At 60.2% G+C, this 64858-nt stretch overlaps 8 protein-coding genes across 11 annotated transcripts in view; 1 reads left to right on the top strand and 7 right to left on the bottom strand.

Moving 5' to 3' along the window:
- The window catches only part of LOC138815636 (gamma-enolase), a 9795-nt gene extending 7488 nt beyond the window's left edge, over nucleotides 1-2307 (bottom strand). Inside the window, exons 1-2 of the mRNA XM_070005051.1 lie at nucleotides 2238-2307; nucleotides 577-678 (exon numbers count right to left, since the gene is read on the bottom strand). Of these exons, the coding sequence (XP_069861152.1) occupies nucleotides 577-661 (85 nt within the window). The 5' untranslated portion in view covers nucleotides 662-678; nucleotides 2238-2307. The remainder of the gene's footprint in view (nucleotides 1-576; nucleotides 679-2237) is intronic.
- Nucleotides 709-2234, bottom strand: LOC138815646 (uncharacterized). The gene is made up of 2 exons (XM_070005064.1): nucleotides 1044-2234; nucleotides 709-876 (listed from the first exon to the last, which is right to left on the bottom strand). Exons 1-2 carry the CDS (start codon nucleotides 2232-2234, stop codon nucleotides 709-711), a joined length of 1359 nt encoding a protein of 452 aa, XP_069861165.1.
- A 941-nt stretch (nucleotides 2308-3248) lies between the features above and the next one.
- LOC138815638 (leucine-rich repeat-containing protein 23-like) lies at nucleotides 3249-10255 on the bottom strand. The gene is given in 10 exon segments (XM_070005054.1): nucleotides 3249-3341; nucleotides 3741-3967; nucleotides 3969-4010; nucleotides 4012-4039; nucleotides 4899-5035; nucleotides 5844-5974; nucleotides 6159-6412; nucleotides 7420-7529; nucleotides 7824-8006; nucleotides 10163-10255. Coding segments are annotated over 8 exon segments (1047 nt in total). The 5' UTR covers nucleotides 7953-8006; nucleotides 10163-10255; the 3' UTR covers nucleotides 3249-3341; nucleotides 3741-3751.
- Nucleotides 10256-15682: 5427 nt separating this feature from the next.
- LOC138815639 (triosephosphate isomerase) lies at nucleotides 15683-19616 on the bottom strand. The gene is made up of 7 exons (XM_070005055.1): nucleotides 19382-19616; nucleotides 18300-18423; nucleotides 18128-18212; nucleotides 17762-17894; nucleotides 17445-17530; nucleotides 16932-17019; nucleotides 15683-16151 (listed from the first exon to the last, which is right to left on the bottom strand). The coding sequence occupies exons 1-7, from the start codon at nucleotides 19599-19601 to the stop codon at nucleotides 16033-16035; spliced, it is 855 nt and encodes a 284-aa protein (XP_069861156.1). The 5' UTR covers nucleotides 19602-19616; the 3' UTR covers nucleotides 15683-16032.
- A 716-nt stretch (nucleotides 19617-20332) lies between these two features.
- On the bottom strand, nucleotides 20333-37290 carry LOC138815632 (ubiquitin carboxyl-terminal hydrolase 5). Of its 3 annotated transcripts, none has more exons than XM_070005044.1 (20): nucleotides 37108-37290; nucleotides 33322-33447; nucleotides 32607-32673; nucleotides 32310-32443; nucleotides 31862-32007; nucleotides 30924-31108; nucleotides 29761-29855; nucleotides 28298-28491; nucleotides 27394-27465; nucleotides 27181-27268; nucleotides 26971-27096; nucleotides 25729-25882; nucleotides 25458-25632; nucleotides 24694-24782; nucleotides 23840-24031; nucleotides 23064-23207; nucleotides 22842-22987; nucleotides 22595-22748; nucleotides 22374-22458; nucleotides 20333-20981 (listed from the first exon to the last, which is right to left on the bottom strand). In XM_070005044.1, the coding sequence occupies exons 1-20, from the start codon at nucleotides 37216-37218 to the stop codon at nucleotides 20888-20890; spliced, it is 2577 nt and encodes an 858-aa protein (XP_069861145.1). In that variant the 5' UTR covers nucleotides 37219-37290; the 3' UTR covers nucleotides 20333-20887. The 3 variants fall into 3 exon arrangements, with proteins under 3 accessions (XP_069861145.1, XP_069861146.1, XP_069861147.1); XM_070005045.1 differs by having other exon boundaries at nucleotides 23909-24031; XM_070005046.1 differs by lacking the exon at nucleotides 37108-37290 and adding an exon at nucleotides 36066-36086.
- A 223-nt stretch (nucleotides 37291-37513) lies between these two features.
- LOC138815640 (cell division cycle-associated protein 3-like) lies at nucleotides 37514-41463 on the top strand. Its single transcript, XM_070005056.1, has 7 exons — nucleotides 37514-37646; nucleotides 37760-38099; nucleotides 38245-38418; nucleotides 39295-39424; nucleotides 39823-40095; nucleotides 40454-40560; nucleotides 41112-41463. Exons 3-7 carry the CDS (start codon nucleotides 38299-38301, stop codon nucleotides 41274-41276), a joined length of 795 nt encoding a protein of 264 aa, XP_069861157.1. The 5' UTR covers nucleotides 37514-37646; nucleotides 37760-38099; nucleotides 38245-38298; the 3' UTR covers nucleotides 41277-41463.
- Nucleotides 41464-42296: 833 nt separating this feature from the next.
- Nucleotides 42297-48587, bottom strand: LOC138815637 (guanine nucleotide-binding protein G(I)/G(S)/G(T) subunit beta-3). Of its 2 annotated transcripts, XM_070005053.1 has the most exons (10): nucleotides 48507-48587; nucleotides 47917-48003; nucleotides 47658-47696; nucleotides 45580-45686; nucleotides 45435-45498; nucleotides 45157-45319; nucleotides 44798-44864; nucleotides 44500-44701; nucleotides 43205-43421; nucleotides 42297-42760 (listed from the first exon to the last, which is right to left on the bottom strand). In XM_070005053.1, exons 2-10 carry the CDS (start codon nucleotides 47971-47973, stop codon nucleotides 42654-42656), a joined length of 1023 nt encoding a protein of 340 aa, XP_069861154.1. In that variant the 5' UTR covers nucleotides 47974-48003; nucleotides 48507-48587; the 3' UTR covers nucleotides 42297-42653. The 2 variants fall into 2 exon arrangements, with proteins under 2 accessions (XP_069861154.1, XP_069861153.1); XM_070005052.1 differs by lacking the exon at nucleotides 48507-48587 and having other exon boundaries at nucleotides 47917-48074.
- A 987-nt stretch (nucleotides 48588-49574) lies between these two features.
- Nucleotides 49575-63933, bottom strand: LOC138815634 (prolyl 3-hydroxylase 3-like). The gene is made up of 15 exons (XM_070005047.1): nucleotides 63464-63933; nucleotides 60809-60961; nucleotides 60189-60405; nucleotides 59869-60000; nucleotides 59397-59533; nucleotides 57681-57770; nucleotides 55899-55951; nucleotides 55415-55482; nucleotides 54567-54691; nucleotides 53202-53303; nucleotides 52534-52684; nucleotides 52271-52388; nucleotides 51847-51922; nucleotides 50325-50465; nucleotides 49575-50232 (listed from the first exon to the last, which is right to left on the bottom strand). Exons 1-15 carry the CDS (start codon nucleotides 63926-63928, stop codon nucleotides 50059-50061), a joined length of 2202 nt encoding a protein of 733 aa, XP_069861148.1. The 5' UTR covers nucleotides 63929-63933; the 3' UTR covers nucleotides 49575-50058.
- Between the last annotated feature and the right edge of the window lie 925 nt (nucleotides 63934-64858).

Genomic DNA, 64858 nt, shown 5'->3' with positions numbered 1-64858 from the left:
TTAATTAGAGATACGAGTCTCATGGATTTTTTTTCCTGCAGGGTCTGGCTTCGAACTGAGATCCTCAGATCTTAACCTCTCGAGTAGCTGGTATTACAGGCGTGAGTCCCTGACTGCAGCTTCCTTCAGCCTTCTAAACTCAGCCTCCAGCCTTTCCAGCCTCTCCCACACTGTACTACGATCACACGGGCGTGCACACACGGGCACGCGCACACACACGGGCGTGCACACATGCACAGGCGCGCGCACACACGGGCACGCGCGCACACACGGGCACGCGCACACACGGGCGTGCACACACACACGGGCACGCGCGCACACACGCACACACGCTGCGCCAGCTGCATCTGCAGCAACCTCCTCCCCCATCCATCTGAAGCACCCGGGCACGAGTGGGAAGCCACGCGCACAGCAGTGCAGGCAGCACAGCCCACGCAGGGCGCGGCGGGCAGAGGCGGCCGTGGCACCGGCCCCGCCACCCCGGCCCAGCCCGCCATCCCCCCGGTGCAGGGGAGAAGCCCTCCACGGCCCCCCCGCGCCCCACGAGCCGGCCCCGCTCGGCAGAGCAGCCGTTACCCTTGGCGGTGTGCAGATCGACCTCCACCGTGGGGTTGCCGCGCGAGTCCAGGATCTCGCGGGCCCAGATTTTCTGTATGGACATGATGACGGCGGCCTCTCCTTGGGTGGAGAAGAAGACGGGTGAGAGGTCTAGAGGGGCGTGGCCCTGCGGCGCCGGGCGCTGGGCGGGGCCTCGGCTGGGCGGGGCTGCGCCCGGTGGGCGGGGCCTGCCGCCGCGGCGGGCGGGGCCTCGGGTGGGCGTGGCTGCGGCCGGTGGGCGGGGCCTGCCGCGGCGGCGGGCGGGGGCGGGAGCGCGGGCTGCGGTCGCGGAGGGGCTCCCCCCCCCCGGGAAGGTCAAAGCGGTGAGAAGGGGGGGCACTGCAGTGGGGGGCTGGGCACCCCAGGATGAGCCGCAGTGGGGGAGGGAGCGGCCGCGACGCCGGGGTCCCCCAGATCGCCCCACACCCCACGCAGCGCCCCCGCACCTCGACCCGAACGACCCCGAACCCCCAACCCAAACGGCCCCCGAGCCCCGGCCCGAGCCCCCTGGCTGCGGGTGGGCCCTGCGGGGCGGGCGGAGGGGTGCGGGTCGGGCCCCGAGGAAGTGGGGGCGGGGAAGACACCCCAGTGCCCGGCAGGGCCGGGACGCGGGGAGCGGGCGGGGCGGGAGGGGCGCGGGCGCGGGCGGGAGCCGGGGGCGGAGGGCGGAGGGCGCGGTGGGGCGCCGGGGAGGCCGGGATGGGGCAGGGGATGGGATATTGGGGATGGGGCTCCGGGGATGGGGTGCAGGGTGGGTCGGGGCTCTGGGGATGGGGTGCAGGGTTGGATGGGGCTCCGGGGATGGGGTGCAGGGTTGGATGGGGCTCCGGGGATGGGGTGCAGGGTCGGATGGGGCTCTGGGGATGGGGTGCAGGGTTGGATGGGGCTCCGGGGATGGGGTGCAGGGTTGGATGGGGCTCCGGGGATGGGGTGCACGGTTGGATGGGGCGCCGGGGATGGGGTGCAGGGTGGGTCGGGGCTCCGGGGATGGGGTGCAGGGTTGGATGGGGCTCCGGGGATGGGGTGCAGGGTTGGATGGGGCTCCGGGGATGGGGTGCAGGGTTGGATGGGGCGCCGGGGATGGGGTGCAGGGTGGGTCGGGGCTCCGGGGATGGGGTGCAGGGTTGGATGGGGCTCCGGGGATGGGGTGCAGGGTGGGATGGGGCGCCGGGGATGGGGTGCAGGGTGGGATGGGGCGCCGGGGATGGGGTGCAGGGTGGGATGGGGCGCCGGGGATGGGGTGCAGGGTGGGATGGGGCGCCGGGGATGGGGTGCAGGGTGGGTCGGGGCGCCGGGGATGGGGTGCAGGGTGGGTCGGGGCGCCGGGGATGGGGTGCAGGGTGGGATGGGGCTCCGGGGATGGGGTGCAGGGTGGGATGGGGCGCCGGGGATGGGGTGCAGGGTTGGTTGGGGCGCCGGGGATGGGGTGCAGGGTGGGTTGGGGCGCCGGGGATGGGGTGCAGGGTGGGTTGGGGCGCCGGGGATGGGGCTCCGGGGATACCGGGGTGCAGGGCTGGCTGGGGCTCCGGGGATACCGGGGTGCAGGGCTGGCTGGGGCTCCGGAGCGGCGCAGGGCAGGTGCGCAGCTCCGCGGGCCGGGGCGGGGGTGGCGGGGCCGGGGTCCGGGTCCGGGGCATCACCTGGGGGCTGCGGATCAGCCGGTGGAGGCGGCGGCGGCGGCGGCGGCGCAGGGAGCGGAGGGAGGCGGGAGGCGGGTGGGGGGAGAGAGGAGCAGGGGGGAGGGAGGCGGGGGGGGGGGAGGAGGGAGGAGGAGCAGGGGGGAGGGAGGCGGGGGGGGAGGAGGGAGGAGCAGGGGGAGGGAGGCGGGGGGAGGGGGGAGGGAGGCGCAGGGGGGAGGGAGGCGGGAGGAGGGAGGCGGGGGGGAGGGAGGCGGGGGGGAAGAGGGAGGAGCAGGGGGGAGGGAGGCGGGGGGAGGAGGGAGGAGCAGGGGGAGGGAGGCGGGGGGAGGGAGGAGCAGGGGGGGAGGGAGGAGCAGGGGGGAGGGAGGCGGGGGGGAGGGAGGAGCAGGGGGGAGGGAGGCGGGGGGGAGGGAGGAGCAGGGGGGAGGGAGGCGGGGGGGGAGGGAGGAGCAGGGGGGAGGAGGGAGGGAGGAGCAGGGGGGAGGGAGGAGCAGGGGGGGCGGGGGGAGGGAGGAGCAGGGGGAGGAGGGAGGGAGGAGCAGGGGGGAGGGAGGAGCAGGGGGGGCGGGGGGGAGGGAGGAGCAGGGGGGAGGAGGGAGGGAGGCGGGGGGGAGGGAGGAGCAGGGGGGAGGAGGGAGGGAGGCGGGGGGAGGGAGGAGCAGGGGGGAGGAGGGAGGGAGGCGGGGGGAGGGAGGAGCAGGGGGGAGGAGGGAGGGAGGCGGGGGGGAGGGGAGGGGCGGAGCCTGGGGCCCGCCGCGCACGTGACCCGAGCCCCGGAGTCGGGAGCCGCCACACGTAGAGCGCGGGAGGGGGGGGGCGGCCCCACCGGGTTCTGGGGTCCCCTCCCCGCTGCCTCTGTGACCCACAAACCATCAGACTCACAAGGACCAAACCTCTTTATTCGAAACCCGATCGTCGCTGACCCCCCCCCCCCGCTCCCCTCCATCCGGCCCTCCCCCCCCGTACCCCGGGCACCTCCGGCCCTCCCCCCCCGTATCCCGGGCACCCGGGTCCCCACCCGCACCCCGGGCCCCCAGGGGTTCCAGCTCGCGGGGTGACTCGGGTCCCGGCGGAGCTCAGGTCTTGGGGGGCTGTCATGGTCTCCTGAGGAGAAACCGCACGCGTGGAGCCTCTGCCCCGCAGTGCCAGCCCGGCCCCTCCCTCCCTGACCTCTCCCCCTGACCCCTCCGGCCCCCCCTCTCCTGCCCCCCCAGGCCCAACTGCTCGCCCCTTCCCCGCCCCCGTCCCAAACTTGAGGTGTCCATTTCCATGAGGTGCCCCCCCCCCGCCCTCCTGGGCATCTGACCTCTGACCTCTGGTCCTAAGCCTTCATCAGGTCTGCCCACCCCCCCTTCTCCCGGCCTGGCCAACCCCGGCGGCCCCGCCTGCCATCCCAGCCACTCAGGAGGCCGAGGTCCTGAGGATCGCGGTTCCCAGCCAGGCTCGGGGGTGGGGCTGGAGAGCCCGGGGACGGCGCCCCGGCCGTGGGGTCCAGCCCCTCACCGTGCTCGAGGCTAGGCCAGGGGCAGGGAGGACGAGTCGTGCTCCAGGTCGTTCTCCGTGTCCGCCTCCTGCTCCAGCTCCTGCTCCTTCAGCCGCTGGCGCACCTCGTCGGCGTCGGCGCGCTCCTCCTCCTCGTAGAAGTCCTTGTCCAGCCGCTCCAGGTGCGCCATCTGCACCAGGGCCTCCTGGCGGTAGTCCGTCTCGTCGGCGCACGGGTTTTCCATCAGCCACCAGCGCGCGCAGCTTGGGCAGCTCGCGCAGCTTCGCCATCCTCGCCCAGGCTGCTCACCATGTTGCCTCTGCGGGCCCGGGACGCCACTTCACCCCGCTGGGAGGCGGCGCGCCCCGGCCCGGCCCGCCGGCCCTGCAGGCGTCCGCGCCCGCGCCCGCCCCCCTCGCGCCCCCCGGCCCGGCCCGCGCCCGCCGCGGCCGCGCACGCACGATGGCCGCTCTCATGTTCACTCGCGGGAACGCAGGGCCGGGGCGCCGCCTCGGGCAGCCCGCGCTCTGCCACTTCAGCCACACATCTACTCACGTCCGGCCGGGGGGGGGGGCAAACTGGAGACCAGAACCTCAGGGACTTTCCAATTAGAGGCCGGCCTCTAATAGAGATCCTCAGACCCCAGCCTCCAGCGTGCCGGGATGACAGGCGGGAGCCCCCAGCACCGGGCAAGTCTATTCTTAATCAAGGCGGACTCAGTGAATGGAAGGATTTCGGGGCCACAGATTCTGAGGGTCTCCGTGCAGAAGGTGTGGAAAGCAGGCTGGGACTGGGGGGCGCCGGGCGCGGGGCCTCCCGCCTGCCATCCCAGCTACTCAGCAGGCTGAGACCCGAGGATCAGGGTTCAAAGCCAGCCCAGGGAGGAGAGTCTGCGAGACTCTTTTATCTCCAACTAATTAGCAAGACAAAGACGAAGTCGAAGTGCGGCTCAAGGGACAGCGCCCAGGCCCTGAGTTCAAGACCCAGGTCCGGCCAAAACAATAACTGGCCGGGTGGAGAGCCACCGCAGATTAAGCGAGTGGGCGTGGCTTTTCATGAGTGGGCGTGGCTTAGATGGACGGGCGTGGCCTGGGGAAGACAGGCAGGGCTTTGTGAGTGGGCGAGGTTTGGGTGGCGGGCGGGGCTTAGGCGGGTGGGCGGGGCTCCGGGGCGCCTACCGCAAGTTGAGGTACTGCAGGGATTTCATCTCCTTGGAGAAGCCGCTGAGATTTTCGATCTGATTGTCTCGAAGATGCAGTGTGGTGAGGCTGCTTAGATGCTCCAAGCCTTCCACCTTCTTCAGCATGTTCTGAGCCTGGGCCCGGGAGACACGGATGAGGCAGCGGGCACCGCTGCTCACGCCTGCAATCCCAGCCACGCGGAGGCTGAGATCTGAGGATCGAGGTTCAAAGCCAGCCCGGGCAGGAAAGTCTGTGAGACTCTGATCTCCCATGAACCACCAGAAAACCAGGAGTGGAGCTGTGGCTCAAGCGGTAGAGCGCCCGCCTTGAGGGAAAAGCCCAGGCCCTGAGTTCAAGCTCCAGGATGGGCAAAATTTAAAAGTCCACTGAAAACTTACGGTCCTGAGTTCGAGCCCTAATCCTGGCACATGCGTACACACACACACACCAGTAGCTTTTTTAGCCTGCTCCCTGGGCCCCAGTAACACATTTGCTGCCTTCACCATCAAAGCAAATCATCTCTGTTCTCATCTCAGGTGATGTCTGTTTTTCTGGTGTTTTGTTTTGTGTGTGTGTGTGTGTGTCCTGGGGCTTGAACTCAGGACCTGGGCACTATCCCTGAGCTTTTTCACTCAGACATGGTGCTCTACCACTTGAGTCAGCACACCACTTCAGGTTTTTTTTCTGTTTAATTGCAGAGAAGAGTCTCCCAGTTGTTCCTTCCTGGGCTGGCTTTGAACTATGGTCCTTAGATCTCAGCCTCCGCCTAGCCGGGCTTACAGGCATGAGCACCAGCTCCTGGCTATGGTGTCTGTTTTAACCTTGAGTCTCCCCCCCTTGGGTACCAAGTTTATTGTCACCGTGGTGATGTCAGCAACTGAAATTTCTGGAACCCCACTCAGTGCCCACTCCCCACACCAACTAGCCAGGACAGCGGACTACCAGAAAGAGGTTCTTCAGCTTGGGCAGGTTGATCCCAGTGGTACTTTCCAGATGGTTCCCCCTAAGTTCCAGGGTGTGCAGATTGCTCAGCTTTTCTGGGTCCAGGTTGGTCACCATGCGGATTTGGTTCCCTTGGGGAGAGTAAGAATAAGAATCATGAAGCACTCAGTGCCAGGCACCGATGCTCACGCCTGTAATCCCAGCGACTCAGGAGGCTGAGATCTGAGGATCCCAGCTCAAAGCCAGCCCGGGCAGGAAAGTCCATGAGACTCTGATCTCCGGGGGGGGGGGGGGGGGGGGCGGGGCCCAGGCCACCTTTGAGGTCCAGGCTGCCCAGGCGCGGGTGGGTGATGCCCTCCGTGTCTGTGATCTGGTTGTAGGCGAAGCTGGCCATCTGCAGGTATGGCAGCTCGTTCAGCCTGGCGCTGCGCAGCTGGTTCCCGTCCGCCTTGAGCCACAGCAGGTGTGTGAGCGAGTTGATGGGCGACAGGTCGCTGATGTGGTTTTCGGAGATGTCCACGTAGCGCAGGTGGATGTAGGTCCGCAGCAGGCTGATATCCGTGAGGTCCCTGGGAGGTGGAGGACAGAGGCAGAGTCCGCCCGCGTGTTCGAACCCCGGCCCCCCCTGGCAGGAAAGGAATCAACATCTGCAGATGGGGGGAAATGGTACCAAGAGGCCAGGACCTCAGGCTGGGCAGGTGGCTCAGGGGGAGAGCGCTTGTCTAGCACACAGGAAGCCCTGGGTTCCATTCCTCAGCACCACATGCAGAAAAAGCCAGGGTGGTGCTGTGGCTCAAGTGGTAGAGCGCCAGTCTTGAGCAGAAGCTCAGGGGACAGCATCTAGGCCCTGAGTTCAAGTCTCAGGCAGGACTGGCAAAAAACAACAAAGAAAGAAAGAAAGCTGGGCACTGGTGGCTCCCAATTGTCATCCCAGCTACTCAGGAGGCTGAGATCTGAGGATCACAGTTCAAAGCTAGCTCAGGCAGGAAAGTCTTTGGGACTCTGATCTCCAATGAACCACTCGGAAAACCAGAAGTGGCGCTGTGGCTCAAGTGGTAGAGCGCCAGCCTTGAGCTGAAGAGCTGAGGGACAGCGCCCAGGCCCTGAGTTCAAGTCCCAGGACTGACCAATAAAAAGAGCCAGGCACCCAGCTCCTCAGGAGGCTTAGATCTGAGGATCCTGGTTCAAGGCCATCCCAGACAAGAAAGTCCGTGAGACTCTTCTTCAATGAACCACCAAAAATGCCAAAAAAGTGGAGTTGTGGCTCAAGTGGTAGAGCACCAGCCTTGAGCAACAAAGCTCAGGGGCAGTGCCCAGGCCCCGAGTTCAAGCCCCATGAGCACCACCACCAAATAAAGCAGGAAGTGGAACAGTGGCTCCAGAGGTAGAGCGCCAGCCTTCTTTATGGGAAAAGCTGAGGGACAGCACCCCAAAATGTAAATTCCACTGGGTTCTTCCCACAGAGCTGAAGATAAGAGCCATGCTTTTCCACCCAAACACCCAGAAATGAGAGTGGGAAAGTAGATGGGGGTCTAACAGTCCCCCCCACCCGCCTCTGAGCCCCCCAGAAATGCACCTGTCTTTCACATCCAGCTTAACGTAAGCGTGAGCCAGTCCGTTGCCCGTCTTACACAGCAGCGAAAGGCCTTCCTTCAGCAAGGCCTCGGTCAGGGGGTTGGGCATCCACTAAAACAGGAAGTTCAGTCAGAACACGTGTCTCTCCCAGCCTGGGGCTTGAACTCAGGGCCTGGGCGCTGTCCCTGAGCTTCTTTTGCTCAAGGCTGGCGCTCTACCCCTTGAGCCACAGCCCCACTTTCTGCTTTTCGCTGGTTCACTGGAGACAAGAATCTCATGGACTTGCCTGCCCGGGCTGGCTTTGAACCTTGATCCTCAGATCTCAGCCTCCTGAGTAGTTGGGGTGACAGGCGGGAGCCACTGGGCTCCTAGTCCCCAGCCCCAGGACCCTTTCTGGGCTCTCACTTCCTCTGAGAACTCCTCCACGTCCTTCCTGAACTCCTCAGACTCCTCGGTCTCCTTCTCCTCGTCATCTTCTCTCTCCAGATCGTCCTGGTCTGGCTCATATTCATCCAGGTCATCTTCATCCGACATCTTTGTCCCGAGTGGAAGATGGAAGGTTCTGACGTCAGATCCAACTCAGTCCTCCTGAGAAAGGAGGTCTGCGTTTCCATCCACTTTCACATCCTTCCCCGCCATTGGCATGTACCCTGCCCCTGCCTCCATCACCCCAGCCTCCAACACCCCAGCCTCCATCACCCCAGCCTCCATCGCCCCTGCCTCCATCGCCCCCTGCCTCCATCACCCCGACCTCCATCACCCCTGACCTCCATCATCCCGGCCTCCACCGCCCCAGCCTCCATCACCCCTGACCTCCATCGCCCCAGCCTCCACCGCCCCGGCCTCCACCGCCCCGGCCTTTACTGCCCCTGACCTCCTTCGCCCCGGCCTCCATCACCCCTGACCTCCTTCGCCCTGGCCTCTATCACCCTGACCTCCATCACCCCAGCCTCCACTGCCCCGGCCTCCACCACCCCTGCCTCCATCGCCCCGGACCTCCATCACCCCTGCTCTCATCTTTAGGAAGTGTCTGTCTGTCTGTCTCATTTTAGGCAGTCGTGGGGCCTGAACTCTGGGCCTGGGCGCTGTCCTTCAGCCCTTCAGCTCAAGGCTGGCGCTCTACCACTTGAGCCACAGCCCCACTTCCAGTTTTCTTGTGGTTCATTGGAGACCAGAGTCTCATGGACTTTCCTTCCCAGGCTGGCTTTGAACCACAATCCTCAGATCTCAGCCTCCTGAGTAGCTAGGATGCCAGGCGGGAGCCACGGGTGCCTGCCGAAGTCTCTTTGGATTCCCAACTTCTTCCTTTTTTCCCTCCTGCCAGTCCTAGGACTTGAACCCAGGGCCTGGGCACTGTCTTGAGATGTTTTTACTCTAAGCTGATGCTTTACCACTTACGCTTCAGCCCTACTTCCAGCTTATTTTTGTTGGTTCACTGGACACAAGAGGCTCATGGAACCGCAGGCCAGTGGTTCACACAAATCACCTCAGCGGCTCAGGAGGCTGAAATCTGAAAGTTGCAGTTCAAACTCAGCCTGGGTGGGAAAGTCCACAAGACTTTTTGTTGTTGTTGTTGGTGGTGGTGGGGCCTGAACTCTGGGCCTGGGCGCTGTCCCTCATCTCTTCACCTTAAGGCTGGCGCTCTACCACCTGAGTCACAGCGCCACTTCGGACTTTTTCTGTTTATGTGGGGCTGAGGAATCGATCGCACGGCTTCATGCATGCAAGGTAAGCACTCTACCACTGAGTCCCCTTCCCAGGCCCCCCACAAGACTCTGATCTCCCATGAACCACCAGAAAACTGGAAGTGGCGCTGTGGCTCCAGTGGTAGAGCGCTTGCCTTGAGCTGAGGAGCTGAGGGACAGCGCCCAGGCCCTGAGTTCAAGCCCCACCACTGGAAAAAAAAAAAGTCTCATGCATGCACGTTCCTGCCTGGGCTGGTTTCGAACCTCCATCCTCAGATCCCAGCTTTGTGAGTGGCTGGGATGTCAGGCCGGTACCACTGGTGCGGGGCACTCTACCCCGTCCTGCTTTCCATCAAGGACCCTGCTGCTTCTGGGGTGCGTTCCCGGACCCCCAGCCTTTCCTGTCTTTCCCAGGGGCCCCAACTCTCATCCAGAAACCCAGACTCCATGCCAACCCCTGAAGCCAATCCCTCCTTCCATCTCCCCTCCCAACTCCTCTTCCTCCCTCCTCTCCTTCCTCCTCCTCCTCTCCCTCCTCCTCCTCTTCCAAAACCTCCTACTCCCCCTCCTCCCCTCCCTGCTCCCCCTCCCTCCCCCTCCCCTCCCCCTCTCCCTCCTTCTCCCCCCTCCTCCCCCTCCCCTCCTCCTCCCCCTCCCCTCCCTGCTCCCTCTCCCCTCCCTGCTCCCCCTCCCCTCCCTGCTCCCCCTCCCCTCCCTCCTCCCTCCCCCCTCCTCCCCCTCCCCTCCCTGCTCCCCCTCCTCCCTCCCCCCTCCTCCCCCTCCCTGCTCCCCCTCCCCTCCATGCTCCCCCTCCTCCCTCCTCCCCCTCCCCGCTCCCCCTCCTCCCTCCCCCCTCCTCCCCCTCCCCTCCCTCCTCTCCCTCCCCTCCCCTCCCCTCCTCCCCCCTCCTCCCCCCCCTCCCCCTCCTCCCCCTCCTCCCCCTCCTCCCCCTCCTCCCCCCCTCCCCTCCCCTCCCCCTCCTCCCCCTCCTCCCCCCTCCCCTCCCTCCTCCCCCTCCTCCCTCCCCCATCGCCTCCCCGGCCAGTGCCAGGCCCGGACCCTCGGGGTGGCTCCGTGTAACTGTCCCCGCTCGCTCTGCCCGCTCCCGGGGCTGCTGCGGACGCGGCTGCCGGCCCCGCCGGGTCCTGTGGACCGTTGCTATGGCGACGGGGGCGGAGCCCCGGCTGCGGCCGTTAACCGCTCGCCCACCCCTGCGTGGGCGGACCCGTCGTTGCCGGGTTACCAACCCAGGAACCCGGATGTGGCACCTAACAGGGTCGGGTCTCCTTCACGGTCGGAGGACACAAAACAGCGGGCGGGGCCGGCTCAGCCCAGCGCCCGCAGCTGGGGGATTCGGAAGCCGCCTCCTTCCAGGCGCGTCTGGAGAGGCCGGAAAGAGCCAATCCAAGCCCCTCTGTCGGTGGCTCAGGGGTAGAGCGCTCGCCTCGCATGCACGAGGCCCGGGGTTCGATTCCTCAGCACCCCATATGCAGACAAAGCTGGGAGTGAGGGACAGCGCCCAGGCCCTGAGTGCAAATCCCAACCAAGACTGTCCCCAAAGCGAGCAGAGCGTGTGCTGGGAGAGCAGGTGCGCTGCAGGCTGCAGGGAAGGGGGGCTGGGGGGGGGCAGAGCCCCATCCCAGCGAGGAGCCTGGAACTCAGCCGGGAAAGCCGTGGGAAGCCATCGGCACAGCCTCCATTCTCATCGGCACAGCCTCCATTCTCTATGGAGTTGGCCAGGATGGAATCTGCTCTGAGTCACCAGATCTTCGCACCCCACGGGCTCCCCCGTGGCTGGGCCAGATGGAACAGATTGTCGTATCTCAGTGAAGAAGTTTAAAAAACAAACAGGGAAGGATATACATGTGCTGGGCCTGGGCGCTGTCCCTGAGCTTTGAGCCACAGCACCACTTCCCATTTTCTGGTGGTTCATGGGAGATCAGAGTCTCATGGACTTCCCTTTGTGATCCTCAGCTTCTTGAATAGGGATGGCCATGCGTGAGCACCTGCCTGGGCGGCTGGCAGGAGCACATTGCCTTTTGAACAATGTCACCCTGATCATGTGATTTCTAGTGGCAGAGCATCAGCCTTGAGTTCACAGCCTGCTGTAGACAGTGAGTTCATTTTTTTTTTTGCCAGTCATGGTGCCTGAACTCTGGGCCTGGGCGCTGTCCCTCAGCTCTTCAGCTCAAGGCTAGCGCTCTACCATTTGAGCCACAGCACCACTTTCAGCTTTTTCTGCTTATGTGGTGCTCAGGAATCCAACCCAGGGCCTCAGGCATGCCAGGCAAGCGCTCTACCACTGAGCCACCTTCCCAGCCCCCTCAGGGGCAAATGGTCTATGCCTCCAGCCTTTCTTTTGTGTGTGTGTGTGTGTGTGTGTGTGTGTGTGTGTGTTGAACTCACTGTCTAGGGGCTGGGCAGGTGGCTCAGTGGTAGAGTGTGAGGGACAGCGCCCAGGCCCAGAGTTCAGGCCCCACGACCAGACACCCCCCCCTAAAAAAAGAGTGAGGCCCTGAGTTCAATTCTTAGTATGGACAAAACATCTAGATGAATGGATAGATTAACGACAAGCAAGAACATTCCTTGGAGCCAGGCTTCTGGGAGATTACTGCAGGGTTTGGGGTTCCCAGGGTAGATGAGGGGGTGGCTATTGTAATGAGTGTAGTAGGTAGGTCATAGGGCTTGAACTCAGGACCCTGAACTCAAGGCTGGCGCTCTACCACTTGAGCCACAGCTACACTTCCAGCTCTTTGATGTTTCCTTGGAGATCAGAGTCTCACAGCCTTTCCTGCCCAGGCTGGCTTTGAATCGTGATCCTCAGGCCTCGGCCTTCTGAGGAGCTGGGATGGCAGGCGGGAGCCACAGGCTGTGTCCCTCACCTCCCTCTTGCTCACCCTCTCAGCCTCCTGGCCTGATCGAGAACGTTCCAGGAAGTAGAAACCGGGCTGGGCTGGTTCAGCACCTGTCAATGAACCGAAGGGTCAGGTACTGAGTTCGAGTCCTGGTCTCTGAGCTGCAATAGGGAGAGAGGGAGAGAGACATCCAGCCAGCTCCGGGATGCAGAGGCGAGGAAGAGGGGAGACTAGGACGGCAGGGGGTGAGGGGAAAGATGGGGGGCTGAACAGGGCGGGGCCCCGGCCCCAAAGCCGGGGGTGGGGGGGCGGCGAGGGCTGAGCGGCCAGGACGGCGCCCGGCCCGCCTGGCCACACGGGGGCGCGCGCGACGCTCGCTTCCGGGAGGCCCCGCCCACCCACGACACCACGTGATGCCCTGCGTACTCAGCGTGCGTCGCCCCGCCCTTCAGCCGCCGGCGGCGCGTCTGTAGGAGTAGCAAATGGATGCCTGGGGGGCGGGGCCAGCGGTTGAGCCCTCCCGGTGGGCGGGGCCACCCCACGCGGTGGGCGGGGCCGGGAATCCCTGGTTTGCAAATGTCCTCTGTCGCCATTTCCTCAGCAGCGTGGTTTGGGAAGTAGTGTGCGTGTGTGTGCGCGTGCGTATGTGTGTGTGCAGGTCCTGGGGCTTGAACTCAGGGCTCCCCCCTCCCCTCCCATCAAAGGGAGATTTACTGGGTTAGGAAGAATTACATTGTGTACATTGTGTACATCCTGTGATTTTTCTTTGCTTTTCTTGTTTATAGTTTCTGTCTTTTGGGGGCTGGTTCTGGGGCTCGAACCCTGAGTTCAAACTGGGAGATTCTTAGCTCCCCTAAACTACCAAAAAGCCAGAAATGGAGCTGTGGCACAAGTGGTAGAGTGCTAGCCTTTTACTATCACCCAGGCCCTGAGTTCAAGCTCCAGGAAAAGCAATGCACACACACACACACACACAACCAAGCAGCGCTGTATTTAAACCCCAGTATGGGCACACACACAAATTTAGCCAGGTGCTGGTGGCTCAAGCCTGTCATCCGAGCTACTAAGGAGGCTGGGATCTGAGGATCTTGGTTCAAGGCCAGCCCAGGCAGCAAAGTCTGTGAGACTGTGATCTATTAACCACCAGAAAACCAGAAGTGGTGCTGTGGCTCAAGGGGTAGAGCGCCAGCCTTGAGCAGAAAAGCTCAGCCAAAGCACCCAGGCCCAGAGTTCTTTTTATTTTTTTCTTTTGGCCAGTCCTGGGCCTATTACTGAGCGCTGTCCCTGAGCCACAGGGCCACTTCCAGCTTTTTTCTGTGTCTGTGGTGCTGAGGAATCGAACCCAGGGCTTTCTGCATGCTAGGCGAGCGCTCTACCACTGAGCCACCTGCCCAGTCCAGGCCCTGGGCTCTAAGTTCTGAGATCCACAGCTGTGGAAAGGGTTGGCACCCCGTGTGAAGGCCTCATGGGGGACCTATGAAATCTGAGCCTGAACCAGAGCTGGGAACTGAGCCAAGAGGATCCCCTGCGACACACCCTGAGCCTTGGGGAGCGTGGCTGGGGTGCTGCAGATTATCCTGGGGTGCGCAAAGGTCTCCAGGGCCCTGGGATCCCAGGGCGATGAAGTCATTGAAAGGTGAACCGTGAGTCTTGGCTGCCCAGAGGCCTAGGCCCGGCTGGCGGGGGAGGAGGGGGGAATGGGGCTGGGGAAGAGACAGGGGCCTGGAACAGAGACCAGGGAAGAGGGCTGCGGAGTGGGCGTGGCAAGGGGCGTGGTCTAGAGCGGCTGCCCCCCCCCACAAGGGTGTGGTTTGGCAATGCTCCTCCTCGTGTGGGCGTGGCTCCGGCCTGGAGCGGAGCCCAGGGTGGAGGCTCGCGGAGTGGGCGTGGTCTAGAGATGGCAGCGTCGCGAGGGCGTGGTCTGATGCTGCTCCTCCCCTTGTGGGCGTGTCCTCGGAGGGCGTGTCCTGGGCCAGGTATCCGCTGGAGCTTCGGGAGAGGCTGCTGGGGTTCTAGAGCTCTCTGCTATGCTGTGGGGGGCCCGAACCCCCTAGTGCCTGGAAGGAAAAGCCAGAGAGGCCTGGAGGATTTCCCATCACTGCTGGCCGAGGTTTGGGTGGAAACGGTGGCACTGATCAGAGAGGGCTTGGACCTTCATCTGACCGGCCTAGGACCCCGGTTCGTGCCCAGACCTGGCACTGGTGGCTCACGCCTGTAATCCCAGCTACTGAAGAGGCTGAGGACTGAGGATCGTGGTCTGAAGCCAGCTCCAGCAGGTTAAGCCCTTGAGAATCTGATCTCCAATTACCCAGCCCCCCCCCAAAAAAAGTCAGAAGCGGCGCTGTGGCTCAAGTGGTAGAGCGCCAGCCTTGAGCAAAAGCAGCTCAGGGACAGCAGCTTGGGCCCTGAGTTCAAGCCCCAGGACCAACAAGAGAAATAAAAGGGTGAAATACATAGCAGGCTTCGCCAGGATTCGGGGTGTATACCCCATTCTCTGCGTTTGCTCCTCCTGTGTCACAGCCCGACTTTGCTTCCACAGGCAAATTCCAGGGGGAGCCCTGGAGGGCCCCCCACACCAGGAAGGAGTGTCTTGGAGGCGGGACCTAGTGGCTTTGTGACTGGATGAGCCCGCGCTAGCCCTTCCCTCAGGCATGTGTGCTGATCCATGCAGAATGACATCCGTCCTTCCCGTCACTCCAGCCCAGCTCGAGTCCCTGAGCCTCTTTTGCTCAAGGCTGGTGCTCTACCACTTGAACCACAGCCCCACTTCCAGCTTTTCAGTAGCTCATTGCAGAGATTTCGAGTCTCAAAGAAAGTCTGACTTTCCTGACCTGGCTGGCTTTGAACCAAGATCTTCAGCTCTCAGCCTCCTGAGTAATTGGGGTGACAGGCGGGAGCCACGGGTGCCCCATCTCCTGCACCCCTAACCTTCCCCTCCTGGTAGAACCACCCACGTGGTACAGTGCATCTGCTCTGCCTTTACCTCTTGTCATGAAGTAGTAGCTCAATGAACAGCCCTGTGACTAACACAAAGCCTACCACCCTGCCCCTCTTTTTTAGGGGGTGAAGAGGCCATTGCCGAGGGTGGTACTACTTCAAAGCCAGCAATGGGTGGGTGTGGGGGGAGAGGGTGCTGGCCCCACCCTCTGAAAGGCTCCATCCATCCAGACGGTTGAGGGCAGATAGAGACTCATTACTCTCAATGTGTTTTAGTTCCAGACTGGTGCCCTACCAGGTGAGCCACACCTCTACTTCTGGCTTTTTGCTGCTTAACTGGAGATAATCAAGGATTCGTCTGCCTGGGCTGGATTGGACTGAGATTCTCACATCTCAGCCTCTTGAGTAGCTAGGATCACAGCTGAGACCCCAGCACTCACCTGAAACCTGTTTGATCTCTCATAAGGGATAAAAACAGGCACCCGTGGCTCACACCTGTAATCCCGGCTACTGAGGAGGCTGAGATTTGAGGCTTGTGTCTCAAGGCCCGCGCCTGCAGGAAAACGAAAACGGTACAAGCCCCTTATCTCCAAGGAATCAGCAAAAAGCGGGATCTGGAGACGTGGCTCAAGTGGAAGAGCACCAGCCTGGAGCAAAAAGACTAATGAGCTGAAATGTGGCCAGAAAGCCACACATGAATACATCCAGCAAGGGCTAAAGCTGTGTGATTCTCCGCAAGGCGAGAGAGTTGGTATGAAGGTGGAAAATAGAACAGCAGCCCCGAGGCTCTAGTGCCAGGTGTTTATTTCATACGGGGTTGACGGACGCGCACAGATGGACACACGCATGCGCACTGGGGGAGGCCTCGCAGCTCGGGGCTCCCCGGGGAGGGGGCCCCATGGTGACCAGGAGAGCGTGGCTTCGCTCCCCCGCCCTCCCCTGGGTGGGAGGGGCCGAGCCTCGTCGGTGCCGCGCTTAGTTCAGGCGGAAAAGCGACTGGCCTGGTCCCGACCCCGGGGTCAGGGGCCGAGGCCGCAGCCGGGGGCGGATGATGTCATCAGAAGCACGGGGAAGGGTGGGGGCCACGACTGGGGGTCGTGACCCCGGCCTCGCTCCGGGGCGGGAGATGGTGCGTGTCTATTGCTTGGCCTTGATGATGTCCACGAATTCCGGCTTGAGGGAGGCGCCGCCCACCAGGAAGCCGTCCACGTCGGGCTGGCTGGCCAGCTCCTTGCACGTGGCCCCAGTGACTGACCCTGCGGGAGGGGCCGGAGGGGCGTGGTCAGGGCAATGGTGATTGGCCGGTGGCTGGGGCCCAGCCAGAAATGGGAGGGGCCTGGCCATGATGGGTGGGGGTTAACCAGGGCTGCAACAGGATTGGTCAGGTTGGGCGGTGGGGTGGGGCTTAGTCATAGCCGACAGAGATTGGTCAAGGTAGGTGGGACTTAATCACAAATGGGAGGGTCTGGCTGTGATGGGTGGGGCTTAGGGCTGGGAGGGGCTTGGTCAGTGATGGTAGAGGATTGGTCACAGATAGAGGACTAGTCTAGGTGGGTGGGACTTAGCGGTGATAGATGATTGGCCATGGGTGGGGCTTAGTCACAAATGGAAGTCTGGTCCTGATGGGCGGGGCTTAGCCCTGGGCGGGGCCTGGCCCGGGATAACGGACTGGCCAGAGTGGGAGGGGCTTGGTCAGTGATGATAGAGGATTGGTCCTGGGTGTGGTTTAGTCACAAATGGGAGGGTTTGGTCGTGATGGGTGGGGTTAAGGGCTGGGAGGGGCTTGGGGGTGGTGATAGAGGATTGGTCAGTGATGATAGGACTAGTCAAAGTGGGTGGGGCTTAGTGACGATAGATTGGCCATGGGTGGGGCTTAGTCACAAATGAGTCTGGTCCTGATGGGAGGGGCTTGGCTGGGGATGGTAATGGACTAGTGGGGGGTGGGGCTTGGCCAGGGCTGGGCGCCGGGGACCCCATTCTTACCACCCATCAGAGAGCACTTGGTCCTCTTCTCCAGGTACCCCAAACCAACTCACCTCCATAAATGATGCGGGTGTTCTTGGCCACGTCCTCGGAGACGTTGGACTTGAGCCATCCCCGGAGTTTCTCATGCACTTCTTGGGCCTAGAGCAACAAGAGGAACGGAAAGTCCTGCGTGAATCAGAGGAAAACCACCGACACCCATGGAAAGTTCCTCTGGTTTCTAGGCAAGAGCCTTGGGACCTGAACTGGAAACACCAGAGCTCTAATCCCAGCTTGGGCTCTGGTATGGAAGTCTTAGTGAAGTCATTGGAGGCCAAGGGGCTTCGCTTCCTGTTTGTTTCTGTGCCAGCTCTGGGCTCTGAGTTCAAGTCCAGTCAAGGCTGGCACTCTACCACACAAGCCACATTCCCACTTGCAGCTTTTCGGGTGGTTCACTGGGCCTAAGAGGCTCACAGACTTTTCTGCCTGGCCTGGCTTTGAATTGTGATCCTCAGATCTCAGCCTCCAATGTGGCTCCGATGACAGGCGTGAGCCACCAGTGCTTGGTCGAGCTCCTGGGCTGTTACCTGTTGAGGGGTGGCCGTCTTGCCCGTACCAATCGCCCACACAGGCTCGTAGGCCAGGACAACCTTGCTCCAATCCTTCACGTTATCTGCAGGAGGAAGATCACAGCCCCTGAGGTAGGAAGAATGATGGTGGCCTGCTGCCCCCTGGTGGCCCATGCAAGACCTACAGGTGGCACGTGGTCTTTGCAGCGGCTGGTGCAGAAATGACTGATTTCAGCACCAGGCCACAGGAGCCCTTCCTTTTCCCGGACATGAGGCCAGGCAGGCTGGGGAGTTTTTGGTCCCCCCCCAAAGGTGTACCCCCTTTTCAGCAATACCTGCGATGACCTTGGTTTGTTCAAAAACGACCTTCTCGGTGATGCCCGCTTCCCGCTCATCCAGCTTCTCCCCAATGCAGGCGATGACGCCCAGGCCTTCGGACAGGGCGTGGGCTACTTTCTGCCCAATCAGCTGTGGACGAACAGATTCGGTGAATAAAGCATTTCTGTTCTCTTTGTGTGCCTGCCCCGGGCCCCTGTTGTCCCTGAGTTTTGTTGTTTTTGGCCATCCATGTCAGGCTAGCTGGGCCCAGGCTGGCTTTGCACCTAGCTCCTCAGATCTCAGCCTCCTGGGAAGCTGGGATTACAGGTGTGCGCACCAGTGCCCGGTCAAAGGTCAATCGGTCTCCTCTCCTCATCCCTCACCTCGTCTGATTCCCCGAAGACGTGTCTTCTCTCTGAGTGGCCCAGGACCACCCACGTGGCTCCACAATCTTTGATCATGCCAGGGCTGAGGGGGAGAGAAGCAAACAGGGTTCAGCAGGGCGGAAAGTCGGGGACGGGCCTTCAACTCACCCATCAGCCGCTTCCGTCTCACCTGATCTCCCCCGTGAAGGCGCCGTTGGGTACTTTGTAGCAGTTCTGAGCGGCCACAGCTATCTTGCAATCCAGCTTCTGCCTGGCATAGTCGATGTAGGCAGTGGGGGCCGCACAAACCACCTCTGAGGAGGAGGCGGAGGAGCGAGGGGCCTTCAGTGGCTGCGCAGAGCCCTCAGCCGCTCCACGCCCCAACGCGATGACCTTTGCCTACTTCCCAGCCTAGGCCGGGCCTGCACCCAGCTCCTGGCCAAGGCCCCTAACCCAGCCCGGGCCCTCCCCCTGCCCTCTGCACTTTCTGATCGGCCAGATCTCCGATTTCCCCGGGCTATTCTGGGCGCGGGCACCTCCCAGACTCAGCATTCCTTGGGGGCCAACCCAGGGAGTATTTCCCTTCTGAAATAGCTTAGCTCCACTCTCCAGCCAGGCCAGGGTTTTCAGAAAAGAAAAAAAGGGGGGAGGGCCCAAGGCGTGGGTCTTTGGGAGCATCTACGCCCCCCTGATGAGAGCCGGGGATCTGGGCTCCGGGTGGGCGGGCAGGATGGAGAGGAGGCCCGGCGCTTCCCGGTTCCGAGCCGGGGCTCGATCCCCACACCCCGACGGCTCAGGCCTGTGGGGAGGGGCGGTGGGAGACCCTCCCCGTCCTCCTAGGGTGCCCGGGGGCTGGCGGCCGGGCGGGCGGGGCGCGGGGAGGAGCCGGGCCGGCTACGTGCGGCGGCGCACGGAGCGGAGGCCGCGCGGCCCGGCCTCGCCCCCGCGCCCCGGGGCCCGGGGTCCGCGCCTCCCCCCACCCGCGGCTTCAGGGGGGCTGGGGTTCGGCTTCCCACACATAACGGGGGCTGCGACCGACTTCCGATCGCCCACAGCGCCTGCCCCGTGTGGCCTCGGGCCCGGGCTAGGAGCCACCTTCCTCCGGGGGACCCGGGAAGCCGCTTCCCGCGCGGCGGGCCCCGGGGATCGCGGGCCTCCCCCGGCTCCCCCGGCCTCCCCCGACCCCCGGCTCCCCCGACCCCCGACCCCCGGCTCCCCCGACCCCCGACCCCCGGCTCCCCCGGCCTCCCCCGGCTCCCGGCCCCGGCTCACCGGTGTCGGCGGGCAGCGCGGCCGCGTTCAGCGTGGCGATCAGCTCGCCCAGCGTCTTCTTGCGGCCGTTCATCTTCCAGTTGCCCCCGACGAAGAACTTCCTGCCCGGCGCCATGCTCGCACACGGCTCCTGAAGGTCAGCGGACGCGCTCGGCGACGGGCACGGGCCGCTCATATAGAGCGCGGCGAAGTGGAGCTCCGCCCTGCGCGAGCCCGCCATGCCCGCCCTCGGTCCGCCCCGGCCCGGCCCCGCTCCGCCCTCGCTCCGCCCCGGCCCGGCCCCGCTCCGCCCTCGCTCCGCCCCGGCCCCGCCCCGGCCCGACGACAGCGTTCTGGCGTTCCTTTTCTCCTAGCAACGTTCTAGGGGGCGGGGCCAGAAGTGGGGCTGAAGGCGGGGTCGGGACGTGCAGGGGCGGGGCGAGGCCGAAGTCGGGATAGGTGGGGGCGGGGCAAGGCCGGACTCGGGACGTGCAGGGGCGGGACCAGAGGCGGGGTCGGGCCTGTAGTGGGCAGGGTGAGGGCGGGGCTGAAGTCCGGACGTGCAGGGGGCGGGGCCAGGACGTGCAGGAGGCGGGAATGGGACGCGCAGGGGGCGGGGCCAAAGGCGGGGATGGGACGTGCAGGGGGCGGGGCCAGGTCTCCCGGGTCTGTGGTCTCCACCCGGCGCCCAAGGGCGCCCCCTTGTCTTCACGGCCCACCCTGGTCCATGCGCCCTGGAGACCCAAAGGCCTGGGTACTGGTGACGCTGGGGGGGCCCCCACCCTTTCCCTCCGGTGTGCCGGGGCCCGACCCCGGGCTGGCGCTACCCCTGGAGCCACAGCCCCGCTTCCGGCTGGTTCACTGCCCGGGCTGGCTTTGAACCGCGATCCTCCGATCTCAGCCTCCCCTTCCCGAGCCGGCCCGGGGAGCCCGCGCTCCCGCACTTCCCCCCAGGACCCGCAGACGCGGAACTTTGATTCACATCGTGTATTTTGGCATTTTCCAGAGAACAGGGAAGAAACGAGATGGGGAAAGGGAGAGGGGGGGGAGACTGAGGCAGGAGGGCGAAGGGGGGGGTCCCCGCGTCCCTCAAATCCCTCCTTGCCCACCCGCGCGCAGGACGCACACGCACTCGCACGCACGCACACGCACTCACTCGCACACACGCACACAGTGGGGAGGGAGGCACAGGTTCCCTCTTCCCAAGGGGCCGCAAAGCCACGCCCACCGCCCGCCCCGCAAGGTGAGACCCCGCCCCCACTTGCGGGGCGGGGCGGGGGAGCAGCAGAGCCCGGGAGGGGAGGCCAGCCAGCCCAGGGACAGGGGCCGGCCGGGCCCCTGCTGGCCCCCCTGGTCCCCCAAGTCTATCAGGGGGCCCTCCTCTTTGCCTGGTCAGTCTCCTGTGGCCTCCAGCTTCTTCCCTGCTGCTGGGGGCAAGAAGAAAGGGGGGCCGGAGGAGCAGGGGGCCGGAGTCCAGCGCTGCCCCTGGCCTGTCCCCTGCGCCTGCGCGGCCGGGGTGGGCGGGCTCTAGGTGGACACTCTCTGGTAGAAGTAGATGTAGCCCAGGTCCTTGGGCGGCTTTTCCGACGCGCACACTTTCTGGTCGTTGTAGATCACCCACCTGGAGACGACAGGGGGACACAGAAGGTGACCCCTGCTGTGTCCACCCTGCCTCTCGGCCAACACCCCGAGTCTAAGCCTGGACCCCGCCACCCCCAGATCTCGGGCCCGACGCTGCAGGCCTGAGCGGCCTGGGCTCTAGCGGATCTCTCAGTCAGCAACTGCTTCTGGGGCTACACCAGGGACTTAGCTCTGGGCCTCAGCCCTGACCCTGAGTTTCTTCTGATCTAGGAGAGTGCTCTACCACTTGAGCCACAGCTCCACCTTGGGCTTTTTTTAGTAGCTGATTGGAAATAAAAGTCTTACAAAGCCAGGTGCTAGTGGCTCCTGCCTGTCATCCCAGCTACTCAGGAGGCTGAGATCTGAGAATCGAGGTTCAAAGCCAGCCTGGGCAGGAAAGTTCATGAGACTCTGATCTCCAGTGAACCACCAGAAAACCAAGTGGTAGAGCACCAGCCTTGAGCTGAAGAGCTGAGGGACAGGGCCCAGGCCCAGAGTTCAAGCCCCATGACTGACAAAAAATTTTAAAAAGTCTTATGGACCTCCCTGTCTGGGCTGGCTTCAAACTTTAATAATCAAATCACAGCCTGGCTGAGATTACAGACGTGCGTGCGCCATCAGCACCTAACTTAAAGCAATTAATGTGATTCTCATGTAATTACAGTCAGACTACTCAGCACCTCAGGCTATAGGAAAACGGCCTGAACACACACAGTACCTCTGTGTGGGCCACTACTGGGCCTTGGACTCAGGACCTAGACTGGGTTTTTCCACTCAAGGCTGGTGCTCTACCACTTCAGCCACAGCTCCACTTCCAGAGTTTGCTGGTTAACTGGAGATAAAAGTCTCATGGGCTAGCTTCCAACAGGGATCCTTAGATCTCAGCCTCTGAGTGGGCAGGATTACAGGCGTGAGCCACTATGCTCAGGCCTTCTGGAGGAACAGAACATGCCGCCCTCCATGAGCATTTACGAAAGCAGAGACCAGGCCGTGTTCTCTGGCTGTCCCAGCAGAGAGGAACAAAGGTCAGGAGACCTGAGGATCTCTGTCCTTCTCCTCTGCCTCAGCCGCCCTTTGCTCTGTGTGTGTGTGTGTGTGTGTGCTTGTCCTGGGCCTTGAAGTCAGGGCCTGGGCTCCTGTCTCTGATCATTTTCACTCAAGGCTTGGTGCTCTACCACTTGAGCCACGCCTCCACTCCCACCTTTTCTTTGGTGGGTCACCGGCAGGAAGTCTCAGCCTTTTCTGCCCTGCTAACTTGAAACTAGGATGGGCGGCTCTCCGCTCTCTGATCAGCGGAGACTACAGGCGTGCGCTCCAGTGCCTTGGCTAGTCCTTGGCCTCTCCCACCGCATTCTAGGGGCGCGGCAGCTGCCCCCCCCCTGCAGCCCCTTACCTGCCCTCCTTCTTGATGTGGCAGACATAGTGGCCACACATGGTAGACGTGCCCATGTGGCTGATGAAGGCGAAGAGCTGATACTCTGGGGACGGAAAGTGGGGGCACGGCTGAGGACGGGAAAGGGTCCCTGAAGGGACAGCTGCCTCCCGGGCCCTCCCTTCTCGGGCTCATTCCCGGAAGCAGGGGCTGATGGGGGTCCTGTCTCCAGGGCCACTCACTTCCAGGCCCATCCCGGACTTTGGGGCCCACCGGGCCGGACTCGGAGATGGAGTCCGCGGCCGAGCGGCCCTCAGAGATGTCCATGGCGGCCTCGGCGTCCAGGTCGTCGATGTGGCTGAAGATCCAGTCCACCGCGCGCTCTAGACTGTTGTTCTGGAAGGAGGCGGTGGTTTTAGGGGACCCCGACAAGCCGGGAGTGGGGGTGGTGTTGGGGGATGGGAACAAGCACCCCCTCCGAGCCCCTACCGTGGCCCGCAGCGCCTTGAGGGCCTGGTCGCGGGAGAAGCCCATGGACACGATGGTGCTCACGCAGTCCTCGGGGGGCGGGTCCGCAGGCGTGCTCGTGGAGCCCGGCCCGCTAGAGCCAGGCAGGATGAGGGGGTTGGCGAAATCTGCCGAGGGGGGAAGGGGTTGGCGTGTGGGGGAGGCTGCAGGCCCCGCTCCGGGCCCCCCAGGCCCGCGGCCTACCTGGATCGTCCATGTGCGACATGACCCAGTTCATGGCGGCCTCGGCGCCGCTGTTGCCCGTGTAGTAGACGGCCTTGCGGCAGGCGTCCATAGGGAACCCCATCTCCACCAGCTGGATGATGACCGACTCGTCCAGCATGGGAGCTGCGGGGGAAGGAGGGGGGCAGCAGGGGGGCGCCGGTCAGACCCCCCTCCCCATCCCTTCCCCTGCCCCATGCACGCCACGCCCATCCCCCACCCCATGCATTATCCCCCCCCCACATTGACTGGCACTTGTTCCAGAACTAAAAAGAAAACGCACAGCATCATGGGGGCCCCTATCCCCAAGGCTGTTGGCTTCCTGTCCAGGCTCACAGAAGGAGCCCCATTTCTGGAGCATGACACCCCAACACCCAGAATGCGGCTGGCACAGGGGAGGGGGGCGCAGTGGCTCCCCCCTGTCACCCCAGCGATTCAGGAGGCTGAGCTCTGGGGATCATGGTTCCAAAGCCAGCCTGGGCAGCAAAAAGCCAGAAGTGGAGCTGTGGCTCAAGGGGTAGAGCGTGAGCCGGGAGAGACAGAGCTCAGGGGCAGCGCCCAGGCCTGGAGTGCCCAGTGTCAGGAATGGCAGTAAAAAAAAAAATGTGGCTCGGAGCAGCCCACGGGGTCCCCAAGGCCATGGGGGGGAGGTGGGAGGAAATGGGAGCGGGAGGAGAGGAGAAACACAAAGGGGGGGAGAGGCAGGCAGAGCCCCCCGTCAGCACAGAGCGAGGCAGGCAGGAAGAAGAGGCACTAACATGTCGGAGAGGAGAAGTGAGGGGAGCAGAAGGAGTCTTCGTCTTCGTTGCCATAGAAACCAAGGCTACCTTTGGGCTCGTCCGGTGTGACGAGGGGCGGGGCGATGTCGGGCAGCTCCTCCTCCCCGGGCTGCAGCCCTGTGCCCCGCAGCTGCGAGATGTCCAGCTCCTCCGGCATCTCGATGGACACGTCTGCAAGGGGAGGGCCAGGGTCACCGCGGCCGCCCCCCGGGAGCCTCCCACCGGGCATGCGGCGCCCACCGCTAACGGAAACGAGGGCCAGGCCGGGCGTCCGTGGCTCCCGCCTGTCATCCTAAGCTACTCAGGAGGCTGAGATCTGAGGATCGGGGTTCAAGGCCAGCCCGGGGCAGGAAAGTCCACGAGACTCTGATCTCCTGTGAACCACCAGGAAACCGGAAGTGGCGCTGTGGTTCAAGTGGTAGAGCGCCACGTATATCTGTGACCCAATGAGGACTGAGTCAACTTCATAGAAAGACGCAGGCTCCGAAAAAAATCAACACCACTACCCAAAACCACCAATAGTGACACTGCCCAAAAGGAATTGTGCTCATGGCCCAACTTATGGAATGGTAGCTCCTTCATACAACACTTTAATAGCACCACAATGATACTAAAAAAATCAGCTTCAGCTGTCAACCACAACTACACAACCACAGACACTTTCGGCTTTAGCCAGTGCTTTGCCAACTAGACACGTTTGCAAATATCCACAGACAGTTTTTACATCTCTCACATGAAAAGCCCGAGAGCCACTTGTTGACAGCTGATCAGGGCCTGACTTTTCTTTTTTTTTTTTCCTAGCATTTTCTCTGCCCTCAGCTCGACTACCATACCGAGTTTCTTGGGCACCCAGTCTAAGCCGAAGGTGAATTTCTTGATCTGGATAACCAGGTAGTCAGGGAACGAGGCGAAGCGTGTGGTCCTGGAGAAGAGAGAAAATGCTGGAACCACACACTGCGGGGCACCCCTCTGTGGCCTCTACGCTCAGGCAGAGCCCTGGCAACCCCACCACACAGCCCGCGCCTCAGCTCGTCCCGGCTGGCATCAGGACCCCGAGGAGCTGCGCAAGCCAGAAAGAAGGTACTAGAAGCCAAGGGCTGGGGCCAAATCCCTGAGTCAGCCTGGTCCGCTTTCAGATACTGATGCCACGCCAGGGACCCATGCCTGACAGGCAGACTGGTAGAGCTGAGCTTTGGTGCACGGCAGGTACTAAGTGGGTATGCTCTGCCACAGGGAGACACGCGACGCAGAGAACCCGCACTACGGGAGGAGGAGCGGCGGGCTGGGAACCACAGCACCCCCAGGGTCTACACTTCCTTGGGCTGCTGAGATCCTAACCAATAGGGGTGGGAGTGGCTGAGATCCTAACCAATAGGAGTGAGAGTGGCCAAGATCCTAACCAATAGGGGTGGGAATGGCCAAGATCTTAACCAATAGGAGTAAGAGTGGCCAAGATCCTAACCAATAGGAGTGAGACTGGCCGAGATCCTAACCAATAAGGATAGGTGAGGAGCTTCTAACCAACAGGGATGGGAGTGATTGAGCTCCTAACCAGTAGGGTGGGATGGAGGGGGGACGGGGAGGGACAGGGACGCACTTGAGGGCCACGGACTTGGCCTGCAGGGCTGTGCTCCAGAAGTCGTCCACCTGCTCGGGGGCGCCGTAGGCCTCCAGGCAGGAGCTGAAGGGCACCTGGGCGCGCACCAGTTCCGGCAGCGACGCCTTCTCCTCTTCAGCCTGCCGCTTCTTCTCCTCGTATTCCAGAAGCTCCTCTGGTGGGAAGGCCGGGGCGGGGCGCTCTTAGGCAGGCGCCCCTTCACCCCATCCCTAGTCACTGGCGTCCCGGCCGGGCCCGGGGAGGCACCCACCTTTGTTCAGGGCCGCGTCCATGGGCACGGGCAGCTGCATGATGTAGTCCACGCGCTGCGTGTACTTCACCTTCTCCGTGGCCAGACACTTGATCTTCTCCTCCGCCAGGAAGCGGAACACTTCGTTGGGGTTCTCCGAACTCCGGCAATTCCTCTATGGGAAAGCGACAGGCTGGGGGGAGGGGGTCTGGGCAGCCAGGAAAAGGGTGCCAGCCCGTGTGTGTGTGTGTGTGTGTGTGTGTGTGTGAGTGAGAACTCGGGTTCTCCAACTCACTCAGCCCGCTTGCTCACTACTGGTGCTCTACCACTTGAGCCACGCCTCTAGTCTAGCCTTTTGCTGGAGATGGAATCTCAAGGACTTTGCTTTCCGGACTGGCTATGAAATGCAACCTTCCAGAGCTCAACCTCTAGGGTAGCCAGGATTACAGGCATGATTACAGCTCCACCTTGAACTCTGGGCCTGGGCGCTGTCCCTCAGCTCTTCAGCTCAAGGCTGGTGCTCTACCACTTGAGCCACAGTGCCACGCCCGGTTTTCTGGTGGTTCATGGGAGATCAGAGTCTCAGGGACTTTCCTGCCCAGGCTGGCTTTGAACTGCGATCCTCAGATCTCAGCCTCCTGAGTAGCTGGGATGTCAGGCGTGAGCCACCAGTGCTTGGCTGACAATAGGGACTTTTGATGGAGCTCAGGCCTGTCTTGAACTTGTGATTTGTCTGCCTCAGCTGCTCATAGGTCAGATGTGCTGGCATTTCAACTATGCCCGCTGTATTTTTCTTTATAAGCCAAAGTTTTGTTCTCATGCCATTTTTTTTTCTTTGCAAAGCTGGGAATGAAACCACAGGTAAGCTCTCCCGAGGAACAACACCCAGGCCTTCCCTGTCATCTATGCTCCCCTCCCTCCCTCCCTCCCTCCTTCCCTCCCTCCCTCCCTCCCTCCCTGGTGCCAGTTCTTGGATGCATGAACTCAGAGCCTGGGCGCTGTCCCTGAGCTTACGTGCTCAAGGCTGGTGCTCTACCCACTTGAGCCACAGCTCCACTTCCAGCTTTTCTGTAGTGAGCTGGAGACCGAGAGTGGCCTGCCTGGGCTGGCTTTGAACCTTGATCCTCACAGCTCAGCCTCCTGCCCCCCATCGCTGTAGGCATCTCCGCAGCGAGGCCGGGCCTCCGCGGGGCAGCAGGGGCCCCACGAGCAGGGGCGGACTGGAGGAGGGCACGGGGGAGGGCAGGGCAGGGCGGCCCTCACCTCCACCATGTTGATGAGGTGCAGGAAGAACTCCTGGGCGTCCTGCTGCCGGTTGGTGGAGAACTCGGGGTGGCCCTTGCCGATGAGGGCCTTGAACATCCGGGGGGCAATGCCGTCCTGAAGCTCCTGGGCGGAGGAGGACAAGGCTCGGCTGGGGGTCGGAGGCCGGCATGCGGCTCCCGTGTCACCAAGGAGGAAGACGCCACTCACCTTTTGTTCTGCCACCTGCTCGCCATTGCCCGACTCCAGTGCTGGCTTGGAGTAATCTCCCGAGAGAAGCCCGTGACCCAGCTTGGCCCTGAAGCAACAGCAAGAGACCCCAATGAGCCACAATCCATGGGGTCCCCTGGCTTTTTGCTCCCATCCCAGGGCCCATGGAGGAGGAAGGACACGGGCTGTGAGGCCGTGGATTTGGCTACATACACTTGGGTGCTGAAGTCCTGGGTGGGGTCGGTTGGAGCATTCTGGAAGATCTTCTCCAACTTGTCCACATACCTAAAGAGCAAAGGGAGGAAGAAGTAACGAGCAGGGAGGGAAGAAAGGGAAAAGGGCAGGAGTCGTGAGGGCAGCGGCTACCGTTTCTTTCCAGCCACTTCCCACCTTCCCTCGCCAACCAGGCTCTTCTCTGCGCTCTGTGCACAACAGAACGAAGGGAAGGATGACGGTGAAGAGTTCAAGTTGAGGGCTGGGCAGGTGGCTCAGTGGTAGAGCGCTCGCCTCGCATGCATGAAGCCCTGGGTTCGATTCCTCAGTACCTCATACACAGAAAAAGTCAGAAATGGCGTTGTGGCTCAAGTGGTAGAGCACCAGCCTTGAGCAGAAGCTCAGAGACAGTGCCCAGGCCCCAAGTTCAAGGCCTAGGACTTGCTCTCAATCTCCACTACTGAGAACACACACACCAGTCCTGACGTTTGAACTTGGGGCCTGGGGGTTATCCCTTAGCCTTCTGGTCCCCCCCCCCCCCCAGTCGTGGGGCTTGAACTCAGGGCCTGGACATTGTCCCTGAGCTCTTTTTGCTCCAGTCTAGTGCTCTACCACTTTGAAAGCCACAGCGCCACTTCTGGTTTTCTGGTGGTTCATGGGAGATCAGAGTCTCACAGACTTTCCTGCCCGGGCTGGCTTTGAACCGCGATCCTCAGATCTCAGCCTCCTGAGCAGCTGGGATGACGGGCGGGAGCCACTGGCGCCCGGCTGCAGGAACTATTGTCACTGGGACACACCGGCCCTGAGGGCGGCGGAAGGGGTGTGGAGGGGCGGGTTGCAGCGGGGCAAAGGGGAATCTCAGGGATGCAGGAGGTCGGGGCGCAGCAGAAGGGGGGCCACTCACTTCTTCTGGAAGTCAGGGATGCTGAAGAGCACCTGGACCACAGAGTTGAGGTAGCAGCTGTTCCCCAGGTTCCGGATGCCTGTGTACCCAGGCCCAAAGAGGGGCTGAAGGGACACCCCCGACTCCTGGATCAGCTCCCATTCGCCAATCCGCTGGTTCATGTCTATCTCCAGTTCTGTCATCGTCTTGTCCGTCTGCAAGGGCAGGGGAGGCCTGGTCACACTGGGCCCCACATCCAGCCTTTTTATTTTAGTGCCAGGGCTGGGGCTTGAACTCAGGGCCCTAGGTGCTGTTCCTGAGGCTTGGTGCTCCAGGCTGGTACGACTGCACTTGAGCCACAGCTCCCCTTCCAGCTTTTTGGAGATGAATTAGAGAGATGAGTCTCATGAATTTCCCTGCCCGGGCTGGCCTTGAACTGCGATCCTCAGATCTCAGCCTCCTGAGCAGCTGGGATTGCAGGTGTGAGCACTGGCGCCCCTTTGGTGTTTCTGAAAGAGGCAAGACTCCATTGACAGGCACTGGAATGCGGGATCCTCTCCCTCTCCTCCACAGTGCCTACCTATTTGTGTTCATAACTGAAGCCGGCCTTTCCTTCTAGAATGTAAGGCAGCGAGAGTGAGAAGCACCTGCCTTATTCACACAGGAACTCGCACAGAGTAAGTATCAAGCAGGGTTCACTGAATGGATCAATGGTTCTAGAATGTTCCACAAGAGAAGCAGACAGGGCCTGGGAATACAGCTTAGTGCAAAAGTGCTTGCCCAGCATGCATGAAGCCCTGAGTTCAATTCCTCAGGACCACATACACAGAAAAAGCTGGAAGTGGAGTTGTGGCTCAAGTGGTAGAGCGCCAGCCTTGAGCGCCAGTAGCTCAGGGACAGCGCCCAGGGGTGGGAGACGCAGGCTCGTGCACCGGGCTGCAGCGTCCTGGGAGAAGGAGAAAACTCCTTCCAAGTCTGGGTGGTGGTAAGTTGGCATAGGACCGGACACTCCCAGCCACAACCTTGGGGGAAGACACCGGGAGGCGCTCGCTGAGCCCCTCCTAATGGCGCCACGACCCATAAACAAGCCCTGGACACTTTTCCTATGTGCAATACGTCTGTGTCTCCTGTCCCTTGCTACCTTTGGCCCACGCACCTCCTACAAACTTTCTGCCTTGTGAAGCTGCCACGTGCTCGTTAGCTAAGATCTACTGTCTTCCTGGGTATGCCACGTAGAAGCAGGTGATTCCCTAATAAACCTCGTCTACACCTGCAAAGGTGTAGTGTACGCTCTACCCACCACCGCGCTTTCAGGTCTTACTGTGTGAACACCACCACCCAGGCCCTGAGTTCAAGTCCTACAACCACCACCAACAACTAAAATCAAGAGAAGCGGATCTATCTTGGGGGCATGGGTGAATGGTGGAAGGAGGCCCACCGGAAGCCGGAAGCAGAAGAACCGGAAGTGGCCAGGTCTCACTCACCTTCTGCATCTTCAACATGTCAATGCCAAAATGGGACAGGTGCTCAGCCAGGCTGGGGTCCAGGACCATGTCATCCTCGTCGTACGAGTACACGTCTGGCAGGAAGCAGACACAGGGTGAGGGGTGGGCCTTGGGTCACCCACCCCGAGGCCCACCAGAGGGGACCTTGAGTGGCATCGCGGGATAGCCTGGGAACAGCTGTCCTCTTGGCTTTCCCGAGTTTTAATAGAACTATTTACATGGCTAACAATCAAGACCGGTTAATCATAACACATCACATAGCTATCATCAAGTAGCTATAAAAATAGTATTCATACAGCACAAAGAACTGTGAATGCAGCTATAACTCTACTATAGTAATCGTCTACCATAATAAATAAGTACGAGGCAAAATAATGTCAATATGATTTTCTACCACAAGTTCTTCTAGAGTTTGCCGTGTGGGAACTGGGCTCTGGTGGCTCCCGCCTGTCATCCTAGCTACTCAGGAGGCTGAGATGTGAGGATTGTCATTTGAAGCCAAACCCAGGCAGGAAAGTCCATGAGACTCTAATCTCCAGTGAACCACCAGAAAACCAGAAGTGGGGGGCTGTGGCACAAAGTGGTAGAACACTAGCCCTGAACAAAAAAGGTCAGGAACAAGGCGCAAGCCCTCAATTCAAGCCCCAAGACTGACCAAGGAAAAGAAAAAGAAAAAGAAAAAAAAAAGGGGGGGGGAGTGAGGTTTGGAATCAATTCTAACTCTGACTCCACCCTAGTAGTATAAGGTATCAGAGTAAGATCATCATATGGTATGATCCCCAAACGGATCATATGCACAGCTACCTCTGGGAAGGGAACTAGCCCTTGGGGAGAGGCGGGTACTAGACATTTATCCACTCAGCAGGCTGAGATCTGAGGATGGAGGTTCAACGCCAGCCTGGGCCGACAAACCTGAGAGACTCTGATCTCCAGTGAACCAGCAAAATACCAGAAATGGAGGTGTGGCACAACGCGGTAGAGCACCAGCCTTGAGGCCAACAGGATGTGAGGCCCTGAGTTCAAATCCCGCTAGCAGCACAGAGAAATCCTGTCTCCGATCTTAAGCGTTTCCCTGTCCACCGGGAGGCCGCATGCACGGTGCTGGCGCCGTGTGGCCGGGCCGGGCCGGGGGCGGGCCGTACCGGCTCCGTCGGGCGTGATGGTGCCCAGCTTGACGGCCAGCGGGTAGCCGGTCTCGCGGTAGTGCTCCACGGCGTGGTTGTTGCCCCCGCTGCCGTCGAAGTAGCGGCGGCCGCACAGGATGGAGCCGTCCGTCAGGTTCAGCCACAGGTTCTCGCGCATCTCGCACTTGGCGCACTTCCAACCGCTGGTGGGGAGGGGGGGAGGGCGGCGGGGGTCAAGCTGGCCCGGGAGGGTCGCAGGGGGGGCCCGGGCCGTCCCCCTCCCTCATCCCTTTGCAAGGGGGCGCGGCCTCGGCGCCGGGCTCGGGAGGCGGGGCCGGTGTGGAGGAGGGAGGCGGGGCCGGTGTGGAGGAGGGAGGCGGGGCCGGTGTGGAGGAGGGAGGCGGGGCCGGGGTGGAGGAGGGAGGCGGGGCCGGGGTGGAGGAGGGAGGCGGGGCCGGGGTGGAGGAGGGAGGCGGGGCCGGGGTGGAGGAGGGAGGCGGGGCCCGTGTGGAGGAGGGAGGCGGGGCCGGGGTGGAGGGAGGCGGGGCCGGGGTGGAGGTAGAAGGAGGGAGGCGGGGCCGGGGTGGAGGTAGAAGGAGGGAGGCGGGGCCCGTGTGGAGGAGGGAGGCGGGGCCGGGGTGGAGGAGGGAGGCGGGGCCGGGGTGGAGGGAGGCGGGGCCGGGGTGGAGGTAGAAGGAGGGAGGCGGGGCCGGGGTGGAGGAGGGAGGCGGGGCCGGGGTGGAGGAGGGAGGCGGGGCCGGGGTGGTGGGAGGCGGGGCCGGGGTGGAGGAGGGAGGCGGGGCCGGGGTGGTGGGAGGCGGGGCCCGTGTGGAGGAGGGAGGCGGGGCCGGGGTGGAGGAGGGAGGTGGGGCCGGGGTGGTGGGAGGCGGGGCCGGGGTGGAGGAGGGAGGCGGGGCCGGAAGGGGGTTGGGCGGAAGGGGCGGGGCCAGGCTCACCAGGGCGGGATCCGCGCCGGGTTGTCCAGCTGCTTGAGGTTGAAGGCGTGCTTGGACACCTGCCGGACCTCCCCGTCCCAGGCCTGGACCTCCTGCTTGCGGGACGCCGAGTCGGCGGACAGCAGCGCCTCCACCGCGCTGGTCACCTGCGGGCGCGAGCGTCAGCCAGGCCGGGCTCCATCGTGTGGGAAGCGCAGGAGGATCGGGGCCGGGGGCCGGGGCTGGGGCTGGGGCTGGGGGGGCCTAGAGGTCTGCGGATGGTGGTTTGAAGCCCCCCCCCCCCCCCGCTGGAAGGTCTGGGAGACCCCTAGTGCCATTAGCCAGCAAAAGACCGGAAGTGGGACATCACACACACACAACCCAACGACAGACAACAACAGCGCAGGGCGGCATCGAGGCCCCGAGGTCAAGCCCCCGGCGCGGTGGAGGGATGGGGGGACGCCGGTACCCGGTCTCGGACGATGTCCGGGAGCCCGCCCAGCCCATCGCGGGCGATCTCCAGGTAATCCGGCAAAATGACAATCTTCACATCCTCGTCGTATTCAAACTTCTCATCAGAGAGGTCGAACCCGCCTTCAACGCCTGGTGGGAGGGAGTGAGGAGTCGGCAGGCCCGCTAGGTCTGTGTCTCTCAGCTGACACAGCACCCCTCCTCCTTTGCCCCCCACCCCCAGCCTCCGACTACTGATCCAATCGCAGCGAGCAGGCCAGCCTAGCCCAGCCCACGGAGACTTCAGGGGGCTCACCAATAGCCAGCCGGGTGGGCTTCTTCCGGGGTGGGTCGCCAGTGCCGGAAGTGTTCTCCTCTTCTTTCTGCAATGGACAGGAAGGGCAGGGTCGGAAGGGGGAGACAGAGTGGGTGGGCGCAGCTGAAAGTCTGAACGACACAAAATATTGGGTGAAAGAGCCGGGCACCAGTGCCTCACATCTGGCATCCTAGCTGCTCAGGGGGCTGAGCTCTGAGGATCATGGTTCAAAGCCAGCCTGGGCAGAAAAGTCTGTGAGATTCTGATCTCCAATGAACCAGCAAAAAAGCCAGAAGTGGGACCGTGGCTCAAGTGGTTGGAACAGCATCAGCTATTACCAACAAGCTCAAGGACAATGACTGGACATTTGAGTTCAAGCCCCAGAACTGTCAGAGAGAGAGAGAGAGAGAGAGAGAGAGGGAGAGAGGGAGAGAGCTGGGCATGAGCAGTTCATTTCAGTCATCCTGGCTACTCAAGAGGCTGAGATCTGAAGATCGCGGTTCAAAGCCAGGCCAGGCAGGAAAGTTCATGAGACTCTTGTTTCCAATAAACAACTCCAGAAAAGGTGGAAGTAGCACTGTGGCTCAAGTGGCAGAGCGCCAGCCTTAAGCAAAAAGCAGCTCAGGGACAGCGCCCAGGCCCTGAGTTCAAGGCCCAGGACCAGAAAAAGAAAAAAGATACCAATGGACAGTCAGACTCAAAATGAGCATCCTACCACACGCCGGGTCCGCCGGAGGTGCAGATAGACGCGCTGCCCCGTCTTGTTGAAATGTCTCTCCACATACTGCTTGCCGAAGCCCAGGAACGTGTTCATGCAGATGTAGAGACCACCATCGGACTCCTGGAGTGCAGGAAAGAAGGGAGGGAAGAGGAGGAGGGGATGAAATGCAGCCCAGTGGGGAAATGAACAACCTGGAATCAGACTGGTTCTCCAAAAGAACATTCATGTTCTCCAATGCAGCCTGGCCCTCGCCGAACTTATTTAGCCTTTGGGGACCTGCTTCAGGGATGGCTGAGGTTGTCTCCCATTTCCCGAAGACTCTGAGAACATCTTCCCAGGACATGCTTCTTCCTTCTCGAGGAAGACTTTAGAGGCCACCAATACACAGGGGGCAAAAGATCCAGAAAGTAAATGGAGACAAAGTACTGTACCCTTCCAGTATCATGAAGACAAGACCTGAAAGTCACATAACTCTCCCCAAATCAGTGACACCTAAGACAAATCCTATCTGATCTCTAGAATTCTGAAAGCCTGCCACGCTACTGAGGAGGCTGCCAAATGAGGATCGCAGTTTGAGGCCAGCTGGGGCAAGAAAGTGTGAGACTTTTCTCCAGTGAACCACCAAAAAGCCAGACATGGTGTTGTGGCTCAAGTGCCAGCCTTCAGGAAAAAAAAAAAAAAAAAGCTTGAACTCAGGCCCTGAGTTCAAGCCCCAGGACTGGCGCATGTGTACACACACACACACACACACACACACACACACACACACACACACACACACACACACACACACACACACACACACACACACACACTTAAAAAAAAAACTTTCCAGATGAGAGATACCTGCACTACACTGGAAAACCATACATGTAAGCTGAGATGTCAATAGTCCAGATCTTTCCTTTACTACACTGTAGGAGATAACTGAGCCTTGGTCCACAGACTCCTGTCTCTTTCTCTCCACCCCGCCCCTCCTCTCCGGCTGCATCTGGCTCTAAGAAGCAACCTTGTTTGGGGCTCACAGCTAAACTTGAACTTGCTCTGATAAAATCATGAAGTTCAGCATTGTGATTGTGTGTGTGAGAGAGAGTACTGGTCTTGAACTCAGGCTCTTGTGCTCTTGTTCGGTTTTTTCGATCACAGCTGGCGCTCTACCACTTGAGCCACCAGCTTTTTGTGGTTAACTGGAGATCAGTCTCTGACAGATCTTCCTGCCCAGGAATGGCTTTGAACCACCATCCTCAGATCTCAGCCTCCTGAGTATGGCCAGGATTACAGGTGTGAGCTATCAGCTCCTGGCAAATCCAGCATTTTAAACCCACCAGTAACCCATCGGCCGCTCAGCTCACTGAAATCTCACCTACCTTAAAAGCGATGACTTTTTAGAACAATCTGGCAAACATGTGCTGAGATGGCTGACCCACATACAATCCAAGAACAGGGAAAGGTCAGCGCCCACCAGGAATCAGCTCGAGAGAAGAAAATGGACCCTCTCCAAAGCTGCCCTGTACCTGGGCCTTTGTCACAGAGTCAGGACCGTGGGACAGGGAATTGGAAACAGTAAGATTGGCCTGACATCCATGGCTTTGAGCAACAGGCATCCTCTTCCTGGAATCAAAGCCTTGGTGGCCTTGAAATTCTCTCTGCTGTGATATTAAAAATAGAGCATTGTGCAAAGCACTTCTTGGCTGGATCGATCTCTCTGTGCCCCTCCCTGCCGCTGCATCGCTCATGAACAAGCGGAGCAGTTGGCACCAGGAGGTCAGCTAACCTCTTCTTCCCATGAAGATAATCAGATATGCGGGGGTGGGGGGAGGTCTGTCCCAAAGCAACTAGGCCATCAAAAAAGACAAAGTCTCTGAAAGTTACAAAACTGCTTTTTGGCCAGAAGCCTGTGGCTTACTCTGGTCACCTTAGCTATTCAAGAGGGCTGCGATCTGAGGACCAAGATTTCAAAACTAGCCCAAGGCAGGAAAGTCTGTGAAAAAAAATCTTATCTCTTGACTAACCAGCAAAAAGCCAGAAGTCCGGGGGTGGCTCAAGTGGGAGAGCACCAGCCTTGAGTGAAAAAGCTCAGGGGCAGTGTACTGGAGGTTCTGAGGTCAATGACCTGTGTTGGCATACACAAAAACCAATCGTTTTTTTTTTTATTTAAAGCTGTTATTAACGGGGGCAGGGGGGAGTAAGTGGACATAGAAAAACCCACTTGTGCAGTGCGCTCGGTGGTTGACACCTGCAATCCTACCTACTCAGGAGGCTGAGATCTAAGGATCACAGTTTGAAGCCCGCTCCAGGCAGAAGAGTCCTTAAAAGTCCAATTCACCAGCGAAAAGCAGGTGTAAAGGTGTGACTCAAGTGCTGGAGCATCAGCCTGGAGCAGAAAAAGCCAAGGGGGCAGGATGAGGCTCAGATTTCAAGCCCCAGGCCTTGCAAGAAAAGAAAACAACACCCACCTACTTCTACCCTCTGCTGAGCATGAAGGGAAACCTTGCCCTCCAGAGAGGCACGGAGGGGGGGGGGCAGCGATTAAACTCTTAGATGTTGAGTTTCATCAAGGATCTGAAACCTTGGAGGCACAGGTCCTCTCTTACCTCTGCCCAAAACAAAACAACCACCACCACAAAAAAAAAAACAAAACCACACCAGCACACTGTCTGTGTCTCTGGGATGGAAGGCCAGCAAACCACAAATGACAAGGATAGTCCTGAATCCGGGTCCCACACCAGGCTGCTAACCTCGGCCTGGGGTGATGCATTCATGAAGACTTTCCACTCTGACTTGCAGTTTTCAGGCGGTGGTGGTGAGCTTGAGTCTGGCTTGAGCACCCGGGGCAGGGCCCAGGCTGGAGGGGAGGGGTGGGGAGGGGGGCGGGTCCCGATGCAGCCCTCTCAGGGCAGGCCTGGGGAGACGGGACTCCTGTTTGGGGGGAGGGGAGGGGGGGGGGAATGGGAAGCAGGGCTGCGGGAAGGGAGGTGCGTGTAGCAGGGAGTGGGCGGTGGCTTTTGTCTAAGACAAGAGTGGGAGCCCGCTGGGAAAAGGGGAGGCTCAGCATCCTCAAAAATCAAATCAAATCTCTCTAGCAATACTTCCAAAGGGGGAACCCCACCCCCACCCCCACCCCGGTCACCTTGATGGACGCGAAGGGGAGAGGAGGAGACGAGTGCACAATCACAATCCACTTCAGAGGAGAAACGACCCCTCCCTAGCACGGACGACCCACCTCCCCGCCCCCCCACCCCCACCCCCGGTCCCTCGAACTCCATCTTTCTCCCATCCAGTCTCGTTCTCAGCCCACTTCCAGACTAGGAGCTGCAGCCCCCATTCCATCATTTCTCCCTACCCCCACCCCCAGCCCCGGCCCCGAACAGTGGGGAGTCGCCCCCATTCCATCCACGCCAGACTACAAACCCCGGGGAGCCGTGCGCGGCGGGCAAAGCCAGCTCCCAGGGTTTTGCAGGGGGTCCCCCTGGGGGATGTAGTTCGCCGGCTGGGCGGCAAACCCTAAGTTAGAATGGCACCGAGGGCAGAGGGGGACTACAATCCCCACAATGCGCCGCGACATTCGAGCGGGCGCGGCAGGGCGCGGAGGCTTCCGGGAGAGCAAGTCTCACGCCACGTCCGGGCTAATGAAAAGCAACGGAGCAAAGGAGCGTGCGAGACTACAAGTCCCACGATGCATCGCGGGGAGGCGGTGGCCCAAGCCTTGCAGGCCCCGGCAGAATGACCAGGGCGATGGAAGGAAGTCGTGGTCGCCGCGAGCATGGGGAAAGGGCTTACCGGCGTATCGAAGGAAAAGGCGCACTCGTCTTTGTGGACCCGGTCTCCAGCCTTGGGGACCCGGATCGTCGGCAATACTGACAGCAGCGCCTCCTCACTCAGCTCCGCCATGACACCGGCAGCAGCTTCTCCACACACACGGCGGCTCCCACCGTTCCCAGTCCCCCTCCCACCCCTGCTCTCCCGTCCAATCAGGGCTGCTCGCTCGGCGCGTGCGCTCAAGGCAAGACGCGCGAGAACGGCGGTTGACGTAGCCTGCTGACCGGCGCCCCGCCTCCTGCCCTACTCTTGGTTACCACCAATGAGGAGCGCTGCTTGTGTAAGTGACGGTCGTAAGGACCAATCAGACGCTTCCGAGGCCAGCGTGCGAGTTACCAGGCGGGGTCGGAGTTGCGGGAGCCGGGACCCCGACACGCCCCCCAGCCCCGCCCCCGCTTAGTCCCTTCACGTGACTGTTGTTTAAACCCTCTGGGTTCTCGAAACTTTCCTGGTGACTCGACCCATTGGATTAAAAATAAACAAAAAGACCCATTTTCTGGGTATGTGAAAAGGCGCCATCCGACGGGGCGGGGCTTGAGGGGTGTTTGGGTGATGGACAACCCCGTCAACGAATCAGGATTAAGATCTCTCCCATCGGAACTCCCGTCTCCAGCCGGAGGTGTGCGCGGCAGCGGTCATCATTCACAGTGGCGGTGTCTCCCGAAGCCTCACGCACGCACGCACGCAGCGCGAACGAAAGTGCCCCGCGTCTCCCGGAGGGACACGGCGGCGTCACGCGAGCCGCGGTCTAAACGCCCCACGTCCGCCCATGTTGGACATCCTCCCAGTCCAATGACTTCCGGCTTGGGGGAGGCGGGTCTTCCTCCACGGACCTATGAGCGCTGGCGTGGGGTCAGCCAATAAGACGAGGGCAGGGGGCGTGGCGGGAAGTTTGAAACTCGGACTCCGGGAGTTGAGGCTCGAGCTCGGTGGCATCGCAGGGGGGTCCCCCGGTAAGTGACTGGAAGGAGTGAATGGGAAAGTGAGGAAGCCCCGCAGGCCCCGCAGGAGCCGTGTTGGAGATCGTCACGATCGTTCGCCCTGCACACGCGGCGGGGGAGGCCGGTGACGGGGCGTCTCCCGTGTCGCTTCCCACAGGGTGCCCAGCGTCGATCCACGTCGGGCCTCGGCCCTACCCCGCTGCTCGTGGACATGGGCTCAGCCAAGAGCGTCCCGGTGACTCCGGCGCGGCCTCCGCCGGTCAACAAGCACCTGGCCCAAGTGGCGGATCCTCGATCGCCCAGCGCCGGCATCCAGCGCACGCCCATCCAGGTGCCCCGACGCAGGAAGCGGCCTGCGATCTTGGGTTTTGGATTGGAACGTGTGTGTGTGTGTGTGTGTGTGTCCGGATTTGAACTCAGGGCCTGGGCTCTTTGTGCACAAGGCTTATTAGGGCTCTACCACTTTGAGCCACAGCTCCACTTCCGGTTTTCTGAACGCTCCCTGGAGATATCAGGCTCATGGCTGCCCAGGCTGGCTTTGAACCGGGCTCCTCAGATCTCAGCCTCCCGAGTTGCTAGGATGCCAGGTGTGAGCCGCCCCCGTCCAGCTTTAAAGCTTTCCTTGTGACTCGGGGTTGGCGCTCTACCACTTGAGCCACAGCTCCACCTCGAGCTTTTTTTTTTTTTTTTTTTTTTGTCGGTCATGGGGCTTGAACTCCGGGCCTGGGCGCTGTCCCTCAGCTCTTCAGCTCAAGGCGAGCGCTCTACCACTTGAGCTACAGCGCCACTTCCGGTTTTCTGGTGGTTTATTGGAGATAGGAGTCTCACAGTCTTTCCTGCCCGGGCTGGCTTTGAACCGCGATCCTCAGATCTCAGCCTCCTGAGTAGCTAGGATTACAGGCGTGAGCCACCAGCGCCCGGCTCCACCTCGAGCTTTTTGCCAGCTCCTTGGAGCTAGCCTTTTGGCTTTGTCTGCTCAGGATGGCTTTGAACTAGGATCTTCTGATCTCACCCTCCTGGGTGTAGCTAGGTGTGAGCCACTGGACCTGGGTGGATTTTAGAGCATGAGTTGGAACATACACACACACACACACACACACAGCCTTATTTTCTGCCTGGGATTGGCTGAATGTGGGAGAGCTTTAGGAGTTCCCAGGGGATGAGGGGGGTGGGGCACACCTACTCTGGCTTTTTGTGTTCCTGGCAGGTGGAAAGCTCCCCACAGCCAAGCACACCATCGGGAGAGCAGCTGGTGAGCCCCAAGCAAGCTCAGGACCCTGATCCCCGCTCTCCCACCCTGGGCATCGCACGGACACCTATGAAGACCAGCAGTGTAGGTAAGGGCGGGGCCAAGGGATGCTCAGGAGACTGGCTCCTACATACTGTGTGTGTGTGTGTGTGTGTGTGTGTGTGTGTGTGTGTGTGTGTGTGTGTGTGTGTGTGTGTGTGTGTGTGTGTGTGTGTGTGTGTATACACCAGTACTGGGGCTTGAACTCACGATCTGTGCACTGTCCCTTAGCTCCCTTGCTCAAGGCTGGCGCTCTACCACTTGAGCCACAGCGCCACTTCCGGTTTTCTGGTGGTTCATGGGAGATCAGAGTCTCACAGACTTTCCTGCCCAGGCTGGCTTTGAACCACGATCCTCAGATCGCCCAGGTCCTGAGTTCAAGTCCCACCACTCATCAAAAAAATATAAAAAATGAAAGCCACTGATCGCGCCTCTCTTCTCCTCTAGACCCTGAGAGTCCAGTGATGAGGCAGCTGAGCGACATCTTTGAGACTGAAGCCTCCACTCCCCAGCCTCCACCACAGCCTCTGTCCTCTGAAGTGGACTCACCTGGAGATGCTCAGCTAGCTCTAGCCGACCAAATGGGCTCTTACAACCTACCCGAGCATTCCTCCAAACAGGACGTTCCCAAGGAGGAGAAGAAACAGCCCGCAGCAGCACCTGCGGCCAGCCAGAGCTCCGACAAGCCAGCCAGAGACCACGAGATGGCCCAGGCTTCAGGTTCAAGATCTCGTATCTAGGGATACTGTTTGTGGGTGAGAATGAGAGGAATAAATAGCCAGCCCCTAAGTTTTTCAGTGTCAGTACTGGGGCTTGAACTCACAGCCTGGGTGCTGTCTCTGAGCTTTTTTCTTTACTTCTGCTCAACCACTTTGAGCCACAAGCTCTACTTCCAGCTGTTTCTGGTGGTTCATTGGAGATCAGAAGTCTCTCAAGACTTTTCCTGCCCAGGCTGACTGAGACCCTCGATCCTCAGATCTCAGCCTCCTGAGTAGCTGGGATTATAGGCATGCGCTCTGGCACCTGGCTATCCGCCCTCAATTTTGAATCTTGTCTTTAAAACCCTTCCCTATTCTAGGTTCTAAGCGCAGTAGACGGAGGCCAAACAAGAAGGTTCTGGGGAGATCTCCCCTGACCATCCTGCAGGATGACAACTCCCCCGGGACCCTGGCATCATCGAGACAGGTAAAGGGAGAGATGGGGGAATCTTCTAGTAAGATATTGAACTGGTGGCAGGGAGGGGGTGCGGGGAGGCTTTTGTTGTTGCCAGTCCTGGGACTTGAACCCAGGGCCTGGGCACTGTCTCTTGAGCTTCTTTTGCTCAAGGCTGGCGCTCTACCACTTGAGCCACAGCACCACTTGTGGCTTTTTCTGTGTGTGTGGGACTGAGGAATCGAACCCAGGGCTTCATGCATGCATGTTAGGCAAGTGCTCTACCCCTAAGCCACCTTCCCAGCCTGTTTTCTGTGTTCTTGTTTGATGGTTTTTTATGCTGGTGATGGTGTTTGAACTCAGGGCTTGGGCACAGTCTCTGAGCTTTTTCGCTCAAGGCTGGCACTCTACCACTTGAGCCACAGCTCCCCTTCTGGCTTTGGGTGATTTCACTGGAGACAAAGAGACTCATGGATTTTCCCGCCCTCGATCCTCAGTTCTCAGCCACCTGAGTAGCTGGGATTACAGGTGTGAGCTACAGGTGTGGGCCACCAGTGCCAGCCTTCATCTACCACCTTTTGCAGGGTAAACGCCCTTCTCCCCTAAGTGAGAATGTGAAGGAGATAAAGGAAGCGGCCATTTTGGGAACTAATGGAACCGGACGAGGATTGAAAAGCGGAGGGCGTGCATGGGAGCAAAGGCAAGAGCATGAGAAGGAAAATCAGCATTTTGCTTTGGTGGAGAGTTAGGCCCGGCCTAGCACCTGGGCTGGCTTTGCCTAGGATCTGCTGATTTTTTTTTTTTCTGGATCGTTTTTTCCTCTTTCTTTGCTGGACGGACTGAGGGAAGGCTGGGTTTGCATTCATCCTCCACGACCTGCGCTGGGACTTGGTGTTTTATTGACTTGTTTCTCTTGTATATTAAAGGAAGTGATTTATTTTATGTTTGATTTTGTTTGGTGGCGCTGGGGCTTGAACGAAGGGCCTAGTGCTTATAGGGCTTGGCACTTGAACCACGCACCCACACTCAGCCTAAAAGAAGGGATTTAAAATGATGCTTTAATAAAATGGACCTGGGCCTCGGTGGTAGAGCGCTTGCCTTGCATGCATGAGGCCCTGGGTTCGATTCCTCAGCACCACATCCACAGAAAAAGTCAGAAGTGGCGCTGTGGCTCAAGTGGTAGAGCGCCAGCCTTGAGCTGAAGAGCTGAGGGACAGCGCCCAGGCCCTGAATTCAAGCACCACAACTGACAGACAAAACCAAAACAGGCCTTTGTAGGTGCGAGTGGCTCACGCCTGTAATCCCAGCTACTCAGGAGGTTGAGATCTAAGGTCCTGGGGCTTGAACTCAGGGCCTGGGCGCTGTCCCTCAGCTCCTCAGCTCAAGGCAAGTGCGCTACCACTTGAGCCACAGCGCCACTTCCGGTTTTCTGGTGGTTTATTAGAGAGGAGAATCTCACAGACTTTCTGGCCAGAGCTGGCTCTGAACCGCGATCCTCAGATCTCAGCCTCCTGAGTAGCTGGGATTATAGGCATGTGCTACCATCCCCTGGCTTGAATACACTTTTGACCCAGCTCGGCTCAGCCTCCTTTCTCAGGCCAGGCCTCCTTCCTTCCCCATCCTCTCTGCCACAGCCCCCCTCCCTTGCACACAACACCTTCTAGGGTTTCGGGGGGGGGGGGAGGGGCAGGAAACAGAAGCCAAATGTCAGAAACCTCAGTGTATGCTACATTTTATTGGCAGGTGCTTTTGGAAAGAAAGGACCAAAACAAAAACAAAAACAAAAAAAAGTGGAAAAAGGAGGATCAAGATCCTAGCGGTGACTCAAGTCCTATTCATGAGTCTAGACAGAGGCCGTGACTCAGGGAACATTCTAGATTCTTAGGGGCTGGGAACTTCACCGGCAGAGCCCTGGGAGAGCGGCATTGTCCTGCCTCTTGATGGGAGAGTCTGGGAGGCCAGTGGAGAGGAGGCCCGGGGACCAGAGGCCAAGGAGGAAATAGGCCAAGATGGTTTCTTACTGTCCTTCCCCCAGAGAAAGCAGCTTGGTGGATTTCCGCCCCCTGCCGTACAGAAATCCCAAAGAGATGGCGTCCTGGCCTTTAATCTCTTTCCTCCCCGCCTCCTCAGTTCCAGATTTTGAGGAAGCTGTCCCAGGACCCAGTGGCCACAGCCATCCCGTCGGCCGTGACCCCCAGACAGCTGACCCTGTTGTCATGGCCGGAGAGGACGCCTGAGGAGGGAAAAATGGCAGCAGCTGGAGTGTGGGGCGGGGCTGGGGGCCCTCAGCACCCAGAGGCCCCTGAGGGTCTGAAAAAAGGGTCAGCCACAAGAGATGGGACTTCTCTTTGAAGCCGATTTGCCCGAGTAAGACATGGATTAGAGCTGAGTCCCGTGGCTCATGCCTGTAATCCCAGCTACCCAGGAGGCTGAGATCTGAGGATCGTGGCTCACAGACAGTGCAGGCAGGAAAGTGTGAGACTTATCTTCCATGAACCAGCAAAAGCTGGAAGTGGTGCTGTGGCTCAAGTGGTAGAGCGCCAGCCTTGAGCAGAAAAGCTCAGGGCCAGCGCCCAGGCCTTGAGTTCAAGCCTCAGGACTGGCACCGAAAAAAGCAATGACAGGGTTCCCCTAAATCAAAGGAGGGGAGACTGGGAGGGAGGGAGGGGGCCCTTACCCACGCGCTCACACTTCATGGAGTCCCACACGTTGCAATTGAAGTCATCATAGCCCGCGAAGAGCAGGCGACCACTCAGCGAGAAGGCCACCGACGTGATACCGCAGATGATGCTCTCGTGGGCATACGTGGTTAGCTCCTGGTCAGCGCGCAGGTCGAACAGACGGCAGGAAGCATCGTCGGAGCCCGTGCAGATGGCCTCTCCATTGGGGAAGAACTGAGGCCCGGAGGGGAGGATCAGGACTGGAGGCTGGAGTCCCAATTCCTCTCCCTGGCCAGTCCCGTGTGTGTGTGTGTGTGTGTGTGTGTGTGTGTGTGTGTGTGTGTGTGTGTGTGTGTGTGTGTGTGTGTGTGTGTGTGTGTGTGTGTGTGTGTGTGTGTGTGTGTGTGCGCGCGCGCACGTGCGCTTGAACTCAAGGCCTGGGCACTGTCTCTTAACTTTTGCACTCCAGGCTGGTGCTCTACCATTTGAACCACGTCTCCACTCCCAGCTTTTTGGCGACTCGTTGGAGATTCAGTCTCAGGGACTTGTCTACCCCGGCTGGCTTCCTATCACAATCCTCAGATCTCAGCTTCCTGAGTGGCTGGGATTACAGGCGTGCCCACCAAAGCCCACCCTCAAGCGTGGGTAACAATCATCTCGGCCAAGTTGCCAGGCGGGGTACCATGGTTGCCCCAGAGCCCTATGGGACAGAAGTATCTAGAATCCTGGTAACTACTGGGGCAAGCCCCAAAGTGATGCAAATGGCCTAACAAGGTAATATCAGCTATGGGGGAAAATGGGTGTGAATTTGGGTGTTGGTGGTCACACCTGTAATCCCAGCTACTCAGGAGGCTGAGATCTGAGGATAATGGCTCAAAGCCAGTGTGGGCAGGAAAGTCTGAGACTCTTATCACAGACCAGCAAAAGTCAGAAGGGGAGCTGTGGCTCAAGTGGTAGAGCACCATCCTTGAGCAAATAAAAACTCAGGCACAGTGCCCAGGCCCTGAGTTCAAGTCCCAGGACCAGCATGGGGGAATAAAACCACACACAAACACACACACACATACACAGACAAGAAAAAGCTCAATTGGGCACCAATGGCTCTTCTCAGGAGGCTGAGCTCTGAGGATCGTGGTTCGAGGCCAGTCTCAGGGACTTTCCTGCCTGGGCTGGCTTTGAACCACGATCCTCAGAGCTCAGCCTCCTGAGAGGCTGGGATGACAGGTGCCTGGCTTACGAGACTAAGGAACAGTGCCTGGGTCCTGAGTTCGAGTCCGTGGGAGGGTGTGTGGGGTTTGGGGGTGGCACTCACACAGATGGCGTTGATGTCCGACTCGTGGCCAGTGAAGGTCTGGCGACAGGTCCCCTCGCGCACGTCCCACAGTTTGGCGGTGGCATCGCAGGCCCCCGAAATAAAGAGCTTGTAGTCGGGGGACACGGCCAGACTCATGCAGTCCCCTGTGTGCCCCACAAACACGGTCTTCTGCTGTCCCGTCTCGATGTCCCAGAGGGCGCTGCGGGCGGGGAGGAAGGCGGTGAGGAGAAGGATCCCACAGGCCTGGCTCAGGGTGTCACTTCCCAGCCCTGGCACCCCAACTTTCAACCCTTACCACGTTGTGTCTCCTGAGCTGGTCACGATGTTATTGTCATCCAGGAAGCGACAGCAGGACAGATAACCTACAAGGACAGTGTCTCTGGGTGAGGAGACAGTGTTTCTTTATTTGTCCCCCTCCTAGGATTTGAACTCAGGACCTGGGATGCTGAACTTGAGCTTTTTTTTTTTTTCAAGGTTGGCGCTTTACCACTTGAGCCACGGCTCCATGTCTGGCTTTTTCTTTTGCTGGCTCATGGGAGATTAAGAGTCTCACAATCCCTTCCAGTCCGAGGGGCCTGGCTTCACATCACAGTCTTCAGATCCTATGTTCCCCGGAGTGGCTGGGATTACAGGCGGGTGGCGCGGTGCTCTTACCTGTGTGAGCCGAGAGCTCCCGGCTGACCTTGACGTTCCCCTCTCGGGATTTGAGGTTATAGATGGAGCACATGTTGTCCAGCCCACCGCAGGCCACGAAGTTCCCGGATGGAGCATACGCACAGGTCATTACCCAGGAGGAGCGCAGTGGAATGGCGTGAACCTGCAGAGGGGAATGTGAGCTAGCTCCCGGGTGGACCGGCAGGGGTTGGGCGTTGAGGGGGGAGGCGGGGAGGTGGGGGGATGGTATGACAGGATGGGGGGGACAGGGCTGGCACCTTGTTGGTGGTATACGTGTCCCACACAATCAATTTCCCGTCCTGCGACGCGCTTACGAGCAGCCTGGGGAGAGAGCACCCCCAGTCACGCCCCCTGCCTCCCCTCCCCACTCCCCCTCCCTTCTAGAACCTTCTCCGGCCTCACTTGGAGTCGGTGGCCCAGTGCATGGCATAGATCTTGGCCAGGTGACCCCTGAGCGTCCGCCGGGTCCGCATCTGGATGCGGCTCACGACCTCGAGGCCAGACACCAGCTGCAGAGAAAGTGGGTGTCACAGGCCCGGGGGGGGGGCGCCAGATGCCAGGATGAGGCCCCCCCTCACACACACCCTCCTGGTAGGACTTGGATGGCTGGTTCGCTGTGACAGATTGCTCAATGGGACAAATAAAGGCTCCAATTCCTCGACCAAGGTCGGCCTGCCCTTGAACTTGAGGAGAAAGGCGCATGCGTGGCCTGCTCAGGCCACAGGGGCCTGCTTTTTCTTCTCTGTCTCTTTGTGCCAGTCCTGGGGCTTGAACTCAGGGCCTGGGCGCTGTCCCTCAGCTCTTCAACTCAAGGCTAGCGCTCTACCACTTGAGCCACAGCGCCACTTTGGCTTTTTTCTGCTTATGTGGTGCTGAGGAATCGAACCCAGGGCCTCATGCATGCGAGGCGAGCGCTCTACCACTGAGCCACCTGCCCAGCCTCACTTGATTTGTTATCTTGAGTAAATTATTCAACTCTAAGTCCAACTCCTCCAGGTGAGCCATGAACTTTATCACAGATCGATGGTTGTCCTGAACATTATTGATATAGTTATATAAAACTGTATAGTAGACTTATATACATGTTAGAATTAAATTATACAAATCACTTCTACTATTTCAACTCTAGGAATGTTGCTATATATATTTTTCCCCTGACCAGGCCCAGGAATCGAACTGAAGACCTCATACTCGGTCAGCTTCCCTTGCTCTGCTGGCACTCTACCACTTGAACCACGCTCCATTCCCAGCTTTTTGCTAGCAAATTGGGAGATGGAGTCTTGAGGACTTTCCTACCCAGAGCTGGCTTCAAATCCCAATCTTGATCTTATCCTCTTGAGTAGCTGGGATTAAAGGCATGAGCCACTGGCACCTGGCTGTTTTATGAACATATTAACGTGTGTGTGTGTGTGTGTGTGTGTGTGTGTGTGTGTGAGTACTGGGGCTTGAACTCAGGTTTTTAAACTGTTGCTTGCTTGGCTTTTAAAAAAAATTAAGGCTGTTGCTCTACTGCTTGAGCTACACCTCCAGTTCTGGCTTTTTGCTGGTTCATTGGAGATCAGAGTCTCCTGGACTTTCCTGCCTGGTCTGGCTTTGAATCATGATCCTCAGATCTCAGCCTCCTGAGTAGCTGGGATGACAGGTCCGAGCTGTCACCCAGTTTAGCTCATATTAATATATTTAATGGGTCTAAGATGCCATCACTGAGTCTAAGAAGCACCATCTTATAATCACCACGGAAAAGAAGAAAGACTCGGGTGCCGGTGGCTCAGACCTGTAATCCCAGCTACTCAGGAGGCTGAGATCAAAGCCAGCCCAGGCAGGAAAGTCCAGGAGACTCTGATCTCCAATAAAACAAACAAAAACAAACAAAAAGCCAGGAGTGGCGCCGTGGCTCAAGTGGTAGAGCGCTAGCCTTGTGCAAATCAGGCTCAGTGACAGAGCCCAGGCCCTGAGTTCAAGCCCCAAGACCAGTATCAAAAAGAGAGAGAGAGAGAGAGAGAGAGAGAGAGGAGGGGGAGGGAGGGAGGGAAAAACCACCAATTATGTGGTGATGTAAACCATCATCCAGCAACAGATACACCTTGATTTCAGAGACATACACGTGTGCAGGGCGCCGGTGGCTCACACCTGTAATCTTAGCTCACCCAGGAGGCTGAAACTTGGAAAACCTTAATTCAAAGCCAACCTGGGCAGCCAAGTCTGCGAGACTCATTTCTCCAAGCCGCCAGCAAAATGTCGGACAGGAGGCATGGCTCGGGTGGTAGAGCACCGGCCAGGAGCAAACAAGCCAGAAGGGCCCTTCTGCACGGACCTTCTCCCCCCTTCCACGGTGTCTTTCCCAGGAAGGTGGGAGGGGGAGGGGTTGGTCTCTCACAGAAAGTTATTGAATTCATTCATTCCCAGCTTTCTTCCCCGCCCCCCTTCCCCCCTCCCCCCCACACCCAGCCTCAGGGCCAGAGACAAAAGGGGGGGCTCACCTCAGCCAGGGTGCTATCTGCGCAGGCTTTCCTGGCTTCCTGGGGGGGGAAAGCAGCCTTCAGGGGTGGGGGTACAGTAGGTGGGGGGGATGCTTGTGTCCCAAATTCCCCAGGCACTTGGAGGTGGGAGAGAGGGGGGAGGGGGTCTCTAAGGAATTACTGGAGCATGAGCCCTCCCCTCCCCCCCACGCTGTCTCCCCTGAAGACTTCCGATCTGTTTCCTGGGGGGGGTGGAGGGGAGCTTGGGGGGGGCGGTTACTGAGATCTGTTTCTTGAGCTGTTCGGCTTCCTGCCTCAGTTGCTCCATCTCCCCCATGGCGGACGGGTCCAGGGGTGCCTTGCACTCCTGCCAGGAACACACACGGGGTGGGGGTACAGAGCCCTGCATGTCGCAATCCCGTTTATTTGCTTGGGTGCCCGTCCTGGGTTGGAACTCAGGGCGGGAACACTGCTCCTGAGCTTTTTCTGTCCAAGGCTGGCGTTCTACCACTGGAGCCACAGCTCTATGTTTTCTGGGGGGCGAGGGGGGGGCGGCTCTTTGGAGATAAGAGCCTCACAGACTTTCCTCCCCAAGCTGGCCTCCAAGTTCGATCCTCCGGTCTCAGCCTCCCGAGTTTGCTGGGATGACAGGCAGGAGCCCCCAGAGTTGGGGGAATTCTCTTACCAGCCACATTTCTACCCTTCACATCCCTTTCTACTGGGAAAAATGGGAGAGTGATGGTCTTGGGGGGCTCCTTCACCCCTCCCTGCTCCTGGACACAGTCCCAAGCACCCAGCTCTAAGCCCTCCCCGCAGCCCTGCCACCTCAGGGCAGAGCTGGGGGGCGGGGAGACCCAGCTCCCCACTTACTTGGGTTCTAGCTGGATGTCTCCCCGATTTCCAGCTCCGATTCCTCAGTGTCTCTTTGCAGCTGCAGCTGGGATGCCGAGGTACCGGCCTGGGGAGGGAGCACCCCAATAACCACACCCCACGTTAAGCAAATGAAATCAGCCACCAGGGGTGGGGAGGGGAGGGCAGCAGGAGGGGGGGGAAAGAGGGGGGTGGGCTGAAAGGGGGGGGGGAGAGCCCTCTACAATTGGCAGAGATCAGAGCATCAAGCTAAGCCGTGAGGATTACAGCCTGGGGTTGGGGTGTGGGGGGGGGCAGAGAGGCACAGGCCTCCCCCTCCCTCGCGACCCCCTCCCCCTCTCCCCTGCCACCTTGGTCCTCACTCTGGTCATGAATTTGGCTTTCAGGGCCTGCTCAGGAATCAGGGAGGTGGTGATAGGTGAATGGGGTCTGCACCCCAAATTGTGACACCCCCCCCTCCGAGATGGAGGGGAAAGAAGGCCTAGAAATCCGGGAGGGATTAGAAGAGACTGAATTGGATAATCCTTCTGGACAAACTCTAACCAGCTGCCCCCCTGGGCTTGATCCTGGGGTGTGGGGGGGGGCTGGTGGTGGTAGGGAGGAGTAAAGGGGGGGCAGAGGGGAGGCGAGGAGGGGTGAGAGACGCTGGTCACCTCCCCCAGCTTTGGAGAGAGAAAAGAATTACAAAGGAAACCCAGCAAAGCCTGGCCCTCGGCTTTGCTCCCAGGATTCACAGCGGGAACCCCAAAAGGTTCAAGGCTGCTCCTTCTAGCCAAACTCAGCAGAGGGGAGATGGACAGAAAAGAGGCCCCAGGGAGCCATTGTGAGGGGGTGTGTGTGGGAGAGAGAGAGAGAGAGACAGAGAGAGAGAGAGAGAGAGAGAGAGAGAGAGAGAGAGAGAGAGAGAGAGAGAGGAGAGAGAGATCCATCCATTTGCATGCGGGAGCAGGTGCCTGAGATTTCCCTGACAAATCACAGACTCCAGTGACACTTCCCGCCCCTGGTGGCAACACCGAAGGACACCTGTCCCCTCCCGGATGAGCTACAGAAAGCACAGACACACCAGAGTGAGGCTGTTCAGGTCTTTAGTGCAGAGATTGGCAGAGCGAATAAAAATAATTCATTGTGTACAGGTGCTGGGATTTGAACTCAGGGCCTGGGCGCTGAACACTTGAACCACACCACAACTCTACTCCCATGGCGTGCTTAGTGCAGACAAGAGTCTCACAGACTGGGCCTCCGGCTGTGATCCTCAGATCTCAGCCTCCTGAGTAGCTGGGATGACAGCCACCAGCACCAGGCTAAAAGTTCACACCATCGGCCTCTTTTTTCCCTTCTTTGTCATTTCTTCCCTAGGGAGGCGTCATGTCTGTCTGTCCAAGATCTGTCCGTCTGGAGGGGGGGGCCGGGCCCCAGAAGCGCTGGGTGACGCCCAAGCAGTGTTTGATGAGGGCAGATATGAGAGATTCCCAAGATAGCGCCCTGCTGGATGCTTCTCATGGGTCCTTCTCCGGCTTGCGAGGCCCAGGGCCCCTGCAGCTGGCTCGGCCACTCACAGCTCCTCTCGGGCCCTCCGTGGCTCCGCGTTTGTTTCTTGCAGACGTTGAAGTTTGTGGCTGGGGGGTTCTGGGAAAGGGTCTCTGCCTGGCGTTTCTTCCTCCTCCTCCTCCTCTTCCTCCTCCTCCTCCTTTAGCTTCTGCAGCAATTCCTTGGCTTCTGTCCACTCCTGCGGGGTGGAGGAGAATCTGGCCCACGAGCCCACCCGGCTGAGGCGCCTGCCTGCTCCCATTCCCACCGACCGCCCCTGCTCCTCCTCACCTGCTCCCGGTGCTCCGGGGCCCACGTGTGCCACAGCGCCAGGGCGCAGCGCCGACCGCGGGTCACGGCCCACACCCCGTGGGGATTGTCCCCGCCAGAGCTGAAGGCCACCAGGCGACCGCAGCGGGGGCGAACCTGAGCCTGGGAGTGGGCAAAGGCCAGAGGGCAAGGGTCACTGCCACACTTACTCTTACTATTTGTGCCAGTCCTGGGGTTTGAACTCAGGATGTGGGTGCTGTCCCTGAGCTTTTTTCCTTCAAGGCTGGCGCTCTACCACTGGAACCACAGCGCCACTACTGGTTTTCTGGTGGTTTATTTGGAGATCAGAGTCTCCTGGACTTTCCTGCCTGGGCTGGCTTCGAACCCTGATCCTCAGATCTCAGCCTCCTGAATAGCTGGGATGACAGGCGGGAGCCACCGGCTTCCTTCCCACCCTTCAATTCAGGAACATTCCTGAATTGTGTCATTCCTTTTGCCCATTTCTAGGCTGTGATGCATCTCTAGAAATTTCCATAAGACAGGAATAAACTTATTACTTATTAATACTTATGAATTATTAATTATGTATTAATATTACTTATTAATACTAGGCATCCAGATTGGATGCCAGCCCAGGCCAAACAGTCCATGAGACTCTTTTATTGGGTCAGTCGTGGGGCTTGAACTCTGGGCCTGGGCGCTGTGCCTGATCTTCTTTTGCTCAAGGCGAGCGCTCTACCACTTGAGCCACAGCACCACCTCTGGTTTTCTGGTGGTTCATTGGAGGTAAGAGTCTCACAGACTTTCTTTACCTGAGCAAAGGCTGGCTTTGAACCATGATCCTCAGATCTCTCGTCTCCGGAGTAGCTAGGATGACAGGCGTGAGACACTGGTGCCCAGCTACTAATGTCCTGCTTTTTGATGGATGTTGAGATGGGGGGTTCACTTTGTAGCCCAGCAAGTAGCTGAGACTACAGGCCTCACCACAGCACCTGCTATACAGCCTCTCCTTTAGGAGATGAGCCAAACCCAATCTGCCAAGGCAGGGTCTGCGGGGAGGAACTTAGACATCTCCCAGGGGGCTAGAAAATGTCTGCCAGCTGGGCACCGGTGGCTCACACCTGTCATCCCAGCTACTCAGGAAACTGAGATCCGAGGATCGCGATTCAAAGCCAGCCTGGGCAGGAAAATCCATGAGACTCTGATCTCCAATAAACTACTCAAAATCAGAAGTGGTGCTGTGGCTCAAGTGGTAGAGCACCCGCCTTGAGCTGAAGAGCTGAGGGACAGCGCCCAGACCCCAAGTTCAAGCTCCACGACCGACACAAGAAAGAAAATGTCTTCCGACAGCCAGCAGACCAGGACATGTAGAGAGGCAGAAGGAAAGGGGTTAAGATGACCCAAGCTATTTTCCTGCATTTGCCTCTGGGAATCTGCTTTGAATCCTGAGCTCAGCACTGAGCCCTCTTGTCAGCCCTACAACCACCCCTACACCCCCCACCACAGCCCCACCCCGTCAACACCCTCACCCCAACCCCCCTACCGTGACAGTGAGCGCGTTGGGCTGCGTGAAGAACAGGTCCCCCCCTTTAAAGTCATCGTTGAGGTAGAGAAGGCCGCTGCGGAGAAAACAGGCATCCATGAGCCAGGCACTGGTGCGCACGCCTATAATCCCAGCTACACAGAAGACTGAGATCTGAGGACCCAGGCTCAAAGCCAGCCTGGGTGGGAAACTGCCAGACTGGGACTCTGATCTCCAAGGAACCACCAAAAAGCCGGAAGTGGAGCTGTGGCTCAAGTGGCAGAGCGCTAGCCTTGAGCAAAAGAAGCTCAGGGACAGCACCCAGGCCCTGAGTTCAAGCCCCAGGACCAGCACCAAAATAATAATAACAATAACAATAATAGTAGCAGCAATGAGATCCTGTGCCCTCCCTATCCACTATCAGACAGGGCAGGGCGCCACCCACCTGTAGTCTCGGTAGGTGTAGGCTGGGGGCTCTGGCCAGCACTCCCCGGTGTCGGGGTCCAGGACACAGTTGTCGGCGTGGACAGGGTGGCTCAGATCCATGCGCTGATCTTGCTCCCCTAGGACACAATGGGGTGGGGTGACGTTCTATGTGTTTCCCCCACGTCCCCTCCAGCTCCTGGGGTCTCCTTTCGGCAGGACAGGCAGTGTGGAGACTCGCAAAGACTTGGGGGGCCGGGATCGGGGCGGCGCGGGTCCCGTTACCTTCGACGGCACTGCGGCACACCAGGTGGGTGAAGGAGAGGTGCAGGGGTCGCTCCGGGGAGAAGTAGGCCTGCGTCACCTTCCTCACGCGCTCACCCGCTTCTAGAAGGAGCCTTACGCCCTGGCTTCCCACACTCCCCGCCCTGGCCAGCTGAGGTGGGAAAGAAGGCAGACACTGGAAGGGCGGTCCCAGCCTCTATTTTGCCTGCTGTCTCCACTGCCTTCCACCCTTTGTGTGTGCCGGTACTGGGGCTTGAACTCAGGGCCTCGGCGCTGTCCCTCAGCTCTTCAGCTCGAGGCTGGCGCTCTACCACTTGAGCCACAGCGCCACTTCTGGTTTTCTGCGGATTCACTGGAGATCAGTCTCATGGGCTTTCCTGCCTGGGCTGGCTTTGAACTGGGATCCTCAGATCTCAGCCTCCTGAGTAGCTGGGATGACAGGTGTGCGCTACCACGCCCGGCAACCTGATCTCCCCCCATCAACCCAGCTGTCCTTTCCATCCAGTAGCTCTGTGACAATATCTAGGGCTCCAGATCAGGGTCACCCCCTTCCCCAACCCAAGGATGGGACCCCAGTATCCTCAGTCCTGGGAAAATTCCTCCACAGACCCCTGGGCCTACTGTCCCCTCCACTCCCAGGCCAAGCCAAGGGGGGGGCCTTGTCTCACCTGGGCCGCCTTCAGCACCGTGAGCCCCTCGAAATACTCATGGGGGGTGTGGGGGGACCGGCGACCACGGTAGCCAGACCTGGCTCCAGCCCCAGCCGCATCCTAAACAGAGAGGACGTTCACCCTAGGGGTACTTGGCCAGCCCACCTCACTCCCCACAAGGCTGAGAGACACTCCCTCCCCCCACCCCCGACGATGCTGGAAGCTTTTTTTGGTTGATCATGGGGCTTGAACTCTGGGCCTGAGCCCAGAGCTGTCCCTCAGCTCTTCAGCTCAAGGCTGGTGCTCTACCACATGAGCCACAGCACCACTCTCGGTTTTCTGGTGGTTTCTCGGCAATAAGAGTCCCACAGATGTTCCTGCCCAGGCTGGCTTTGAACCGTGATCCTCAGATCTCAGCCTCCTGAGTAGCTGGGATGACAGGCGGGAGCCACTGGTGCCCAGCTAAACATTTGTATTAGCATATATAGCTACACAAGGGGAGGGTTGATATTTTTGTTGTCGGTCCTGGGGTTTGAACTCTGGGCCTGCCGCCGTCCCTGAGCTATAGTGGAGCGACAGTGCCCTAAGTCAGGGAAGAGTTCACTTCTTTTTGGACAATGTCCCCTCCTTCCTTCGCTCTCTTCCTAGTGAATTTTCCCAGACAGCCACTAGAGGGCGCTCCAGGCCCCAGCAGACATGGAGGACGGGCCTTCCACTAGGCTTTCCCTGTCTTCCCTCTTCTCTCTAGTATTATATATAACATTTACAATATACATATTATGCATACACGATATAATATAAAGTACTAGTATTATATGCTTATATAGTATGTATACACTAGTATATATTACATGTTATATAATATATATGTATGCATATATAACACAATACATATTACACATAATGTAATATATGTGTATATATACATATATAATATGTGATATAATATATAATATAGTATATAATATAAGCTAGTGTATACATATATTACATGATATAATATGCATATAAAATGTCATATGTGCATATAGTTACATATTATATTATGTACAGTACATACTATATGCTGTATATAGTATATTATATATCATATACACTAGTACATATAATACTAGTATATGGAGTATAGTATATACACATAACACGTTGTATTTATATAATACATAGTATGTGTATTACATAATATGCACATAATATATCTTTTATATATTACATATTATGCATTACATGCATATCATATATAAAACGCATACTATATGATTTGAACACGTATTTCATATAGGATGTGGATATGTGTCTAGTAATCGCTATTGAGTATTCATGTGCCGTATGTTGCGTTGGTCACACGCAGCGCGCAGTCGCCCGCCCGCCCGCCCGGCTTGCCTGGGCCAGCCGCAGCAGCGCCGCGCACTCGTCGGCGGTCAGCAGCCCGTCCAGCACGGCGCGCTCCGAGCCGTTCAGCTGCCGGGCGTCCAGCGCCAGCGCCACCCCCTCCAGCTGCAGCGCCTCTGCGGACGGACCGACGGACGGACGGACGGCGTCGGCTGGGGCGGGGGGGGGGGGGCACACGCGCCCCCATCGACCCCCCCCACCGCCACCCCACAACGCCCCCCAACGCCCACAGACACCCCCCACCGCCCCCAGACACCCCCCAACGCCCCCCAGACACCCCCCAACGCCCCCCAGACACCCCCCACCGCCCCCAGACACCCCCCAACGCCCCCCAGACACCCCCACCGTCCCCCCAGACACCCCCACCGTCCCCCCAGACACCCCCACCGCCCCCCAGACACCCCCACCGTCCCCCCAGACACCCCCACCGTCCCCCCAGACACCCCCCACCGCCCCCAGACACCCCCACCGCCCCCCAGACACCCCACAACGCCCCCCCAGACACCCCCCACCGTCCCCCCAGACACCCCCACCGCCCCACAGACACCCCCACCGTCCCCCCAGACACCCCCACCGTCCCCCCAGACACCCCTACCGTCCCCCCAGACACCCCCACCGTCCCCCCAGACACCCCCCACCGTCCCCCCAGACACCCCCACCGTCCCCCCAGACACCCCCCAACGCCCCCCAGACACCCCCACCGCCCCCCCAGACACCCCCCAACGCCCCCCAGACACCCCCACCGTCCCCCCACCAACGCCCCAGACACCCCCACCGCCACCCCCCTCCGCCGCAGCACGCGCCCCCATTGACCCCCCCGCCGCCCCCCCCCAACGCACCCCGCCAGTCCGCCGTCGCCGCCGGCCGCGGAGGCTCCAGGTCCCAAGGCCTCTGCTCCTGATCCTCTCTCGGGGGCGACGGAGACGCTCAGAGACGCTCCCGGCATGCCTCGGTCCTCCCTCCCAGCATGCCTCGGTCCTCCCTCCCAGCATGCCTCGGTCCTCCCTCCCAGCATGCCTCCGTCCTCCCTCCCAGCATGCCTCCATCCTCCCTCCCAGCATGCCTCCGTCCATCCTCCCAGCATGCCTCCGTCCATCCTCCCAGCATGCCTCCGTCCTCCCTCCCAGCATGCCTCCGTCCTCCCTCCCAGCATGCCTCCGTCCTCCCTCCCAGCATGCCTCCGTCCTCCCTCCCAGCATGCCTGGCTCCCTTAGCCGGAGCCCCGCCCCTCGCCCCGCCCCCTCCCTCGCCCCGCCCCTCGCCCCGCCCCCTCCCTCGCCCCGCCCCTCGCCCCGCCCCCCTCCCTCGCCCCGCCCCGCCTACCTGAGCTTCTCTCTCAGCGCCTCAGGGATGAAGGCCGCCGGGGTCCAGGGGTCCTGGGGCAAGCGAGGAAGGTAACCAGCCGCACTCACGGTGGGCCTGCCTGCCTGCCCAGCGGTGCCGCCGCTTCCGGGGGGGGGACTGAAGGGGGGGGAGGGTGGACTGGGGGGGGGAGGGTGGACTGGGGGGAGGGAGGGTGGACTGGGGGGGGAGGGTGGACTGAGGGGGGGAGGGTGGACTGAGGGGTGAGAGGGAGGGTGGACTGGGGGGGGAGGGTGGACTGAGGGGGGGAGGGTGGACTGGGGGAGGAGGGTGGACTGAGGGGGGGAGGGTGGACTGAGGGGGGGAGGGTGGACTGGGGGGGGAGGGTGGACTGAGGGGGGGAGGGTGGACTGGGGGGAGGGAGGGTGGACTGAGGGGGGAGGAGGGTGGACTGGGGGGGGAGGGTGGATGGGGGGAGAGGGAGGGTGGACTGGGGGGAGGGAGGGTGGATTGGGGGGAGGGAGGGTGGACTGGGGGGAGGGAGGGTGGACTGAGGGGGAGAGGGAGGGTGGACTGGGGGCGGGGAGGGAGGGTGGACTGGGGGGAGGGAGGGTGGACTGGGGGCGGGGAGGGAGGGTGGACTGGGGGGAGGGAGGGTGGACTGGGGGGGAGGGAGGGTGGATGGGGGAGAGGGAGGGTGGACTGGGGGCGGGGAGGGAGGGTAGATGGGGAGAGGGAGGGTGGATGGGGGGAGGGAGGGTGGACTGGGGGCAGGGGGGGAGGGAGGGTGGACTGGGGGCAGGGGGGGAGGAAGGGGGGAACAGGGTCCCTCAGTGCAGGCGGGCAATCACAGGCAGTAAAGGGCAACTTCTCCAGCACCAGTAGCTCCCATCTGTCATCCCAGCTACGCAGAAGGCTGAGATCTGAGCCTCGTGGTCCAAAGCCAGCCGGGCAGACATGACTCATTCCCAATAAAGCATCAAAGGCAGATGCGGGGATGGGTCTCCAGGGGGAGAGTGTCAGCTTTGCGTGAGAAAGCTCTACACACACACACACACACACACACACACACACACACACACACACACACACACACACACACACACACACACACACACACACACACACACACACACACACCCCTCCCAATAGTCACACAACAGGTAGCGATATGCTCATTTTATCCAGAGACACAGAAAGGCCAAGCAACAAGGTGAAGGTCACACAGCCAGTGAGGTCAAGGTAGGATTTAAATGAGCCTCACGGGGGTTTTGGGTGTGTGTGTGGGGGGGCTGGTATCAAGGTGTGAAATCAAAGCCTCAGGCTCTCACCTAGCTTTTCTTTTTTTTTTTTTTTGTCGGTCGTGGGGCTTGAACTCTGGGCCTGGGCGCTGTCCCTCAGCTCTTCAGCTCAAGGCAAGCGCTCTACCACTTGAGCTACAGCGCCACTTCCGGTTTTCTGGTGGTTTATTGGAGATAGGAGTCTCACGTCTTTCCTGCCCGGGCTGGCTTTGAACCGCAATCCTCAGATCTCAGCCTCCTGAGTAGCTAGGATTACAGGCGTGAGCCACCAGCGCCCGGCTCACCCAGCTTTTCTTGCTCACACTGGCACTCTTCCCCTTGAATCACACTGCCAGCCCAGCTTTTGGCTCCTTAGAGATGGATTTTTTTTTTTAAATGAACTTTGCTGCCTAATCTGGCCTCAAGCCACGATCCTCTAGATGGCAGCCTCCAGCACTGGGGGCCGGGGGCGGGGGATGGAGATTAGTGTTCCTCCTCCTGAGACAACACTACAGCTACTCACAGGGTCCTGGAAGCTGACACCAAGATGTTCCATGGCGTAGTAAAGCTGTCTCTTCTCCCCCAGGGACCGAAGGACAAAGTTCTGGATGTCCTGAGCATAGCAAGGTGAGCAGTTAGGAAAAGAGGGGTGCGGGGGGGGGGGCACCAGGAGAAGGCAGGTCAAAGCAGAGGCAGGCAGGTGGCCCCAGGTTCTACAGAACCACGGAAGCTCCCCAAACCTTTCAATGAGCCTCTTTCAGTCGCTCAACTTCCAGAGCAGCTAGGCTCCAGCGAGGAAACAAGTGTAGCAGAAAATGTGTGTGGGCCAAGTCTTGTGGCTCACACCTGTAATCCCAGCTGGATGAAAACTGGCAGGTTTGTGGTTTGAGGCCAGCTCGGGCAAAGAACAAGATCCCATCTGCACCAAAAATGGCTGGGCATGGTAGCACACGTGTGTAATCCCTAGATACAGGGAAAGTGCAAATAGGAGGACTGGTCAGAGTCCAGGATGGTCAGATATAAACATGAGACCCTATCCCCAAATAAAGTCGGGGTACGGGGAAGAGGGAGGGAAGTGACCAGAGGAGGTGAGTCTGATCAAACTACATTATAGGCATCTATAGACATGATCTTGCCGGGCGCCAGTGGCTCCCGCCTGCCATCCTAGCTACTCAGGAGGCTGAGATCTGAGGATCTCAGTTCAAAGCCAACCCGGGCAGGAAAGTCCCCTGAGACTCTGATCTCCAATGAACCACCAGAAAACTGGAAGTGGCGCTGTGGCTCAAAGTGGTAGAGCGCTCACCTTGAGCTGAAGAGCTGAGGGACAGCGCCCAGGCCGAGAGTTCAAGCCCCACCACCGACCATAAAGGAAAAAAAGTCCCTTGTGCAACTAATTGATGCTAATTTTTACATTGGAGATAATTAAAAATTGATAATAATAATAATAGTGCCAGGTATTGGTGGCTCACGCCTGTAATCCTAACTACTCAGGAAGCTGGGATGTGAGAATTATGATTTAAAGTTAACCCAGGCAGGAAAATCCATGAGATTCTTATCCCCAATGAACCAGCAAAAAGCCGGAAGTGGAGGCATGGCTCAAGTGGTAGAGTGCCAGTCTTTTTTTTTTTTTTTTTTGGTCAGTTGTGGGGGTTGAATTCAGGGCCTGGGCGCTGTTCCTGAGCCTCTTTGTGCTCAAGGCTGGTGCTCTACCTTTTGAGATACAACGCCACTTCACAGACTTTTCTACCCAGGCTGGCTTTAAACCACGTGAGCCGCCAGCACCCAGCTAGAGTGCCAATCTTGGGCAAAAAAGAAACAATGCCCAGGCTCTGAATTCAAACCCCAGTGCCAGCACATCCACAAAAAGATAATAATAACGAAAGCAAAAAAATCAAGCCCAGCACTGGTGGCTCAGGCCTGTCACCCCAGCTACTCAGGAGGCTGAGGCGGGAGAATCGTAGTTTGAGGCCAGGCCAGGAAGGAGACTCTTATTTCTAGTGAACCACCAGAAAACCGGAAGTGGTGCCGTGATTCAAAGTGGTAGAGTGCTGGCCTTGAGCAGAAGAGCTCAGGGACAGCGCCCAGGCCCAGAGTTCAAGACCCATGACTGACAACACCACAAAGGCATGGAAAGAGAGGCTGCACTTGAACCTGGGTCTCTTTGGTGTCCAGGTTTCTTCTCAAGTGTGCGGCTTTGAACTAGGCCTGCCCCGTGGGATTATGGGAGGACGGTGGTTACCTCCCTGGGTCCAAGGCCTGGTCTGGGCTCCCCGAGCTCGGCTTGGTACTGGCTCAGAGCTTGTTTGGCGGCCTCGTCATCCGGGTAGAAGAGCAGAACGCTCAGGACATTTTCCACAGCCTCAGACAGATTTCCCACTGGAGACAGAGACAGACAAGAGGAACAGACGCAGCTGCGGAGAGAATCATCTCAAGAACCTCCAACTGCCGGGCACCGGTGGTGCTGCCTGTAATCCCAGCTACTCAGAAGGCTGAGATCTGAGGTTGCAGTTCAAGAGCCAGTACGTAAGGCACTGAGTTCAAGCCCCAGTACACACACACACACACACACACACACACACACACACACACACACACACACACACACACACACACACACACACACACACACACACACACACACACACACACACACACACACACACAGCTTTGATCTACTTATGCCAGTCCCTCCCACTGTCTACCCAACCAACCCTGAGCATGGGCCTGGTGTAGCCTCCTTAGCTGGTTAGGAAGGAAGTCAGGAACAGGATGGCTGCGCCCGGGGCGGGTGGCCGTGTCCGCCACACAGCGCTGTCGGCACAGCAGGACCCGAATCCAGTGCCCTGCAAAACACATGCCAATCCATCAGCTCGGGGCTGGGCTGTGCTATGCACGCCTGTCATCCCAGCTACTCAGGAAGCTGAGATCTGCGGATCGTGGTCCACAGCCACACACACACACAAAGCGATCAGCCTGGGGCTGGGCGCAGTGGCTCACACCTGTAATCCCAGACCCTGTGCTGGTCCCTCACCAGCAACGGCTTCGTAGAGGCCCCCGGGACCCCCGACCCCTTCTTCATCTTCCTTCTTCTCCTCTTCCTCCTCTTCCTGTTGCTCTTCAGGCCCCTGGCAGCCAGCGCGGCAGGTCTCCATTTGAGATAGGGTCTCCTGCAGGGCCTCCTCCAGCCTGGGCAATGCCAGCCCTGCTTCCTGGCGCTCCATCAGCTCCAGGCTGGCATCATAGGCCGCCTGGACGAAGAGGGGGAAGGAGGGAGGCATCAGCGATCTAGAAGAGGGTGCCAAAGGAGGATGGGAAGTAGAAAGGAGCAGGGTAGCACCCGCCTGTCATCCCAGCTACGCAGGAGCTGGAGATGTGAAGATCGGGGTTCCAAGTCAACCCGGGAAGAAAAGTCTCTGAAACTCTTCTTGCCAGCAAAAAAATAAAGCTACAAGCGCAGCGGTGGCTCAAGCGGCAGCGCACAAGCCTTGAATGGAAAAAGTTCACGTGAGGGCCCCCGAGTCCTGAGTTCAAGTCTCGGCACCAGCGGACAAAGAAAAAGATCGTAGGTGGAGACTGGTAGTCACACCGTACAGAGCCCTATTCAAAGGGTATGGGCAAGATGGGGGGTGGGGTTGAGGGCAGGGGTCTTACCCAATGCAGGGGTGTCTCTAGGTCCCGGAAACTCTGAGGCCGAACCCCAGACATGCGTCTATACTTTGCCATGTCCTCTCTCATCTGCAAGTGGTCTGGGTTTGCTACAAAGAAGGTGTGAGCCGCGGCGGCCGCCAGGTCTAACTTCTTCAACTGAGGACAAAGGGAACAGGGTGTCAGAGCCTCCCTCCCCCCCTCCAGGGTGAGGTATCAGCCTCGACACCCCATCTCACTGGTGAGCCAAGCACTAATAGTCACCCCTGTAATCCCAGCCACTCAGGACGGCTCACGATCTGAGCAGCCCCCTTCAAAACCAGCCCAGGATGGACAAATGTGGGCGACTGATCTCCAGTGAATCTGGAGAAGCTGGAGGTGGAGGCGTGGCTCAAGGGGTAGAGCGCCAGGCTCGAAGGAAAAGAAATAAAATATGAAAGCTCAGGGACAGCGGCCCAGGCCCCAAATTCAAGCCCCAGGACTGACATAAAAAGCAAGAAATGAGCCAGGCACTGGTGGCACACGCCTGTCATCCCAGCCACCCTGGAGGCTGAGATCTGAGGATCGCAGTTCAAAGCCAGCCCAGGTAGGAAAGTCCATGAGACTCTGATTTCCAGGGAACCACCAGAAAACCAGAAGTGGCGCTGTGGCTCAAGTGGTAGAGCGCCAGCCTTGAGCTGAAGAGCGGAGGGACAGCGCCCAGGCCCTGAGTTCAAGCCCCACGACCGACCACAACAAAAATCACTGTATGTGCTAGGGAGGGAGACAAAATCCACAGGTCTCTAGGACCCAGGGAGTGATCGGTCCTGCCCATCCCTAGCCACGTAGGCACCCCTGCAACCCTGGTAGCTGATGGCAAAATGTCCTGCGGGGGAACCCCAAGAAGAGAAGGCGCCCCTCAGCCCCCTGCCCCAGACACAGATGCCTCATTCCTTTGGTGGGGTCTGATTCCCCCTAAACTGCCTTGGATTTTTTAGACAGGGTTGGAGCTGGCCCGACAAACGAGTCACCCACCCACTAATGCCCGGCTGGTGCTGGAGCACCCGCCTGTCATCCCGGCTACTCGGGAGGCTGAGATCAGAGGATCAGAGTTCAAAGCCAGCCTGGGCAGGAGAGTCCGTGAGACTCTGATCTCCAGTGGACCAACAAAAAGCCGCAGGTGGCGCTGTGGCTCGAGTGGTAGAGCACCAGCCTGGGGTGAAAAAGCTCAGGACGGCGCCCAGGCCCTGGGTTCAAGACCCTGGACTGGCAGAAACCCACAAGAAGGAGGCCCACTGCACGTAGCTGTAGAAGCCCGGATTTGGGGACCTCTCTCCCCGACCCCAGCTGGAAGTGGGCCCTGGATTTGGGGATCCCCATTCCCTAGCCCCAGGTGGAAGTAGGGCCCAGATTTGGAGCCCTTGGCGGGCCATGTGGAAGTGGGCCCCGGCTTCGGGGACCCCCGACCCGGCCCCACCTGGAAGTAGATCCCAGATGTGGGGACCCCGGCCCCCACGCAGGAGTAGAGCCCGGATTTCGGGGATCCCATCTGGAAATGGGCCTCGGCTGCGGAGACCCCGGTCCTCCATGTGGAAGTAGACCCCGGATATTGGGAACCCCAACTTCTGGAAGTGACCCCGGATTCGGGGATCCCAGCCCCCCATCTGGAAGTAGGCCCCGAATGTGGAGACCCCGACTTTCCCTGGAAGTAGACCTCGGGTTGGGGAACTTCATGTGGACGTGATCCCCGGGTGTGGGGATCCCTGGCCCCCATCTGGCTGTGATCCCCGGGTGTGGGGACCCCGGCCCCCATCTGGACGTGATCCCCGGATGTGGGGACCCTGGCCCCCATCTGTAACTAGACCCCGGATGTGGGGACCCCGGCCCCCATCTGGCTGTGATCCCCGGGTGTGGGGACCCCGGCCCCCATCTGGACGTGATCCCCGGATGTGGGGACCCCAGCCCCCATCTGGACGTGATTCCCGGGTGTGAAGACCCCGGATGTGGAGACCCCGGCCCTCATCTGGCTGTGATTCCCGGGTGTGGGGACCCCGGCCCCCCATCTGTAAGTAGACCCCGGATGTGGAGACCCCGGCCCTCATCTGGCTGTGATCCCCGGATGTGGGGACCCCAGCCCCCATCTGGACGTGATCCCCGGATGTGGGGACCCCAGCCCCCATCTGGACGTGATCCCCGGATGTGGGGACCCCAGCCCCCATCTGGACGTGATCCCCGGATGTGGAGACCCCGGCCCCCATCTGGACGTGATCCCCGGATGTGGAGACCCCGGCCCTCATCTGGCTGTGATCCCCGGATGTGGGGACCCCGGCCCCCATCTGGACGTGATCCCCGGATGTGGGGACCCTGGCCCCCATCTGGACGTGATCCCCGGATGTGGAGACCCCGGCCCCCATCTGGACGTGATCCCCGGATGTGGGGACCCCGGCCCCCCATCTGGACGTGATCCCCGGGTGTGGGGACCCCGGCCCCCATCTGGACGTGATCCCCGGATGTGGGGACCCTGGCCCCCATCTGGACGTGATTCCCGGGTGTGAAGACCCCGGATGTGGAGACCCCGGCCCCCATCTGGCTGTGATCCCCGGGTGTGGGGACCCCGGCCCCCATCTGGACGTGATCCCCGGATGTGGAGACCGCGGCCCCGCGCGGCCGGCCCCGGCCCACCTGGAAGTAGGCGCGCTGCAGGTAGTTGTAGGGCTCGCGGCGGCGGAAGGCGGCCCGCACGGCGCGGGCCAGGCGCGTCCCCGCGGCGGCCCCGGGGCCCAGCGCGCGCGCGGCGCAGCGGCCCAGACACTCGGCGCGGCGCAGGGCCGCCCGCAGCAGCGCCGCCTCCCAGCGCGCGGGCCCCGCCGCCGCCGCCGCCGCCCCGCAGCGCGCCCCGCACGCCCGGCGCGCCCGGCCCGGCGCCGCGCGGCTCCGCAGCGCCTCCCGCAGCAGCGCCACGGCCCGCGCCCAGGCGCCCGCCGCGTACGCGCGCAGCCCGTCGGCGTAGAGCAGGTCGGCCGGCGGCGGGGCCGCCCCGGGGCGCAGCGACGCCAGGCCCGGAGGAGCCGCCGCCTCCGCCGCCAGCGCCCGGCCGGCCCGCGCCCACAGCAGCAGCAGCAGCAGCAGCAGCAGCCGCCCCGGCATGGCGCCGGAGGACGGGGACGACGGGGACGAGGACGGGAAGACGGGGAGGGGAGGGAGGGAGGGGGAGAGGAAGGGGAGGGGAGGGAGGGAGGGGGAGAGGAAGGGGAGGGAGGGGGAGAGGAAGGGGAGGGGAGGGAGGGAGGGGGAGAGGAAGGGGAGGGAGGGGGAGAGGAAGGGGAGGGGAGGGAGGGAGGGGGAGAGGAAGGGGAGGGGAGGGGGAGAGGAAGGGGAGGGAGGGAGGGGGAGAGGAAGGGGAGGGAGGGAGGGAGGGGGAGAGGAAGGGGAGGGAGGGAGGGGGAGAGGAAGGGGAGGGAGGGAGGGAGGGGGAGAGGAAGGGGAGGGAGGGAGGGAGGGGGAGAGGAAGGGGAGGGGAGGGAGGGGGAGAGGAAGGGGAGGGAGGGAGGGAGGGGGAGAGGAAGGGGAGGGAGGGAGGGGGAGAGGAAGGGGAGGGAGGGAGGGAGGGGGAGAGGAAGGGGAGGGAGGGAGGGAGGGGGAGAGGAAGGGGAGGGGGAGGGAGGGGAGGGGGAGAGGAAGGGGAGGGGAGGGGAGGGAGGGGGGAAGGGGAGGGGAGGGGAGGGAGGGGGAGAGGAAGGGGAGGGAGGGAGGGGGAGAGGAAGGGGAGGGGAGGGGAGGGGAGGGAGGGGGAAGAGGAGGGGGAGAGGAAGGGGAGGGGAGGGAGGGGGAAGAGGAAGGGGAGGGAGGGAGGGAGGGGGAGAGGAAGGGGAGGGGAGGGGAGGGAGGGAGGGGGAGAGGAAGGGGAGGGAGGGAGGGGGAGAGGAAGGGGAGGGGAGGGGAGGGGAGGGAGGGGGAAGAGGAGGGGGAGAGGAAGGGGAGGGGAGGGAGGGGGAAGAGGAAGGGGAGGGAGGGAGGGAGGGGGAGAGGAAGGGGAGGGGAGGGGAGGGAGGGAGGGGGAGAGGAAGGGGAGGGAGG

Source organism: Dipodomys merriami, unplaced genomic scaffold (assembly GCF_024711535.1).
Source record: "Dipodomys merriami isolate MVZ:Mamm:240054 unplaced genomic scaffold, mDipMer1.0.p SCAF_654, whole genome shotgun sequence".
In the NCBI taxonomy this organism is placed as follows: domain Eukaryota; kingdom Metazoa; phylum Chordata; class Mammalia; order Rodentia; family Heteromyidae; genus Dipodomys; species Dipodomys merriami.
This window is presented reverse-complemented; position numbering and strand designations above follow the sequence as displayed.

Coding starts and splice junctions, on each gene's coding strand:
- LOC138815646 (XM_070005064.1), bottom strand. CDS start 2,234: ATGCCCCGGACCCGGACCCCGGCCCCGCCACCCCCGCCCCGGCCCGCG. Junction 877..1,043: donor TCGGGGTCGTTCGGGTCGAG/GTGCGGGGGCGC, acceptor CCGCGACCGCAG/CCCGCGCTCCCGCCCCCGCC.
- LOC138815639 (XM_070005055.1), bottom strand. CDS start 19,601: ATGGCGGGCTCGCGCAGGGCGGAGCTCCACTTCGCCGCGCTCTATATG. Junction 18,424..19,381: donor CGCGCTGCCCGCCGACACCG/GTGAGCCGGGGC, acceptor CCTCCTCCTCAG/AGGTGGTTTGTGCGGCCCCC. Junction 18,213..18,299: donor GCCTTCACGGGGGAGATCAG/GTGAGACGGAAG, acceptor TCTCCCCCTCAG/CCCTGGCATGATCAAAGATT.
- LOC138815632 (XM_070005044.1), bottom strand. CDS start 37,218: ATGGCGGAGCTGAGTGAGGAGGCGCTGCTGTCAGTATTGCCGACGATC. Junction 32,008..32,309: donor CGGACATCGTCCGAGACCGG/GTACCGGCGTCC, acceptor TCGCGCCCGCAG/GTGACCAGCGCGGTGGAGGC. Junction 27,097..27,180: donor AGCAGGTGGCAGAACAAAAG/GTGAGTGGCGTC, acceptor TCCTCCGCCCAG/GAGCTTCAGGACGGCATTGC.
- LOC138815640 (XM_070005056.1), top strand. CDS start 38,299: ATGGGCTCAGCCAAGAGCGTCCCGGTGACTCCGGCGCGGCCTCCGCCG. Junction 38,419..39,294: donor TCCAGCGCACGCCCATCCAG/GTGCCCCGACGC, acceptor TGTTCCTGGCAG/GTGGAAAGCTCCCCACAGCC. Junction 39,425..39,822: donor TATGAAGACCAGCAGTGTAG/GTAAGGGCGGGG, acceptor CTTCTCCTCTAG/ACCCTGAGAGTCCAGTGATG.
- LOC138815637 (XM_070005052.1), bottom strand. CDS start 48,045: ATGCAGGGCTCTGTACCCCCACCCCGTGTGTGTTCCTGGCAGGAGTGC. Junction 45,687..47,657: donor CAGATAGCACCCTGGCTGAG/GTGAGCCCCCCC, acceptor CTTTCTCTGCAG/CTGGTGTCTGGCCTCGAGGT. Junction 45,320..45,434: donor ACACGTATACCACCAACAAG/GTGCCAGCCCTG, acceptor TCCCCTCTGCAG/GTTCACGCCATTCCACTGCG.
- LOC138815634 (XM_070005047.1), bottom strand. CDS start 63,928: ATGCCGGGGCGGCTGCTGCTGCTGCTGCTGCTGCTGCTGTGGGCGCGG. Junction 54,692..55,414: donor GGCGACGGCGGACTGGCGGG/GTGCGTTGGGGG, acceptor GTCCGTCCGCAG/AGGCGCTGCAGCTGGAGGGG. Junction 51,923..52,270: donor TACACCTACCGAGACTACAG/GTGGGTGGCGCC, acceptor TTTTCTCCGCAG/CGGCCTTCTCTACCTCAACG.